Source organism: Heterocephalus glaber, unplaced genomic scaffold, assembly GCF_053883595.1.
Source record: "Heterocephalus glaber isolate CG9 unplaced genomic scaffold, H.glaber_assembly_v1.0 deba00001461, whole genome shotgun sequence".
NCBI lineage: Eukaryota > Metazoa > Chordata > Mammalia > Rodentia > Bathyergidae > Heterocephalus > Heterocephalus glaber.
The window spans coordinates 32,983,489-33,055,577 of NW_028258308.1; the positions used below are offsets into that span (position 1 = coordinate 32,983,489).

The following is a 72,089-nucleotide window of genomic DNA, read 5'->3' on the forward strand; positions in this document are numbered from 1 at the left end:
GAGCCTCCTCCTGGGTGGTGGGATTGGCTCACCTCCTCCACCCTAGGAGTGGTGGAATCAGATTCTTGATTTCTATGTTGCAGTTTCCTCAATGGCATAAAATGGGTAACCTCATCTAAGCACTTGTGCTATGTAATTTAAAGGGATAGTCTTAAAGGAGACTTCTGAAGAAGAAAGTACAACTTCCAAATAACCATGTCTTCACCTGGGGGTCAGCATTTTCTACTAATGTGTCAGATAAAAAACATTTTGGGGTCTATGTATCACACAATCTCTACTGTAACTACTTAACTCTGCTATGGTAGCTTCAAAGCAGCCATAGACAATATGTCAACAAATGGATGTGGCTGATTTCCAATAAAACTTTATTTATAAAATTAGATGACTGGCGGATTGGCACACGGCTGTGGTTTGTCAACCCTGGACTTAACTCCACGTTTACTTTTTCTTTTGGGGCATCTAGTTTCATTTCCTCCATGTGGTCTAGGTCCTAAAATGAAACACTATAAGCAACAATGAGGTCAAAACAATGTTCCACATTGTAAGGATGTAGCAAAATACTATTCTATGAAGTTACTGTCCTGCTGTTGTGTCTAACCCTTAACTTTTGAATTACACTATTTAACATTATTTTTTGGGTTGCATTTATAGGGCCTTAATGTGATTTCTGGAACTGGAGACAAGACATTTTCAAGGAAGGACAGATGACCCCACCTTGTGCTCACCATCTGGTCAAACAGAGTGGGAACTTATTGTCTTTGAGGGGAAGGTGTGAACACCTGTTCTTTTTTGCAGATTGAGGCTTTAGTGTTTGAGGTATAAGATGTATTTGCCCACAGCTATGGACTCTAGGCCTATTTTTAAAGCTTGAGAAAACATATCCTTAAATTGAGCCATGGTTGGTTGATTTATGACTCAAGAATGCTAAATTCCCACGTTGGAATCTGACCAACAATTACATTGTTCTGTACTCTACCTGCTGCTTCCTACAGATAATTACCAGAGGCTAATTTACAGATGCCAGCGGGAACAGAATGGAGTGAATGGCTGCCCACAGAGCCAGGAATTGGATTTTATCAGGAGTCATAGAGAAGCATGTTTTTTTCTCAGGGAAAAAATGTCCAGAAGAGTGTCTAGCTAAGAAATATGACAGTGAATAAGTTATGTAAAGGACATCATTATTTAAACATTATTTTAGAATTAGATGATCTTGAGTCATATCTTTATTGGTGGAGACCTCAAATAAGTAACATAACCTCTCTAAATCTCAGTTCCTCAACTGCATCATCAACATAATAGTAAACTCTATCTCAAAGTTTTGATAGTTATATTTTGAAAGTGCATTTGGACCATATATCTCAGAATCTGAGACACAGTAAATAATCATTAAAAATTAGCTATTATTATGTTCTAATTCATGATTCCAACCTAGTGTTTATACTAAATTTTGGTCTCTTCACCAATCATGAATAAACATTTTACTTTCTTCATTTGCTCAAAGTTATTAGCAATTTTGAGTATTTCATTGCTTATTTCACTAAATAGGAAACAGCTTTCTGATTGTGAGTGAAACTAGAATTAAAACCCACCCAATTGAATTGATCTTAGTACAAAATTCAGCCTTCTTCAGAGAGCTGCACTGATCCTCTTTGGCTCAGGTTAGTTTTCATGTTGTTCAATGAATCTTAGCGTCAAAAGTCAAAGTTATAAATAGGGTGATTGGAAAATTATATCCTCCTGATCTCATTACAAAAAGAGCAAGTGGATAATAGAGATAATGTCTTATCGCTCCCAGTTCTGGGATTCTAAACCTAGAGTTTAGCCAGAGGAAGTTCTCACTGGGCTTAACAGCTATAGTCACAGAAACAGTAGGCCATAATTGGCTGTGCCATCATTTTTCATGAGGACATTGGTAATCAGAATTAAGGACAGACTAAGAATTACAACTATTACTAAGACCAAGTACTCTGCATATGTTAAACACCCTTGGTACTTGTATTTGATAACCAACACAGAAAGCCTCTGAATTTACATCATGCTGTCATGAAAGGACTAGAGATTTTTGAATTTGAGGAAAACTTAAAAGTATAAAGTGAATCAGCTATGCAAGTAGCTAACTATATAAATAAGTTCCTTTCCCCCCCAGTGAACCTATTCAAATGATTTATTGGAGAAATTATTATACAGTTTCTTAGTTAACAATAAAATTACATTATTAAAACTTTAAACACACACACACACACACACACACACACACACACACACAGAGTCTATTTATTTTGCCAGTCACATTTCTCAATGTTCAGGACATTTAAATTGAACTGCTCCATGTTTTAAGAGAAGTTTAGTAATGGAGCTAAAGAGTGCTATTTAGCTTCCAAATTCCAGTGTGATACTCAAACCCTCAAATTAAGATAATATTCTTAAAAATAGCATGGAGAAAGCAGTACAAATATTTAGCAAGATTCTTACTATCAAGCTGTTTAGAATTCTTAATTAGAACTGGATATTATTCATGAATTTAAATCATAACTGAATAGTGCTACTACTTTAAGGAACAGTAGTCAGTTTATATTTGGAATGAACATTATCCTTGATACATATACTTTAAAACCATAGATTGATACTTTTCTCCTTAAAAGGATGAATAATTATTTCAAAAGTTGGGTAATTATCTTTAATTTGAGTAACACTATTCTACAAAAGAAGATAGATGATTGGAGCACTCTGAATTAGGCAGTCAATACCCAAATTATAACTTTTCTGTAGGAGCCCATCACAGTTAGATAGCACAGTGCTGTGCTTAAGAAAGTAGGCTTTGAGATCAGACACATTTGCATTTGATTTGTTCTTTATCACTTATTGGTGATCTTTATCAGTAAAGTCCTTGAGCCATTTGTGCCTTGGTTTCCTCATTGTGAAATATAGGGAGTGTGTTAGTCACCTTTCTGTTGCTGGGACACAATACCTGATACACACAACTTCAAGGAGAAAAGGCTTATTTTGTCACATTGTTTCAGAGATTCTAGGACATAATCAGCTGGTTTCACTGCTCTGAGCCTGAGGAGAGGTAGAACATCATGGTGGGAAAGGCATGGTGGAGCAGATGTGCTCATCCCATGGTGATCAACAAGCACAGAGCAGAGGGAAAGGACCAGAGAGGATGGAGCGAGAGACAAGATGTAATCTTCGAAGCTATGTCCATAGTTACCTGCTTCATCCAATTAGGCCCCATCTCCTAATAATCCCATTCAGCTAATGAACTCAACAATGGATTAATCCACTTGATGATGTTAGAGTGCTGATGAACAAATTTCCTTCCAGAAACCCCATCTCTGAGCACATGGGACTCTTTAGGGGGTATCTGAGATCTAAATCAGAATAGAGAGTAATTGTTACTATTTCACAGGTGATGTTGAAAAAAATTGAGGAAATTATATATGACTCACTGAGCACAGTGTTTACCAAGTTGTGCTTTCTTATTGGCTGCCTAGCTTTCAAGAAACACAAAGGGCTCCCTGTTTATAGCAGTCTTGGTTCAAGGAGAGGAAGAGAAGTTTTGGCATCATTCTGCCCACTGTGCTGTCTTTGATGGTCAGAAGCCAGCTGAGTAATAAGCAGGTGATTGTCCTAAACACATAGATATGGTGAGTTCTTTAAATGCATTGTTCTGAGCTTTCTAAGGTTGTGCCTCAAAATGTAATGCTTTTTATTTAAGTATAGAATTTACTTGTTGGTTTGGTGGGTATTTTGAAGCACCTGCATCTGCCTATCTCTTTTTAATTTCTCAGAATCTCTAACTAATATCAGTAAAGGTAAGTATTAGAAAATTATATCTGATGGAAATTATGTTCTTGGAATTTAAGCTATAGAAAATTTCAAAGTTCTAACCATCTGGAGGAAAATGTATTATTAATATGAACCATTAATTAGAAGTAGAATATGTTTTATCTATTTATATAAAGATATTCATTATTAACTTTTAAAATTATAATTATGCTCTTATAAATGATGATGGTGGCTTGTGTTTGGGAGGTGATAGGAAGTGGTCAAATTCTAGATATGTTTTCAGTATGGGGCAAACTGGACTAGTGGATGGATTGTGTATGGTGGTTGTGTTAATCACTTTTTTGATGCTGGGACAAAGTACCTGACACACAGAACTTAGAAGAGATTTAATTGGCTCATGGTCTCAAATGCTTGGTTCATGATCAGATGGCTTCAAGGTAGGAAAATCATGGTGGTAGAGCATGACAGAGGAAAGCTGCTTAGTTCTGATGGCCAGGAAGCAGAGCAGTGGCAGAGAGGAAGGGGTAAGAGACCTGGTATAGATCCCAAGGGCATAGGCTTCCATGGCCCACTCAGACACAGTCAGAAATGTGCTTTACTAGTCTCCTGGTTGGCTTCCAAGACAGTCAAGCTGACAATCCACTTTAACCATCGCACACAGCAGTTATGGTAGAGATGAATGAAACATCTTGGGTCTAAACCATTCAATAAAGTTAGTGCCATTAGTTGAGAGGACAGAATGTAATGGGAGGCAAGGAGAAATCTAGTGGTGTGAGGCTGAGGCATGTGATAAAGATTTGAAAATTAAAGGCTGGAATTCAGGAGAGAGGTCATACCTAGAGGTAAGGATTTCAGAGTAATTCCTCATGAGATCAGAGAATAATTTACAATTGCCTTCTAAAAAAGAGAAGCAAGATTGATCACTGGGGATGGGAACTACCCATGTGATGCATTCATGAAAAGTAACGGAGGAAGGAAGACCAAACAAACAAACTAACAAATAAACAAACAAAATTATTGCTACCCTCCTCTGCAATTACTCCTGCTTCTACAACATGCATATTGTATGCAAAAATCAGAAGGTAAGACACAGGTACTGCTCCCCATTGGCTTCCCGAAAGACTGTGAATGAGGAAACCATAGCAAGTAGGGAGAGAGGGAGCCAGCACTGACAGAAAATAGAGATTTCAGTTTCACAGAAGTAAAGATGAAAAAGGAATTCTGGAAATTTATGAGATTAAGTACATGTTTTTGTACCCAGGAAATGGTTGAACACTGAATCGAGCAGCAAGGACCCTGACCCGCCAAGACCTCTTGTTCCTTGCTGTGTGAAAGGAATAAAGAATTGCTATATATTCAGTAATTGGAGTTTGCAACTGGGTATCATAAGTGGAGTCTATTTACATGATATGTAATATTGTGAGGATTATACACTCAAGGATCAGGAAGGCCAGAGTTAGAGAGGTAAGAGATAGAAGAGCATGGCATGAGTTAGAGCCTGTATGGCATTTTAAGGTACAGTCAAGATGTATAATCCTCACTCATTCTTTTACCTCTTCCACCTTGCACATGCTGTGTTCTCTGACTGGAACATTCTGTCCACCCTCATTTCTGAGCTTCTGGCAGACTTCTCCATCCTTCACTCAATACTTTCCTAACTTTGTTATGTGTATTTTATTGTCTTATTTGTAGTGCTAAATCTTCAGATATTTCAGTGAATCTCATTGGAGTTTCCAAATAAAACTTCCTTTCCCTCAAACAAAACCAACTGAATAAAACTACTAGAAGCACAGTCATAAATATTTTATCAGTTGTAAGCACTATGCTCCATTAATACTGGTTTTGGGAGTGGGGGCAGCTTCTGTATTATCCATTGACCTTCATTTATAGTTTAGGTTTTCCATAGCACAATTATGCCAGTTTACATCTGAATGGAGCCCTTTAAAAGATAATGGTAAAATAAAAGGAGTCAATAAGAAATGAAAACAGGAATTCATCAGTGGGAAGGCAGAGTGCAAAATACAGTTCAGACTCCTTTAATATTCCATATGATTTGCTTGATTATCCTCCAAAACTTTTACAAAGTTATTTAAGGGTGGTTACTTTCTATGTGTGATGCCTGATACCATAGTTAAATAAGTCTATTTATACTCCTATCATTTCCAACTGAACTATTTTTCTGTCATTTTAAAAGCTAACTTTTCAGAGGTAAAATACAATTTTCATCCTTAGGACAAGGCTTTGACCTTCTCTTTGGAAGGAAAAAATGCAAAAATCACCTGAACACTTAGTGGTTAGGAGGCTGTGTTGCATACTCACCCTATGATATCAGAAAGTCCATTTTGGCTCAGTTTGAATTCTAGTTTCCAACAGGGCTTTGCCCTTGCTCTGTAAGTTCTTTGAATTTTTAGCTGATATTGTTAGGGAGTAAAATATGTTAATATGTCAAACAGTCAGTGAATACTTTCCTTAAAATATAAGGAAAGGTTTATGATCAAATACCAACACTGTTTGAATTTTATTTTATTTGAACAGAATGTCTGCATTATGCATAAGACATTAGAATATATAGATAAATTATAGTGTCTAAATAGGTGAAGAAGCATTCTCAATGTTAGCAGTTTAAGAGAAAAAATCTATTATGTGTTAGGGAGATGCATCTTAACCAAGGATTTTGAAGGATGTTAATATTGAGAGGTAAAAAATGCAGAATCAGAGACAATGTACATATCTCTGCATGGAAGCTAATTTTGACTAGAAGGTGGCTATTGTACTTTAGTTGATAAGCAGTCTCACAGATAATTCTGTCTACCTCCTAGGCACATTTCATTTACTGAAGTTAGACATGGATATGTGAGTTGACTTGGCCAATAGAGAGAAAAAGTGATGTGATTCTTTTCTACGCAGAAGGATATTGGAAATAAAGTGGGATTATCCAAGTGGCATTTCTCATGCCTGGGGATGTTCTAGATGGTAGAGGCTCTAGTGCCTGTATCCCTTAGTGAGTATGAAGACAGTGTGTTGAAATAAGCCTTTATCATTTTAAGCCCTGTGATTTTGATTGTTACAATAGCAAAAACAAGACTGACTCCCTGGTGGAATAGGCTATTGTCACCTTATTTAGACAAAAAGTTTAGAATGTCAGGGTACATCTGACTGTCTGGAATTGTTTCCATTTTATTTATTGGGGGCCATGGAAAGAATGTATGAGGGACCAAGGGATCAAATAATACATATCTATGATTCTATATATGACACCTTTAACTAATTGAATAAAAGCTTAAAGTTAGTTTTTTGTAATTTGTTACACTAGCTAATTATATTAATTGCTTAGCATAATTAATTGCATATTCATTATCTACCAATAAAGTGTAAATATTATCCCTCCTATTTGTTTGACTTTTAATCATCAAAACTCTTAGGCTATTTGATTAGAAATATCCAATTCTTGGGATATGTTAGCACTTGGAGATAGAGTACAGAATGACTTTGATGGAAATGTTAAAAATGAAAGAATTGCCAAATTCTCTCTAAATTTCAAGCATGTCTTTAAAGATTTTTCATACTCTGATTTATATTGTAGATTAAAAAATACTTGACTACTCAGCTAGACTGTGCATTTTGCAAAGGCCCACGTTTAGCTATTTAAAATAATTTCTGCTCCATAGAGTGTGCTCTGAAATATTTTCAGTGTTGAATGCTTAGAATTAAATGCAAATTGAAACTACATTGAGATTCCATCTCATCCTAGTCAGAATTTGAGTACAAAAAACAGCCGGGCATAGTGGCGCATGCTTGTACTCCTAGCACCTGGGATGCTGAGGCAAGGAGAATCATTGTGAGTTTGAGGTCAGCCTGGGCTACCTATTGAGTTCAAGGTCAGTTTGAACTACATAAGTGAGACCCTGTCTTAACCCCTCCCATCCCCTGCCAAAATAAATAAATAAATAAATAAATACTAAAAAACTGAATGCTAATGAGTATGCAGGGTGGGTGGGGTAGAGTAGGAACCCTTCTACATTGTTAGTGGGAATGTAAATTTGTACAATCACTATGGAAATCAGCATGGAGAATCCTCAAAAGACTAGGCATAAAAATACCATTTGACCCAGCTATACCACTCTTCAGTATAGTCCCAAAAGAATTAAGGACCACACATTACAGTGATATATGCATACCTATGTTTATAGCAACACAGACCAAAATAGCTAAGCTCTGGGAGCAACCTAAATGCTCATCAACAGATGAATGGATAAAAAAATGTGATATTTTTGTGCAGTTGAATATTATTCAATCATAAAAAATGAAATAATGTCATTTGTAGAAAAATGGGTAGAACTAGAAACCATCATGTTTGGTCAAATTTTGTTAAATTGTGTTAAGTCAGACTCAGAAAGTTAAATATTATGTGATGTTTTTTAATGTGGGAAACCTAAAAAAATGATTAAAACAAAGGAAAGAGGGTAAGAAATCAGGTAGACTTCTGGAGATGGGAAAGGGGACAAATGGGAGGGAGGAGGAAAGGAAGAAAGGGGTAATGAGACAGAAATTGATTAAGATAGAAAAGGAGAAACATAGTGGCAGGAAGGGAATAAGCCACTTTCACTCACAGATTTCTCCATCCTGGTAAGGAAGTACTATTTCTTATTGGTATACTTGATGGTACTATGCAAAAACAAGATCCTTGAAAAGTTCTAACAGTCCTGGAGAAAATTTCTACTGAAGCCCAGGAAAGCTGTAAAGTGGTTACTGAAAATCTGAACAAGATTTGAAAGAGGCGGCCCAGGGATCCAGAGACCATGAAACTCACCAGAACCACTTTCACTCCCAGGCCAACTTCTTGGTTGTTGATTCTGTGCCTTGGCTGCAGCTGCTGGACAATGAAGTGTGCTCTGTGTTTTGTTTCCTCTTAGAACAGGGTAACAGAAGTGCCCACTGACCTGATTATGGACAAAGGCAATGCCTGGAGAGAGAAGGTAAACTGAGAGGGAGTCACCAGCATTAGGCAGAAACAGCAGATCGGGCCAGCAACATTTGCCCTAAGAAAATCACACAGTTATTGTAAACTGCAAAAACAGTGTAGGATTTTATTCTAAAAGTGACTCCTTCCACATGGCAGGCTAGAGTTGGAGAAGAAATTCAGTACAGCAGCTGCCATAGTTGAGATGGCTTAATTAGAAACCATTTTAGGAAGAGGTTAATTGTTTTAAAGACTGAGTCATAAAACACCTACAAAACCACTTCAGGGTTTTCAGCGTTACTCTACTACAGTGACTTAGTGAGAGACTGCTTCCCCATCTACCAGAATGAGCAAGGACACACCTTGCGTAGGATGGTTGTCACAGCCTGGGATGTATGGACAGAGGGGCTTCTGGAATGGGGAGGCACTTCACAAGTGCATAAACTATAAAGCTAAGCAGAGAAAATCATGAATTTCTGGATTCTAAGACTGCATATCCTGGAAAGAAATCATTCATTCAAGAATATAGAGAAGAGATCCTGCCTTGCCCACCTGCACCTCCACTGACACTGGGTACCTTGAGGTGCAATCCACATGGCATAGAAAGAGAGAGGTCCTATTTTATTTATTATGCTGCTGCCACTGCCAGGTGCCTTATGCTGTGACCTGAGTGGGGGAGGAGAGCAGCCAAACTATCAAATCCTAGCCAGGTCTGCACTTTGGTTCTCCTAAGGACAGAGAGGCAGATCAAAAGTCTGACCTGATTGAGGATGAGATGAACACCCTAGAGGAGAGTTTCACTCCAGGACTGAAGTGTTACTCTTCCACAGAGGCTAGGGAGAGACAGCCTTGGGAGATAGGCTTGGGGAAGTTAAGAGCTAGAAAAAGATCTGAGAAGCTCAAGCTCAGACCAGGAATATCATGAGGCCTGTATTCAGTAATGGGAGGCCAGGTTTGGTGGGTGTAACCTTCACAGAATGTGGACCTGAAGATGATAGCATTTAGTCCAGTGGTCTGCTGAAGTTTTGTACCACTGTCTACATGCAGCAGGAAGGAGTGATCTGATATACTATTGGTCAATATCTGGGTTGCCTAAGTGTGATGGTTGATTAATTATGTCAACTTGAGTAAATAACATCCAACTAAATTGGCTCAGCATAGTTCTGGGCATGGAAGACCCACCTAGGGACGATTATTGCCAGGATGGTATAAAAGGGAAATGAAGAAAGGATTGCTTCTGTTTCTTTTGAAGGAGCTCCAGTCTTCTCTCCTATTCTGGACAGCATCTCCTGGCTTTCAGTGCAGACTCTAGCCTCCAGCATTGAGCCTTCAGTCTTTGATGCAGACCCTTCAGCCTCCTGATATGGACTCACAATGGGACACCACATGGAGCTCCAGGCCTTCAACTGGAGGATCCCCAGTGTGCAGACTGACCTTTTGGATTCTTCTACACCCGAGTCTGTGGGTGGCCATTGTAAGCCAATCTGTAAATTCTTATATTTTTGTATATCTTGTATTATATTTGTTTCTCTGGTAAAAACAGACTGATACGCTGTGTCTATATTAACATCATAGACCATTTTGCTTTGGTTAAGGGTGGTTCATGAATGGTTCTTAGAGTTTATCAATATCCACTTTATATTTGATGCTACTATTGTTGCTGACTTTACTATTATAGCCAAAGTGAAATAGTTCTTGCTGTCAATTGGTGTTCTCTGTATGTGAATACCTGAATTGCTTTGTGGTCATAAACAATACTATGGCCCATTTTCAAAGGATCAGGCATTGGGCAAAAGAAGCTGCAAACCCTAGCACAGAAAACAAACAAACAAACAAAAAACAGAAACATGAGAAGACAAGGCAGCAAAATACCTCTCCAAACTCCCAGCTTTCCCAAATCTGATCCGGAGGTATCAGTGTCACACAGCAGAAATGTATGAAAAAGTACCAAGGGAGATAATAAGAGAGTTCAATAAGGTACTTGATGAATTAAAAGAAATTGTAACTAAATAGATAATGACTGTAATAAAACAATATCAGCGAGCCTGGAAAGACACAAATAAAAATCTTGTGCAACTAAAGAAAGAGATGCAAAACATGAATGTCCAGAATAGAAAAGAATAGGAATCCATAAAAAAGTTCCATGCAGAAATATAGGAGATTAAAAATATGATTGAAAGCAATCAATGTGAGGACAGATTTTGAGATGTAGAAGACAAGGCTTTGGTTAGTGATCTCAACTAATTGGAGATACCTTAAAAGCAATAAGGGAATATGAGAAATGGATCCAACAGTTGCTAGATGAATCAAAGAAGAATAATATGAGTTATTTGAATAAATGAAAATCACAAGATAGCACAAAGGGCATAAAAACATGCTAGAGAAGTAATAGAAAGTTTCTAGACATGGAGAAGAATTCAACCTACAGCTAAGTGAGACATATAGAACCCTGAGTAGCCATGTTCAGAAAAAACCACCCATACCATAACATAATTAAAATATTAAAAACATACCATAAGAATATAATCTTAAAAGCTATTAGAAAAAGCAATGAATCCCTTATAAAAGAAAACTCATCAGAATTACAACAGACTTCTCAACAAAAACTTAAAAGCAAAGAGAGCTTGGAATGAAGTGTTTTAAGCCCTAAAAGACAACAATTTCCAACCCAGACTGATATATCCTGCAAAATTACCTTTCAAAATTAGTGAATAAATGAAATATTTCCATAATAAAGAGCACTGAACGGAGTTAATAGATGTTTACAGATTGTTCCACCCCACAAAATCAGAATACACATTCTTTTCAGCTGCACATGGGTCATTCTCCAAAATAGATCACATGCTAGGTCATAGGGCAAATCTAAGTAAATGTAAAAGAAGTGACATTATCCCCTGTATATTATCAGACTATAGTGCAATAAAATTGGAGATCAATAACATAAGAAACCACAAAACATCCACAAACACATGGAAATTGAATAACACTCTCCTGAACAACCAAAGGAAATTAAAGAAGAAATTAGACAGTTTCTACAAGTAAATGATAATACCAGTACAACATACAGGAATCTATGGGACACAATGAAAGCAGTTCTACACAAGAAATTCAGAGCAGCGAATGTCCATATTAGGACAATAGAGAGAACTCAGTTAAATAACCTAATGCAGAACCTCAAGCTCCTAGAAAAAGAAGAGTATAACAAACCCAAAGCTCATACAAGAAAGGTATGAGCAGAAAGATCAGAGCAGAAATCAATGCAATGAAGACTAAGAGAATGATAGAAAAAAATCAATGAATCAAAGAGCTAGTCTTTTTAAAGAATAAATAAAATCAATAAACCTTTAGCCAACCTTATCAAAAAAAGGAAAGAAAGGGCTGAAATCCATGCAATTAAGAATGAAAAAGGTGAAGCCAAAACAGATCCAGCAGAAATTCAGAGGATCATCAATATCTACTTTGAGAACCTGTACTCTAATTAAATGGAAAACACAGAAGAAATGGACAGATTCCTAGATACATAGGAATTCCCAAAATTAAATGAAGAAGATATAGAAATTCTAAACACCCTAATTACAATGAGTGAAATTGAAAATGTAATAAAAAATTTACCAACAAAGAAAAGCCCAGGTCCTGATGGCTTCACTGCTGAATTCTACAAGACATTTAAAGAAGAACTATCGCCATTACTCTTGAAACTCATCAAGAAAATTGAAAGGGAAGCAAGGCTTCCAAATTCTTTCCTGGAAGCAAGCATTACTTTGATTCCAAAACCAGGGAAAGACCCAACCCAAAAAGAGAACGACAGGCCAATCTCCCTAATGAACATAGATGCAAAACTCCTCAACAAGATACTGCCAAACAGAACATTGAGGGTCATCAAGAAAATCATACACCCTGACCAAGTTGGATTTATCCCAGGGATGCAAGGATGGTTCAACATACATAAATCAATAAATGTAATACACTATATTAACAGAGTCAAGGACAAAAACCATATGATCATCTCAATAGATGCAGAAAAGACATTTGACCAAAATCCAGCACCCATTCATGATAAAAACCCTACAGAAAATTGGAATAGAAGGTCTTTATCTCAACCTGATAAAGCCTATCTATGAAAAACCAACAGCCAACATCATACTAAATGGTCAAAAACTGAAAACTTTCACACTAAAATCAGGAACAAGACAAGGATGGCAGCTATCACCACTCCTGTTCAGTATCATTCTGGAAACATTAGCCACAGCAAGTAGAAAAGAGAAAGAAATAAAAGAAATAAAGGTAGGAAAGGAAGAAGTGAAACTGTCATTATTTGCTGATGATATGTTACTTTACATAGAAAATTCAAAAAACTCAGTCAAAAGTCTTGTAGACCTAATTGACAGATTCAGTAGAGTAGCTGGATACAAGGTCAACACTCAAAAAACAATAGCCTTCTTATACGCAAATAGGAGACCCATTGAGAGAGAAATTAGGGAAATGATTCCTTTTACAATAGCATCTAAAAAAATGAAATATCTAGGAGTCAACCTAACAAAGGAAGCAAAAGACCTCTACACTGAAAACTATAGCACTCTGAAAAAGGAGATCAAGGAGGATATAAGAAAATGGAAAGATATCCCTTGTTCCTGGGTAGGAAGAATCAATATAGTGAAAATGCCCATACTTCCAAAACTACTATATAGATTTAATGCAATACCAATTGAAATTCCAACAATACACTTCCCTGAACTAGAGAAAACAATCCAAAAATTCATTTGGAACAAGAAGAGACCTAGAATAGCTAAAGCAATTCTAAGCAGCAGAGACATGGCTGGGGGTGTCACAATCCCCAACTTGAAAGTGTACTACAAAGCTACTGTGATAAAAACAGCATGGTACTGGCAAAGAAACAGACCTGAAGATCAGTGGAATAGATTAGAAGATGCAGAAACAACTCTAGACATACTCAGCCACCTCATCTTTGACAAAGGAGCCAACCACCCTCATTGGAGAAAAGATAGCCTGTTCAATAAATGGTGTTGGAAAAACTGGATTTCAACCTGCCAAAGATTAAAACTAGACCCATATCTATCACCATGCACTAAACTAAGATCAAAGTGGATTAAAGAGCTAAATATCAAGACAGAAACAGTAAACTTGCTGGAAGATAAGTTAGGTACAACTTTCAATGACATTGACATAGGAAAAGACTTTATGAACATATCTTCAGTAGCACAGGAGCTAACACAAGGAATCAACAACTGGGATCTCATCTTATTAAAAAGATTCTGCACTACAAGAGAAACTACCAACAGAGCTAAGAGACAACCTACAATATGGGAAGAAATTTTCAGCAGCTGTACTTCAGACAAAGGTCTACTATCTACAATATATCAAGAACTGAAAAAAATCAGATCCTCCAAATTCAAAGACCCAATTCAAAAATGGGCATCTGAAATGAACAGACATTTCTCAGACAAAGAAGTAAAAACAGGAAATGAATATATGAAAAAATGTTCACTTAACTTATCTTCCAGCAAGTTTAGTGTTTCTGTCTTAATATTTCTGTCTTTATATCTTTAATCCACTTTGATCTTAGTTTAGTGCATGGTGATAGGTATGGGTCCAGTTTTAATCTTTGGCAGGTTGAAATCCTGTTTTTCGAACACCATTTATTAAATAGACTATCTTTCCTCCAATGATGGTGATTGGCTCCTTTGTCTAAAATGAGGTGGCTGAGCATTCTGGAGTTGTTTCTGGATATTCTAATCTATTCCACTGATCCTCAGGTCTGTTTCTTTGCCAGTACCATGCTGATTTTATCACAGTAGCTTTGTAGTATAGTTTCAAGTTGGGGATTGTGATACCCCCAGCCAGTCTCTGTTGCTTAGAATTGCTTTAGCTATTCTAGGTCTCTTCTTGTTCCAAATGAATTTTTGGATTGTTTTCTCTAGTTCTGTGAAGTATATTGTTGGAATTTCAATTGGCATTGCATTGAATCTATGTAGTAGTTTTGGAAGTATGGTCATTTTCACTATATTGGTTCTTCCTACTCAGGAGCAAGGGATGTCTTTCCATTTTCTTGCATCCTCTTTGATCTCTTTTTTCAGAGTGCTGTAGTTTTCAGTGTAGATGTCTTTTGCTTCCTTTGTTAGATTGATTCTTAGATATTTCATTTTTTGGATGCTATTGTAAAAGGAATTATTTCCCTAATTTCTCTCTCAGTGAGTCTGTTATTTGTCGTAGGAAAAGAGTTCATGAACAAAACCTCAGTAGCATGGGAATCAGCAGAAAGAATCAACAACTGGGATCTCATCTTATTAAAAAGCTTCTGCACTGCAAAAGAAACCACCAACAGAGCTAACAGACAACCTGCAATATGGGAAAAAACTTAGCAGCTGTACCCAGACAAAGGACAACTATCTAGAATATATAAAGAATTGAAAAAAATCAGACCCCCCAAATTCGAAGACCCAATTCAAAAACAGGCATCTGAAATGAACAGACATTTCCCAGACAAAGAAGTAAAAGCAGCAAACAAATATATGAAAAACTGTTCAACATCACTGGTCATTCGAGAGATGCAGATGAAAACAACCCTGAGATTCCACCTTACCCAGAAAGAATGGCTGCTATTAAGAAATCAACAAATAACAAATGCTGGCGGGGTTGTGGGGAGAAGGAACCCTTCTCTATTGTTGGTGGGAGTGCAGACTTGGGCAACCACTGTGGAAGTCAGTATGGAGATACCTCAAAGAACTAGGACTAGAGGTCACATTTGACCCACCTATTCCCCTGCTGGGGATCTTCCCAACAGAATTAAAAGAATCATACCACAGTGATATATGTGCACCCATGTTCATAGCAGCACAGTTTGTAATAGCTAAAGCTTGGAAACAGCCCAAGTGCCCATCAACTGGAAACTGGATAACGAAAATGTGGTTTTTTTTATAAAATGGAGTACTACTCAGCCATAAAGAATGAAAAAAATAGTCATTTATAGCTAAATGGATGCATATCAAGGCCACACTCTTAAGTGAAATAAATAGGACACACATGTGTAAATACTGAATAGTTTGTCTAGTGTGAGAAACCGATAGTGTAAACAAGAGTTAAAATGATTAAAATGAATAATTGATAATTTGAAATAGGAAAAATTGTCCAAAGATGAAGGAGTGAAGGGAGGGGAAGGGGAAAGGAAAAGAGGGAAAGGAAAACCTATGAGAAAAGAAAAAAAAGATGGAAATGAAATCTATGTAAATAGGGAAGGGCAAAGCAAGTGAAAGGCACACATGTAATGGGGAAAAAAATAAGAACCAAGATATATCATGTACAGGTACAAACAACCAATGATAAATGTAAACGTATTGTATAACTAAAATGTACCAATAAAATGTACCAATTTAAAAAAAAAGAAAAAAATTTCAACATCACTGGTCATTTGAGAGATGCAGATGAAAACAACACTGAGATTCCACCTCATCCCACAAAGAATGGCTGCTGTCAAGAAATCAACAAATAACAAATGCTGGCAGGGTTGTGGAGAGAAAGGAACTCTTCTCCATTGTTGGTGGGAGTGCAGACTGGTGCAACCACTGTGGAAATCAGTATGGAGATACTTCAAAGAACTAGGACTAGAGGCCCCATTTGACCCAGGTGTTCCTTTACTGGGTATCTTCCCCAAAGAATTAAAAGAATCATACCACAGCGATATATGTGCTACTATGTTTATAGTGGCACAGTTTGTAATAGCTAAAGCTTGGAAACAGCCAAGTACCCATCAACTGGAAACTGGATAAAGAAGATGTGATTTTTTTATAAAATGGAGTACTACTCAGCCATAAAGAATGAGAAACTAGAGTCATTTATAGCTAAATGGATGCATATTGAGGCCATACTCTTAAATGAAATTAATAGGACACACATGTGTAAATGCCAAATAGTTTCTCTAGTGTGAGAAACTGAAAGTGTAAATAAGGATGAAAATGATTAAAATGAATAATTGATAATTTGAAATATTAAAAGGTCCAAAGGGGTAGGGATGGTGGGAGGGGAAGGGGAAAGGGAAGAAGGGAAAGGAAAAATTATGAGAAAGAAAACAAAATGGAAACAAAGTCTATGTAAATAGGGAAGGGTGGTGGGGGTGAAGGGCACATCGGTAATGGGGGAAAAAATAAGAACTAAGATACATCATGTTCAGGTACAAACACCCAATGATAAATGTAAATGTATTGTATGCCTAAAATATACCAATTAATATATATATATAAAATAAAGAGTACTGAATTAAATTCATAGCCACCAAACCAACACTCTAAAAATTCTCAAGAGTAACCTAGAAAGAGACAAAGAAGCTAATAATTCCAAAATGTCCATTAGAAGGTGAACACACTGGAATTACAGCAGACTTCTCAACACAGACCTTAATGGCCATGAGACATTGGAGTGAAGTGTTTCAAGCCATAAAAAAACCCCAGCTTTCAACCCAGACTGATATATCCTGCAAAATTACCTTTTAAAATTGATGAAGAAATAAGGTAAAGAGCACCTTAAAAATTCATCAGCATCAAGCCAGCACTACAAAAACTTCTCAAGAACATCCTATAAAGTGACAGTGAAACCAACAATGCCAAAAAGTTAATTGAAAAATACACTAGGCAGGATGAGAAGTTAAGCAGAAGAGGGGAAAAAGGGAATCTGCAACAAGAAATGAATGGAATGACAGGAATAAGTTAATACCTTTCAGTAATAACTCTCAATATGAATGTTCTCAATTCCCCAATGAAAAGAAACAAATTGGCAGAACAGATCAAGAAACAAAACCCAAAGTAATATTACATACATTAAACACTTTTAATCCCCAAAAAGAAACTCAGACTAAAAATCAAAGAATGGAAAGTAATATTCCATGCAATGAAACCCCAAAACAATCAGGAATAACTATCCTGCTATCAGAAAAAATAGACTTCAAGCCAAAACTGATCAGGTGAGACAAAGAAAGTTACTACATATTGGTTAAGGGAACAATTCAACAGGAAGAGATAACAATTATAAATATATATGCACTACATATAGGTGCACCCAACTTCATAAAACACTACTGGACATAAAAGATCAGATAAACCTCAATTCAATTATAGTGGGAGGACCTCAATACTTCATTATCACAAATAGATCAACTAGAGAAAAAAATCAATAAAGAAATATCAGAGTTGAACCAAACCTTAGAAGAAATGGACTTAACATTATAGAGTGTTTCACCCAACAACGACAGAATACACATTCTTCTCTCTAGTACAGGAACTTTTTCCAAAATGAACCACATATTAGCCAATAAAGCATAGTTAAGTAAATGTAAAAGCATCAAAATTATACCATATTATCAGATCATAATGAAGTGAAACTAGAAATCAATAGAAAAAGGAAGCAAGGAATTACAAAAACAACACACTCTTGAATAATCAATGGATCACAAAGAAAATCAAAGAAGAAATTACTTCTCAAATCAAATGATAATGCAGTACAATATACCAGAACCTATGGGACACAATGAAAACAGTCCTAAGAACGTTTATAGTTATGAATGCTCACATCATAAAAGAGAGTGAGCCCAAATAAATAACATGATGATATGACTGAAGGTCATAGAGAAACCAGAATAATCCAAATCCAAAGCTAGTACAAAGAAGGAAAGATCAGAGAGGAAATTAATGAAATTGAAATTGAAAAATACAATACAAACAATAAATTGAAGAGCTGGTTCTTCATAAGAATAAACAAAATAGACAATTTCTGTCTGGTTGCTGGAACAAAATACCTGATACACAAGTTAAAGGAGAAAAGGTTTATTTTGGCTTACAGTTTGTAGAGGTTTCAGCCCGTAATTGGCTGGTTCCAAGGCAGGGTGGCATGGCAGAGGGGCATGGCAGAGGAGAAACACTTCGTGGTATGGCAGGCAGGAAGCAGAGTGAGACCGAGGGTGAAGAAGGAGGAGGAGGAGGGTAGGGGAGGAGGAGGAGAAGAAGACATGTATACCCTTCCAGGCCATGCCCAAAGTGGACACCCCTCTTCCTACCAGACTTCACCTCCTGTCACATTCAGCCACCAAACCATAAGTGGACTAATCTAGTGATGAGTATCACACACCCATGATCCAGTTGCCCCCCAAAAGCTCCATCTATGAGCACATGAGACATCTAGATATAAACTGAAACAAAGCCTCAGCTAATCATACCCAAGAAGGAAAGAAAGATTCAAATCAACGCAATTAGAAATAAAAAAGGAAAAATCACAGCGGATAATGCTGAAATCCAGATTATTATTAACTACTATGAAAACCTGTACTCTAATAATTGGAGAATTCAGAAGAAGTGATAGATTTCTAAATACATATGAATTACCAAAATACCAAAACTGAACCAAGAAGATATAAAAACCCGGAATAATCCAAAAATAGGTATTAGTTACTTTTCTCTCATTGATGAGACAAAATACATGACACTCAAAGTTAAAAGGGAAGGGGTTTGTTTGGTTTACAGTTTGTTGAAGTTTTAATCTATAATTGGCTGACTCCAAAACAGATATGACAAACAGACATGGCAGAGCAGAAACAATATGGTGCACACAAGATAGCAAAGGCAACAAAAGGGAGTTTTACAGCATTTTTCTGCCCTTTAATCTTATTCAGACTACTTAGGGCAGGAAGCACTCACATCTTTAATCCTAGTGCCCTTGAGCCCAGCATTGCATCATGAATCAGTTCCAGCTTCACACACTGTAGATCAAGCCTATGATCACATGAGGCTTTGGGGGAACATCTAGACCCAAACTATAACAATAGGCAAAAAAATAGATTCAGTATTAAAAAACTTACTAAGAAAATCTCATGACTGGATGGATTCAGTGTTGAATTCTACAAGAACTTCAGGGAAGACCTAACACCAATACTCTCAAACTCTAATGAAATTGAAAGGAAAGGAGTACTCCCAAAGTCATTCCTGGAAGCTAGAATTACCTCGGTTCTAAAACCAGATGATGAAACAAACAAACAGAACAAAAAGCCAATCTCTTTAATAAACATAGGCACAAATATCTTCAACAAGGTACTGAGAAACAGAATGCAACAAATCATCAATAGGTCATACATCATAACCAAGTAGGCTTCATCCCAGGTTTCACATACACAAACCAGTATGAGTAAAACATCACATAAACAGAAGCAAAGTCAAAAATCACTTGATCATATCAATAGATGCAAGAAAATCCTTTGACAAAATCTCATATCCATTTGTGAAAAAAACTTTGAAGAAAATAGGTATAGAAGACATTATCCTAATCTGATAAAAGCTACTTATGACAAACCTGCTGACATCATTTTAAATGGGAAAAAACTGAAAACTTCCCTCTCTAAAATCAGGAACAAGAGGAGGATGTCCATTATCACCACTTCTGTTCAACTTACTACTCAAAACATTAGTAGGGGCTATCAGGCAAAAGAAAGTAAAAGGATATGTATAGGGAAGGAAGACATCAAATTATCATTATTTGGAGATGACATGATCCTCTGCCTAGAAGATCCAAAAATTTCATGAAAACAATTCTAGAATTAATGAAATTTAGCAATACAGCAGGCTGAAAACTTAACACACAAAAATCAATAATGTTCCTGTACACTAATGAACTCACAGAGTAACAAATTACGAAAACAATATCATTCAGAGCAGCATCAAAGGTAGTTAAAATAGGAATTAACCTAACCAAGGAAGTGAAAGACCTCTCCAGTGCAAACTACAGTACACTTTCTGATAAAGTGGATATCAAAAAGTAAAAGGTGTTCCCTGTTTCTGAATAGGCAGAACCAATATTTTCAAAATGGACGTATTTCCAAAACTGACATATAGTCTTAATGCAATCCTAATCAAAATACCCAAAATATTTCTCACAGAACTAGAGTAAACAATCTTAAATTTCAAATAGAACCAGAAGAAACCCAGAGAGCAAAAGTAATCCTGGGCAATAAAAGCAAAGCAGGATAAATCACAATTCTGGACTTGAAGTTATATTACAAACCTAGAGTGATAAAAATAACATGACACAGGCACAAAAACAGATATATGGATCAGTAGAACAGAATAAAGGATGCAGAAATAACCCAAGCACATTGAATTATCAGATCTTTGACAAAGGGGCCAAAAGCATACACTGGAGAAAAGTTAGCTTCTTTAATAAATGGTGCTGGGAAAACCATCTGTCCACCTGTAGACCCATATATCTCACCATATGCTAAACTAAAATAAAAATAGAACAGAAACAATTTTCAGAAAGAAAATAGGTAAACTCTTGAAAACATAGGAATAGAAAGGGGTTTCTGAACAAAACTCAAATAACATAAGAAATAACATCAAGAATCAACAAATGGGACCATGTCAAATCAAAAAGTTACTGCACAGCAAAGAAAACAACAGAGTGAAGAGATAACTTACAGCATAGGAAAAATACTTTTACCAGTTTTTCCTCAGAGAGAGGACTAATATCTAGAAAACTCAGAAAATTAGACTTCCCAAAATAAAAGACCCAATCAAAAAGTGGGCAACTAAAATGAATAGACACTTCTAAGAAGAAGAAATAGAAATGGCCAATAAATACATGAAAAAATATTAAACATCTTTATCCATTATAGAAATGCCAATTAAAACAACAATCAGATTCTACCTTACTCCAGAAACAATGGCCATTAACATGAAATCAAATAACAAATTCTGACAAGGCTGTCGGGAAAAAAGTACCTTTTTACATTGTTATTAAAAATGTAAACAAGTATAACTACCATGGAAATCAGTAGGAAATTCCTCAACAAACTAAAAATACAAGAAATTCCAATGGACCCAACTTCCTCTTCTATGTATTGTCCTGAAAGTGTTAAAGTCATCATAATACAGTAAAACATATATACCCATGTATATAACAGCACAATTCATAATAGCTAAATCTTGGAAGCAGCCTGTATGTCCATCAACAGATAAATAGATAAAGAAAATGAGGTATTTACACACAATGGAGTACTGCTCTGCCATAAAGAAACATAAACTTGAGTCATTTATAGGATAATGGTTGCACTTTATCATATTGTTAAGTGAATAAACCAGACACATACGTTTAGATATCACGTGGTTTCCCTCATATGAGAAACCCAAAGTATAAATAAAGAGCAAAATAAAAGATACATAACAGGAAGTAGGGAGAGAGAGAGAGAGAGATCCTCCTCAAAGGTGAAGGGGATCAAGAGATGGAGGGAGGGAAAGGAAGGGGATGAAAAAAGAATATGATGTGTTATGTACATGTACCCACTCCATGCAGGGAATGTAAACATTATGTACTGCAGACATGTATTAATAATAAAAAAAAAAGGGAATGGGACCAGGAGTTAGAGGGAAGGGAGAAAGAGGGGAGAGGAAAGTGATAAAAAGAGAATTAAGATGTGTTGTGTATGTATACCAACTCCCCGTGAGGAATGTAATCATTATGTATTGCAAACATGTACTAAAAAATTTGATTAAGATACATTAAATGTTTATACCAACTTCCCTAAATAAACTTCATCATCATGTAATATTAACATGCACAGTTACATTCACTATGGATGAACAGTTCAATTTATGTGTTCAGTTACTGGCATGGTAGTCCTGAGATTGGTAATTGGGAAAATCAATAAGCAGATAGTATTAGTGGATGCAAATGGTCTTATGTGCATATATATGCTTTTTACTTTAAGGATACAGAAAGAATATCATTGTGGTTTTCTCAAGAAAGAATAAACCAGGGGAACTCCCAGGAAGGTGGCAGTGTAGTAAAAAGCAGCAAATCAGCCTCTCCAAGATTTGGAATCAAGACATTGGAAAATAACAATTTGGAGAAGAAAAGAAGAAGGGAAGTGGGACCCAGGAAGGATCTGATGGGAATATTGGATCCTACAGAGAAATTTAAGAGGCAAACAAAAATGCAGAAAAAGGAAGGAGCAATCTGCACTTTCTCCTCAGCTCCTGGCTCCTGGCCTATGAGAAGGGAAGACCAAATCTACAGAGACAAGTAGAAAGTAGAAAGTAGGCAACTCCAGAGGCCTTAAGAGAGAAATGCACCAGTGGAACAGAATAGTGAATTCTGTGTGCTATAACAGCTGGTGACTCCAGTCCAACTATCTTCCATATCACCTGGAGAGAGTGCTTGATCAGACACCATTCTAGGGAGGGGCCAATTGAATCTGGGACTCAGAGTAGCCACAGGTTGGCTTCATCTCAGGGTCCACTGAGATGTTAAACTCCAACACTGTTAAATTCCAACAATGAGTGGGTGAGGGACATACATGGGACACATGTATGGTCAGGAAGCCATGGTCAGGCTGGCAAGAAACACTCAGTGAATTATAAGCTGGCAAGAAACACTCAGTGAATTATAACCTGGCCTTTAGTCCACCTCTAGGACCAGAGGTCAGGTTCAGCCTGAATTTCCTTGGATATGAAAGTCCCAAAACTTGCACCCCACCCTAATCCTACTGCTGGCTCACTGATGATTATCCAGCATGGATTTGGGCTCTAACTGCCTCCTTTGTCTTCCAGCAAAAGCAGAGTCAGGCCTTGAACTGGAAACTGACACAAAATTGTAGACCCTAGAAGGTCTACTGATGTGAAATCAGAGAGAAATTAATTTTTTTCCTTTGCTTTTGGTTTTAAGAGAATTTTATTCATTTGATGTTTGAAAAACTTTTTTTGCTTAAATTCTTTTATTAGTACATTTTAGGTATACAATACATTTACATTTATCAATGGGTGCTTGTACCTGTACATGATGTATCTTGGTTCTTATTTTTTCCCCATTACTTATATGCCCTTCACCCCCTCCACCTTTCCCTATTTACTTAGACTTTGTTTCCATTTTTTTCTTTTCTTATAATTTTTCCTTTCCCTTCTTTCCTTTCCCCTTCCCCTCCCACTTCCCCTACCACTTTGGACCTTTTCTTCCTATTTCAAATTATCAATTATTCATTTTAATCATTTTAATCCTTATTTACACTTTCAGTTTCTCACACTAGAGAAACTATTCTGCATTTACACATGTGTATCCTACTTATTTCACTTTAGAATATGGCCTCAATATGCATCCATTTGACTATAAATGTCTCTAGTTTCTCATTTTTTATGGCTGAGTAGTACTTCATTTTATACAAAAACCACATCTTCTTTATCCAGTTTCCAGTTGATGGGCACTTGGGCTGTTTCCAAGCTTTAGCTATTTCAAACTGTGCCACTGTAAACATGGGTGCACATATGTCGCTGTGGTATGATTCTTTTAATTCTTTTGGGAAGATATCCAGCAGGGAAATAGATGGGTGAAATGGGATTTCCAGTCCTAGTTCTTTGAGGTATCTCCATACTGATTTCCACAGTGGTTGCACCAATCTGCACTCCCACCAGCAATGGAGAAGGGTTCCTTTCTCCCCACACCCCTGCCAACATTTGTTATTGGTTGATTTCTTGATAGCAGCCATTCTTTCTGGGGTGAGGTGGAATCTCAGTGTTTTTTTGTATCTGCATCTATCTCGAATGACCAGTGATGTCAACATTTTTTCATATGTTTATTTGCTTTTACTTCTTTGTCTGAGAAATGTCTGTTCAGTTCAGATGCCCATTTTTGAATTGGGTCTTTGAATCTGGGGGATATGATTTTTTTCAGTTCTTTATATATTCTAGATAGTAGTCCTTTGTCTGAGGTACAGCTGCTAAATTTTTTTTCCCATATTGTAGGTTGTCTGTTAGCTCTGTTGGTGGTTTCCCTTGCAGTGCAGAAGCTTTTTAATAAGATGAGATCCCAGTTGTTGATTCTTTCTGCTAGTTCCCGTGCTACTGAGGTTTTGTTTGTAAAATCTTTTCCTATGCCAATATCTTCAAGAGTTCTACCTAACTTATTTTCCAGCAAGTTTAGTGTTTCTGTTTTAATATTTAGATCTTTACTCCACTTTGATCTTAATTTAGTGCATGGTGATAAGTATGGGTCTAGTTTTAATCTTTGGCAGGTTGAAATCCAGTTTTTCCAACACTATTTATTAAAGAGACTATCTTTCCTTCAGTGAGGATGCTTGGCTCATTTGTCAAAGAGGAGGTGGCTGAGTATGTCTGGAGTTGTTTCTGCATCTTCTAATCTATTCCATTAATCCTAGGGTCTGTTTCTTTGCCAGTACCAGGATTTTTTTTTTTTTTTTAACACAGTAGCTTTGTGGTATAATTTCAAGTTGGGGAATGTGACACCCCCAGCCATGTCTCTGTTACCTAGAATTGCTTTTGCTATTCTAGATCTCTTCTTGTTCCAAATGAATTTTTGGATTGTTTTCTCTAGTTCTGTGAAGTACATTGTTGGAATTTCAATTGGCATTGCATTAAATCTATATAGTAGTTTTGGAAGTATGGGCATTTTCTATATTGGTTCTTCCTACCCAGGAACAAGGGATGTCTTTCCATTTTCTTTTATCCTCTTCAATCTCCTTTTTCAGAGTGCTATAGTTTTCAGTGTAGAGGTCTTTTGCTTCCTTTGTTGGATTGATTCCTAGATATTTCATTTTTTTGGATGCTATTGTAAAAGGAATTGTTTCCCTAATTTCTCTCTCAGTGAGTCTGTTATTTGTGTACAAGAAGGCTATCATTTTTTGAGTGTTGACCTTGTATCCAGCTACTCTACTGAATCTGTGAATTAAGTCTAGAAGTCTTTTCGCATAGTTTTTTGGGTCTTCTATGTAAAGTATCATATCATCAGCAAATAATGACAGTTTACCTTCTTCCTTTCCTATCTTTATTTCTTTTATTTCTTTCTCTTTTCTAATTGCTGTGGCTAATGTTTCCAGAACAATATTAAACAGGAGTGGTGATAGTGGGCATCCTTGTCTTGTTCCTGATTTTAGAATGAAAGTTTTCAGTTTTTGACCACTTAGTATGATGTTGGCTGTTGATTTTTCATAGATAGCCTTTATCAGGTTAAGATAAAGACCAACTATTTCAATTTTCTGCAGGGTTTTTATCATGAATGTGTGTTGGATTTTGTTGAATGCTTTTTCTGCATCTATTGAGATGATCATATGGTTTTTGTCCTTGACTCTGTTAATATAGTGTATTACATTTATTGATTTATGTATGTTGAACCATCCTTGCATCTCTGGGATAAATCCAACTTGGTCAGGGTGTATGATCTTCTTGATGACCCTCTGTATTCTGTTTGCCAGTATCTTGTTGAGGATTTTTGCGTCTATGTTCATTAGGGAGATTGGCCTGTCGTTCTCTTTTTGGGTTGGGTCTTTCCCTGGTTTTGGAATCAAAGTAATGCTTGCTTCCAGGAAAGAATTTGGAAGCCTTGCTTCCCTTTCAATTTTCTTGATGAGTTTAAAGAGTAATGGCGATAGTTCTTCTTTAAATGTCTTGTAGAATTCAGCAGTGAAGCCATCAGGACCTGGGCTTTTCTTTGTTGGTAAATTTTTTATTACATTTTCAATTTCACTCACTGTAATTGAAGTGTTTAAAATTTCTATATTTTCTTCATTTAACTTTGGCAATTTGTATGTTATCTAGGAATCTGTTCATTTCTTCTGTGTTTTCCATTTTATTAGAGTACAGGTTCTCAAAGTAGGTATTGATAATCCTCTGGATTTCTACTAGGTCTCTTCTGACTTCATCATTTTTGTTCTTAATCACATGGACTTGAGCCTTTTCTTTCCTTTTTTTGATAAGGTTGGCTAAAGGTTTATCAATTTTATTTATTCTTTTGAAAAACCAACTCTTTGTTTCATTGATTTTTTTGTATTCTTCTCTTAGTCTCCATTGCATTGATTTCTGCTCTCTATAATTATAAAATTATAAAGATAATTTCCTCTCTTGTGTGAGCTTTGGCTTTGTTGTGCTCTTGTTTTTCTAGGAGCTTGAGGTTCTGAATTAGGTTATTTATCTGAGTTCTCTCTGTTTTCCTAATATGGGGATTCGCTGCTATGTATTTCCTGTGTAGAATTGCTTTCATTATGTCTCATAGATTCCTGTATGCTGTACTGGCATTATCATTTACTTGTAGAAACTGTCTAATTTCTTCTTTAATTTTCTCTGTGACCCATTGGTTGTTCAAGAGGATGTTATTCAATTTCCATGTGTTCCTAGTGTTTTTATGGTTTCTTATGCGATTGATCTCCAAGCACTATGGTCTGATAATATACAGGGGAAATCTTCAATTCTTTTACATTTACTTAGACATGTCCTACGAGCTAGCATGTGGTCTATTTTGGAGAATGACCCATGTGCAGCTGAAAAGAATGTGTATTCTGATTTGGTGAAGTGGAACACTCTGTAAACATCTATTAAGTCCATTTGTTCATAGTCTGCCACAGTTCTAGAATTTTGTTGTTAAGTTTTTGTTTAGATGATCTGTCTATTTGTGATAGTGGGGTATTGAGGTCCCCCACTGCAATTGTATTAGTGCTTATTTGGTTTTTCATGTCCATTAATATTTGTTTTGTATAGTTAGGGGGCATTTGTATTTGGTGCAAATATATTTATGATCGTCATCTCTTCCTCTTGGATTGTTCCCTTCACAAGAATGTAGTGACCATATTTATCTCTCTTAATTAGTTTTGGTTTGAAATCTATGTTGTCTGCAAATAAGATTGCTATCCCTGCTTTTTTCTGGGTTCCTGTCACATGGAGAACTGTTTTCCATCCTTTTACTTTCAGTCTTTGAATTTCTTTTGGAGTTAGGTGTCTTTCTTGTTTCTTTTTTTTAAAAAATTACTTTATTATCAAACAGACACATACAAAAAATTAAAACCATTCATGGAAGAACAATGCAAGGGGAAAAAAACTACAATACTATTCTAATACAGTAGAACTCAACCAAAAGGAAACTGGAAAGCATTTAAGCATTTTATTTTGTTTTTTTGGTAGCAGGGATTGAACTCGGGTCCTTGCACTTGTACAGCAGGGGGCGAAACCACTGAGCTAAATCCCCAGACCTTCCTCATTGATTTTGAAAGATAATTTTGCAGGATACGATAGTCTAGGTTGGAAGTTATTTTCTTTTAGGGCTTGAAATACTTCACTCCAGGTTCTCCTTGACTTGAGGGTTTGTGTTGAGAAGTCTGCTGTGATTCTGATGGGCTTTCCTTTGTAGGTGATTTGTTTCTTTTCTCTAACTGCTTGTAAGATTTTGTTCTTTTATTTGGTTTTTGAGATCTTGAATATTATATGTCTAGGTGTAGATTTTTTTTGATTGTGCCTAGTTGGAGTTCTGTATGCCTCACTTATCTATATGTCCAATTCTCTACCTCTGTCTGGGAAGTTTTCAACAGCTACTCCTGTGAACAGATTTTTTACACCAATTGTACTTTCTCCTGTCTTTTTGTGGACTCCTATTAGTCTTATGTTATTCTTCCTTGATTCATCTAGCAGCTGTTGGAATGATTTCTTGTGGCCCCTTACTATCTTTTAGAAATCTCTGCTTTCATGGTCATTAACCACAATCCTGTGTTCTATATCTGGTATTCTATCTTCACATTCCCTTAATCTGCTGTGCATACTTTCAATGGAGTTTTTAATCACCTGGATATCTGTTTGAATCTGTTTCATGGATTCCATTTCTTCTTATGTTACGTGATCATGGTTTCCATTTCTTTCTTATGCCAGGCATTTGTGGCTTCCAGCATGTTTCTGAGGCCATCTATTTTTTTTTTTTTCTTTTTATCTGTTTCGGTTCTAGAGCTTCTAAACATGTCTTTCACTCTGATCATCATCTCTGTAGTTATCTGGGAGATTATTTCTGCTTTGAATTTTTCTAGAGCCTCATTCATCTGTTTTGTTACTTCCTGTGCTATCAGTTCAGGGTGTCCAGGTTGTTGATTATCCGACTTTTTCACCTTGTTTCCCCCAGAATTTGCCTTTTGTGGGGTGGAAGTTTGAGTTTGTACCTTGCTTAAATGTCTTCTCATTTTTGTTTTTGGTACTGTCCTTGGTTTAATTCCTAAGTTGACATTTCAAAGTTTCTTATTGTAGGTATCTTTGTTGCTTGTATTTAGAACACTTTTGGAATGATTGCTTCTCAGAGATATCTTCCAGATATATCTGGTCTTTATGTTTTGAGTCTCTAATGGCTCTGAGGCAAGTATGGTGGTCTGGTGTGCCTTTATTGCAGAGATTCTCTTCACTTTTCCAGTGGGCTTCAGTTTTCATTAAATAGCCTGAGAGAGGGCCTCTATCTGTTGTTCACTTCTGCAGCTCAGGACAATGGCCTTTCTATCCCCATGTGCCTTTGTAGTGTGGAACCAGGTAGTGGCACAGCTAGGAGGCCAGAGCTGGGGCTGGGGAGGGATGAGGTGGGTGGCAGGCACTGCAGGCCTCTGCACAGCTAAGCTGCTTGCCAATGGGCATGTCGAGGGGGTCCTCACTGTCTCACTGGTTGCAGGTGGGCATTTTGAGCTGGATGGATTGTGGCTCCAGACGGCCAGGGATCTCTCAGCCTATGCAGCTAAGCTAGTCCTTAAAAAATTTTTTTTGTGTGTGTGAATATTGTTTTTAGTTTTTTTGTTTTGTTTTGCTCTTATTTTTTTCCCCTTTTTTCCCCCTTCTTCACCAGTTTCCTGAGGCTTGGGTAAACTTCCTTTGTCCCTCAGCCTTGCTTCTAATTTCTTTTTCTTCTTTTATTTCTCTACTATTTTCTCTTCTCCCTTTCACATTTTCTCCTCTTAATAACTTCTCTCTTATTTTTACTGTCTATATAATTGCATTCTTTTTTCTCCTTCTTCTTTATAATCTTCTATTTCTTGCCAGTATTTTTATTACCTTTACCCAGTTCAATAGATGTCCTTCCACTTCTTCAAAAGATCCTTTGTACCACTTCTCTGTTCTTTCTTATATCACAGATTTTAAGGTTTCAAAGTTTTTCTTTTGCACCCTCCCCTTTTCCAAACCCTAAATCTTCAAGGTATAACTATAAACCTTTGTTAATCTTTTGATAGTTCACTATGTAAAATTATTGTTGAACTCTTCTCTACCTTTGGCAGAAATATAGCTGTTGTATTTTGTACATATTAACTGTAAGTCACTACTTGGGATGCCTTAATATTTACATCATAATTGACAATTTCTTCTCTAGGAATAAAGGTGGTACATAACTGGTTCTTATGATATGTTAATATCTAATTTGTCTCAGGAAAATTAGCAAATTAGCTACTGTAGCTGTTTTGCTTGATATTAATAGGAATTGTCACTGTTTCTCTTTAAGCCAACACTGAGACTGCTTTTGTGACATTAACTGTACTAGAGAACATTCCCAGAGAATTTGGTTGTTGGGATAACTACACTGCATTCTCATTTCCCAAAATAACCAAAGTTGTTACTTATTGGGGTTGTGGCAAAGGAGTGTAGTTAGCCACCCCCAAGTACATCACTGAAAAGCAACTAAAGAGATCTCTATATTAGCCACAAAGTCTTTAGTATTAGCATCCACAAACAAAAGCACAAAACAGACAAATGCAATAGTATCATGGTTAGAAAATTCAACAAAACACCTCTCCCAACCCCCAACTTCCCCAAGGCCAATCCAGGGGCCACCAAGGAGCAGCATAATATAAGCCACACACATGAATTACTCAAAATCATAGGAGAGGAGGTTAGAAAACAGTTCAAAGAGACATGCAGTAGGATTAGAGAAGATTATAATGGAAGTAATGAAAATAATGCAGGAACTCTTAAAACTAATGGATCTAGATGAGATAAGCAAAACAATATAAAACATGAGTGACCAATTTACCAAATAATTAGAATGCATGGAAAGGTTTCAAAAAAAAATCCAGGAGATTAAATATCATATTGAAAGTATGGGAAACAGGATGGACCAATATGAGGACAGAATTTCAGAACTAGAAGACAATGATACCTTCAAAGAACAACTATTCAAAGACACCTTAAATGCAACAAGAGGAGGCCAGGGATTTAACTTTAGTGGCACAGCACCTACCTGGCAAGCACAAGGTCCTGAGTTCAATCCTTGGTAAAAACAAAACAAACAAAAAACAGCAAAAGAAAATGAAAAATTGATTCAACAAATGCTAGATGATGCAAAGAAAATTAAGAATATTAGAATAAGTGAAAAAATGAAAGGACAACACAAATAGTATACACAAATCTGTTTACAGAAATAATGGAGGAAACCTCCCAAATATAGAGAAAGAAACAAATACACCGATAAGTGAGGCATATGGAATACCAAGTAGCCATGACCAAAAGAGAACCTCTCCATGGCACATTATACTTAAAATTCCAGAAGTCAGTCACAGGCACAAAAATCTTAAAATCTGTTAGAGAAAGACAACAAATGACATACAAAGGTAAACTCATTAGAATGACAGCAGACTTCTCTACACAAATCTTAAAGGCCAGGAGGGCTTGGAGTGAAGTGTTTCAAGCTGTAACAGATAGCGACTTCCAACCCTGACTTATGTATCCTGCAAAACTTTCCTTTAAAATTGATGGAGTGGCCCCCACCACACTGGTGCCCATTGCGTGGAGGCTCAGGACTGTCCCTGGACCACCATGGGGATGGACTGGGATCTGGATCTGTACTGCAGAGACACACCTGGGGCCATAAGCACTCTTGTTATAAGCTCCAGAAGTTAGAGCAGAAGTGAACAACAGAGAGAGGGCCTATTTGAGGTTCCTTAATGAAAATTGAAGCCCACTGGGAAAGTGAAGATAATCTCTGCAATAAAAGTGCACCAGACCACAGTGCTTGGTAAATTGTTGGGATCAGCACCTCCCATCAGAACCCAGACTCACTTTGGGGGAAGGGCAGCTAGAACCTGCAGCAGAATCTTGCAGAGTTCAGTACTATAGGAGGTTAAGGAGTCCAAGAAGGGCCTTGAAGCCAGAAACCAACCTGAATCTCAGAGGCCTATGGCTGGCTTGCTGAGTCTAATTGACTTAGATCTGCATGCTGCTGCCCACATTGTCTACCATGGCAGTAGAGACATACCCTGAAGGCCTTAAAAAATGTATTTCTTTTTTTTGTCTCTCTCTCCCTTCTTGTTCTTCATTTTTCTCCCTTTTTGTTTCTATTCTTGTCCTATTTTGGATTTGTTTCTCTCTTTCCTTCTCTTGATTGTCATTATTTTTATAGAAAGTGAATACAGTTTCTAGCCTCCCTCTTGCTGTTAGTTTGTTCTGTTCTTGTCTTTGTTCCTTTACTCTGTCTGTTTCTCTTGTCTTCAACAGTTTCCCAATGTTTGCCTGATTGTCCTGTGTCCTCTAGCCTCACTTCTAACCTTTCCCTCTCCTTCTATCTCTCTATCCCTCACTCCCCAACTCCTTCTAAGTCCTCATCCCAAAGGGTAAATTTGCTATCCTGAGGGATTTATTTACTACAAACTTATTTTGGGCTGGTCCTTGATTTTGATCTAGTTCACGTGTTTAAAAGTGATGGATTAATAGCTACCACAAATTGTCATTTTTTAAGTTGTGTTTGATGCTGTTGTTGATGCTGATTGTATCACTTGGGCTAAGGTATCATGATTGATCTAATCAGTTGTCCTTCCTGGTATACTGAAAATGAGATTGCCTAAGAGTCATTAGAGACTCAAAACCTAAAGACCAGCTATATCTGGAAGACACCTCTGAGAAGCAATCATTCCATAAGTGTTCTAAATATAAGCAACAAAGATACAATAAGCAATATCGAAGTATCAACCCAGGAATTAAACTAAAAACCATACCAAAAACAAAAATAGAAATGAGAAGACATTTAAGCAAGGCACAAACCCAGACTTTCAGCCAACCAAAGGAAAATTCTGGGGGAAATGAGGAAAAATCTGATAATCAACCACCTTGACACCCTGAACTGATAACACAGGAAATAACAAAACTGATAAATGAGGCTCTAGAAAAATTCAAAAGAGAAATAATTTCCCGGATAATTACAGAGATGGTAAGCAGAATGAAAGACATGATTAGAGACTCTATAACAGAAACAGATAAAAAAATAGATGAGCACGGGACCATGGTGGAAGCCATGAATGCCCAGCATAGGAAAGAAGTGGAAACCATAAACGGCCAACATAGAAAAGAAATGGAATCCATGAAACAGATTCAAACAGATATCTAGGTGATTAAAAACTCCATTGAAAGTATTCACAGCAGACTGACCCAATCTGAAGACAGAATATCAGATATAGAAGACAGGATTGCATTTAGTGACCATGAAAAGAGACATTTCTTGCAAATAGTAAGGGACCATGAGAAATTGATCCAGCAGGTGCTAGATGATGCAAAGAAGAGTAACATGAGACTGATTGGAGTCCACAAAAAAGAAGAAGAAAGCACAAATGACATAAAAAAAAAAACTCTTCACAGAAGGAATGGCAGAAAACTTCCCAAGCAGAGGCAAAGAATTTGACATACAGATAAGTGGGACATATAGGACTCCAACTAGCCATGATCAAAAAAAATCTATGCCTAGATATATATAATAGTCAAGATCCCAGAAATCCAACAGAAGAACAAAATACTACAAGCAGTTAGAGAAAAGGAACAAATCATCTACAAAGGAAAGCCCATCAGAATCACAGCAGACTTCTCAACACAAACCCTCAAGTCAAGGAGAGCCTGGAATGAAGTATTTCAAATCCTAAAAGAAAACAACCTTGAACCTAGCCTGATGTATCCTGCAAAACTATCTTTCAAAATTGGTGGGGAAATAAGATACTTCCCTTACAAAGAACACCTGAGAAACTTCATGAATACCAAACCAGCACTCCAAACAATTCTAAACAATATCCTAGAAAGACAATGAAGGTAACAACTCCATGAGGCCCAAAAGAGCAAATTCATCAGGCAAGACAAGAAATGAAAGGGAAAGAGGGGAAAATAAAAAATAAAAGAGCCAACAACAGAAAAATATCATGACAAGGATAAGTCAATATATATCAGTTATAACTATCAATGTTAATGGCCTCAATTCACCAATCGAAAGAAATAGTCTGACAAGGGCCGTGAATTTAGCTCAGTGGTTCTGCCACCTGCCCCACAAGCACAAGGACCTGAGTTCGATCCCCAGTACAAAAAAAAAAGTAGTCTGGCAGAATGGATTAAGAAGCAAAATCCAACAATATGCTGTATACAAGTGTTGGAAGCAATGCTACATAATTCTAGGGAAAAATCATTTGAGTAGGCCTAGTTCTCCTGCCTACAGGCCAGCTATGACATTCCAGACATAATTGCATTTTGGCCTTGGGTCACAACTGAGACCTCAGTGATCCAGCAATGCTGTAATCTCCAGGACAAGACCACACCTGTGGAGACACCAGGGAGGAACCAAATCTTCATCTGCATAGTTCCTCATTGTTCTTAGATTTCCACTGCCCCCCAGTCTTTTGTTACACCTTGTTTATCACAATGTGAAGTACTGAACTCTGCATTTCACTTGTTACATTTGTTTCCCCATGTACTGAATAAAAGGTTCTGCAAGCTAGGGGGCTTTTGTCTTTGCTACCCAGAGCAGCACTGATCAGACCCAAAGCTCAGCTTCTTCTCATTTGTCTACCTTTCCTGTAATTCGGCGTGTGCTGCCATGGCTCACAGGAGACTAGGACTTACTGCAGAGGTTCTAGTAACGTCCCCTTCCCCTGTTCCCTACATACAAGAAACACACTTAATTCAAAAAGAAATTCATAGACTGAAAGTAAAAGGATGGAAAACAATTCTCCATATGCCAGGAACCTGAAAAAAAGCAAGAGTAGCTATCTTATTTGCAGAAAAAGTAGATTTCAAACCAAAACTAATTAAGAGAGACAAAGAAGGTCACTACATCCTTGTAAAGGGAACAATCCAAGAGGAAGAGATGACAATGATAAATATATATGCACCAAATACTAGTGCACCCAACTAAATAAAACAAATATTAATGGGCACGAAAAACCAAATAATCACTAACACAATTGTAATGGGGGACCTCAATGTCCCACTGTCACAAATAGACAGATCATCTAGACAGAAAAATCAATAATGAAATACTAGAACTGAACCAAACTTTTGAACAAATAGATTTAATAGATGTCTACAGAGTGTTCCACCCCACAAAATCAGAATACACGTTCTTCTCAGCTGCACATGCGTTGTTCTCCAAAATAGACCACATGCTAGCTCATAAAACATGTTTAAGTAAATGCAAAGGAATTGAAGTTATTCTCTATATACTATCAGACCATAGTGCAATTAAATTTCAGATGAATAGCATAAGAAACCACAAGAACTTTACAAATACATGGAAATTGAATATCACTCTCCTGAATAACCAATGGGTCACAGAGGAAATTAAATAAATTAGACAGTTTCTACAATAAATGATAATGCCAATACAACATACAGGAATTTATGGAGCACAATGAAAGCAGTTCTATGAGGGAAATTCATAACAGTGAATGTCCATACTAGGAAAACAGAGTGACCTGAAGTGAGCATCCTAATGCTGAAACTCAAGCTCCTAGAAAAAGAAGAGCACAACAAACCAGAGCAGAAATCAATGCAATGGAGACTAGGAGAACAATACAAAAAAAAATCAATGAATTGAAGAGCTGGTTCTTTGAAAGAATACGTAAAATCAACAAACCGTTAGCCAACCATATCAAAAAAAGAAAGAAAAGGCTTAAATGTATGCAATTAGGAATGAAAAGGGTGAAATCACAACAGATCCAGCAGAAATCCAGAGGATCATCAGTACCTAATTCAAGAAGCTGTACTCCAATAAAATGGAAGACACAGAAGAAATGGACAGATTCCTAGGTACATAGGAATTACCAAAGTTGAATGAAGAAGATATAAAAATTCTAAACACCGCAACTTCACTAAGTGAAATTGAAAACATGATTAAAAACTTACCAACCAAGAAAAGTCCAGGTCTTGATATCTTCACTGCTGAATTCTACAAGACATTTAGAGAAGAACTATTGCCACTACTGTTTAAACTCTTGAATGAAATTGAAAGGGAAGCAATACTCCCAAATTCATTCCTGGAAGCAAGCTTTACTTTGATTCCAAAAGCAGAGAAAGACCCAGCCAAAAAAGAGAACTACAGGCCAATCTCCCTAATGAACATAGATGGAAAAATCCTCAATAAGATACTGGCTAACAGAATAGAGAGTATCATCAAGATCATATGCCCTGACCAAGTCAGATTCATCCCAGGGATGCAAGGATGCTTCAACATACATAAATCAATAAATGTAATACACTATATTAACAGAGCCAAGGAAAAAATATATACAATCATCTTAATAGATGCAGTAAAAGTGTTCCACAGACTCTAACACCCATTCATGATAAAACCCCCTGAAGAAAATTGGAATAAATAGTCTTTATCTTAACCTGATAAATGCTATTTATGACCCAACATCCAGCATCATACTAAATGGTCAAAACTGAAATCTTTCATGCTAAAATCAGAAACAAGACAATGATGTCCATTGTCACCACTCCTGTTCAATATGTTTCTGGAAACAGCCAGAGCAATTAGACAAGAGAAAGAAATAAAAGGAATGAAGGTAAGAAATGAAGAATTTAAACTGTCTTTATTTGTAGATGGCATGATACTCTATATAGAAGACCCCAACAACTCCACCAAAAGTCTTCTAGACTTAATAATCAAATTCAGTAGAGTAGCTTGATGCAAGGTCAACAGTCAAAAATCAGTAGCCTTCTTGTATACAAAGAACAGGCTCACTGAGAAAGAAATTGGGGAAATATTTCCTTTCACAATAGCATCCCCACAAATGAGATGTCTAGGAATCAATGTAACAAAAGAAGTAAAAGACCTCTACTTTGTAAACCACAGGACTCTGAAAAAAGAGATCAAAGAGGATGTCAGAAAATGGAAAGACATCCCTTGTTCCTGGGTAGGAAGAACCAATATAATGAAACTAGCCATACTTCCAAAACTGCTATACAGATTCAATGTAATCCCACAGTTCCATTTGACCCAGCTATTCTCCTATTGGGTATCTTCCCAAAAGAATTAAAAGAATCATACCACAGTGATATATGCACACCCATGTTTATAACAGCAGTTCGTAATAGCTAAAACTTGGAAACAGCCCAGTTGCCCATCAACTGGTGAATTGATAAAGAAAATGTGTTTTTAAAAAATAAAATGGAGTACTACTCAGCCATAAAGAATGAGAAACTAGAGACATTTATAGCTAAATGGATGGACATTGAGGCCATACTCTTAAGTGAAATAAATAGGACACACGTGTAAATACCGCTAGTTTCTCTGGCATGAGAAACTGAACGTGTAAATGAGGATCAAAATGTATAATAGATAATGTGAAATAGGGAAAAGAGATCCAAAGGGGAAGGGGAAAGGGATCTGGGAGATGCTGAAGAAAAGAAAGAAGGGAAAGGAATAAATATGAGAAAAGAAAAAAATGGAATCAAAGTTTTTGTAAATAGGGAGAGGTGGAGGGGTTGAAGAGAGGGCAGGGGAATAATGAAAAAATAAGAACCAAAATATATTATGTAAAGGTAAAAATTCCCAATGATGAATGTCATTATATTGTATACCTAAAATGTGTCAATAAACTTAATAAAAAATAAAATTGATGGAGAAGTAAGACCTCAAGAAATTCATAAACACTAGACCAGAATTACAAAAAATTCTCAAGGATATCTTAGGAGAAGACAATGAAGCCAACAATGTCAATAAGTCAGAAAGAGTGAATACTGCTGACAGGATGAGCAGCTCAGAAAATGGGAAAAATGAGGAAATTGGTTAAGTGCAAAATAATGCAATAGAGGAAAAGTCAATACTTCTCAGTAATAATTCAATGTGAATAGTGTCAGTTCCTCAATCAAAAGGTACAAATTGGCAGAATGTATGAAGAAAGAAAACCTAACAATATGTAGCATACAAGAAACACATCTAATTCAAAATTGATATATATTAAAAATCAAAGGATGCAGAACAATATTCCTTGCAATGTGAACCCCCCAGAAACAATAGTTGCTATCCTGATTTCAAAAAGTGGATTTCAACCTAAGATTTATCAGAAGAGACAAAGAAGGTCACTGCATATTAGTTAAGGGACCAATTCAATAGGAAGAGTTAACAAGTGTAAACATATATGCACCCAATACCAGCACACCCAACTTCATGGGACAAACACTAGTGAACATGAAAAATGAGATAAACACCAATACGGTAGTAATGGGAGGCCTCAGTACCCCACTGTCACAAATGGACAGATGAGCTAGACAAAAAAGCAGCAAAGAGGTATTAGAATTGAACCAAATCTTTGAATAAATGGTTTAGCAGATGTCTACAGAGTGTTCCATCCAACACATGAATCATTGTCCAAAATAGGCCACACACTATCCTATAAAGCATGCTTAAGTAAAAAGAGTCAAAATTATCCCATGCATATTATCAAGTCATACTACAATAAAACTATAAATCAATGGCAAAAGAAGCCACATAAACTATGCAAGCACATGGAAACTAAACAATACACTCTGGTATAGTCAGAGGGTCCCAGATGAAATTAAAGAAGAAATTAGACAGTTTGTACAATTGAACAATAGTGCCAGTACAACATAGCAGGACCTATGGGATGCAGTACTAAGAGAGAAGTTCATAACAATGAACTCCCACATCAGAAAAACAGAATGAGTTCTAATAAGTGTCTTACATGAAAAACTCAATATATATGTGTGTATATATATACTCAATAACTCAAAAACTCAATATATATATGGTATACATACATATACATACATATATATGGTATACATACATATACATACATATATATGGTATACATACATATACATATATATATGGTATACATACATATACATATATATGGTATACATATATATATATATATATATATATATATATATATATATATATATATATAGTATGAAATAAAAGACAGATAATAGGGAAGAAAAAAGAAAGATATTGTAATCCAGTGTGGACAATGTATCTAAAAGTGTACCTTGACTTGGTACAATTGTCTCATATGTTTTACATATTCTTTGGCCTATTAGTCTGGTTTTCATCAGTATATATGATAATTTACTTTATAAGGTCTTATAAGATAAATAAATGAATTTGACACTGGAAAAAAAAAGCGAGGAAAAAGAAGGGATTGAAATGTGTTATGGAAAATTACCAATCCCCTACAGTGAATGTAATCATTATGTACTGCACACATGTACTGAGAAAAGTTAAAAAAATAAAAATACCCCAGGATAATCAAGTTTTATGCCACTCCATGCCAGAAAGTACCAAATAAAGAGACGATAAATGATGATGGGCAAACATTAGCACAGATACAGCAGAGTATACATTTTATGAAGAAATGGGCCCTGTCCCTGCCCCAGTGACCCCTCTTCCTGCCCTAAAAAACCTTGAATTGAATGGTGGTGGGGATGTAGCAATGCTTGAGTTTACAGGACAGAATTTCACTCTAAATCCATGAGTGTGGTTTGGGGATGTAGAAATTTAAACTCTGCACAAATGTGGAGAGAGCATGCTATATGTTGCTCCAGACATTCCTGCATTCTGAGCTGGCTGGCGATGAGTCTGGCAGCCTGTCCAGGTTTTAGTCATTTTGGTCCATGATGATCATCTATTTCACTCATCTAACCTTTACCTACGTATCAGAACCAGGCTGTGAGGCTGTACTAAAGTGCATCAGGAGAAATCCTTTGAGCCAGTTCAAGCCAAGTACCCTCCAATTAATCAAACACAAACAGCGAGGGATATAACACAAACACCAGCACAAATTCAACCATTATCTCCCTCAACTGTGGTGTCCTAACCACCATCCTTTTGGTAGGACTTAAACTGACCTTCATGCACCAAAAGTCCCCCCCCTCCAAATAATAATCTTTTGAGGTTTCTTGGGAAAACTTTTCACACAAAATTATACTATTCAAAAACCTGCAAATGCTTATTTGAAATGTGGAAGCTAAAACAAAGAAACATCAAAATGTACAAACTATTGGAAACTGAGTTTTTAGCTTTAAAAAAATTGTTTGGTTGCTTGGTTTTTGTTTGGTTTAGTTTAAATGGGCAAGAAATAGATACATGACTGAAATAAAAGTTAAGTGAACTAGAAAAAACCAAAAATTTAAAAAACAGCATTAAATGAGTTGATAACTGTTAATAGTCATTCTATGTAAAAGGTGATCCAAAAGGTGCTTAAAATTACATTGTTGAGGAACTAATGATTTTACTTTCTGGAATAGAGAGAGGACTAGCATAAGTGATAGCTAGATAGCTAGTTGTTGGGAACTACTTTGGAATAAACTCTTATTTGATCATGGTGAGCACAATTTTGTTTAATAGAATGGTTTCATATGCTCAGAGAAACATCATGGTAGCTATAAGTGTTGGAAAGGTGTCAGGATGGAACCTACCAGAATAATAATTGTCTTTCAATTGTGGCAGTTGCTTAACTCAAAGGATAAAGAATACTCATGGTGGAACAAGAACCTGTAATTTACATAATTAACATTTATACTGGACAAATGGTAAGCTTGAGAAAAGTAGTTAGTGCTTTTGCCTTGTTAGATACACCAAAGCAAATTCTAGGCTAATAGATTTACTTACGAAGGGCATTAGTTTAGGCTAAATTTCAACATGCTTTATTTCTTTTATTTAACTTTTCCAGCTTTATTGAGTTATAATTGGCAAACAAAATTGTACATATTTAATGTGTAACCTTGATGTTTCAATATAAGCATCATAATCAAGGTAATTAAAATATCTATCACCCTAGTGAGTTACCATTGCTTATGTGAGTGTGTTTGTTTTAAGAACATTTAAGATTTATCTTCTTAGCAAATTTCAAATATACAATACAGTATCATTAGCTGCAGTCACTATGCTGTACATTAAATCTCCAAAACTCACTTGTATAATTGAAATTTTGTACCCTTTGACCAACATCTCACTGTTACCTTCAACCCTGGAAACCACCACTCTGTTTCTGCATCTATGAATTTGACTATTCTAGATTCCACATGTAAATGAGATCAAACAGTATTTGTTTTTCTTTGCCTATCTTATTTCCTTTAACATAATCTCCAGGTTCACCCATGTTGTTGCAAATGGCAGGATTTCTTTATTTTTTAAAGGCTCTGTGTGTGTGTGTGTGTGTGTGTGTGTGTATGTAAATGTGTATATGTACTTGGGTGTACCACATTTTCTTTGTCCATTCATCCATCAACTGGCATTTATGTTGTTTGTATATCTTGAGTATTGTGAATGATACTGCAGTGAACATGGTGATCTCATTTCCTTTGGCTATATACCAAGAGTGGAATTGCTGGATCATATGATAGTTCTGAGCTATGGAACTTTAGGATAATACATTTGTGTTATTCTAAGCCACTAAGTATGGTAATTTGTTAGAAAACTAATATAATTACATAGGTAGTTTTACAGTCAATTTTATATCATGTCTGTCCGACTCAAATAATACAGTAATTTTGTTATGCACTGATTAACATAAATTTTAGCCAAGAAAATGCCTTCACTATTTTTGTGATTGAATGGCCTCTCTTTCCTTTTCTCCTGGTTTCAACTCATTATTTTGAATATTTACCCCTTCCTCCACAACACACACACACACCCACCCAACCACCCACCCACCCACACACACACACACACACACACACAATCTGAATTTCCCAAAGTGAAAATTAGTTGATACAGGAGATAATAAAACTATTTCACAGAGGGAGAATAGATGGAATGTCTGTCTGTCTGTCTGTCTATTTATCTATCTATCCATCCATCCATCCACTCACCCATCCATCCACCTACCCACTCACCCATCCACCCATGTATTCTAGTTTTAGCTCTAGGCAAGCCAGAAGAGAGAGCATGGCATTAAGAAGCTGTATAGTCTGTATAGTCTCAAAGGTGCTGTTTTGGAAATCTTGTTTAATGAAGTCTGATTGTTAGTGTTTCATGCATTTGTTACACTTGATCTTAGCCAAAAGGCCGAGAAGCGATCATCATGCATTTGTTAGAAGTAAACATATATTCTTAAAGGAATATAACATCAGCTTAGGGCTCAAAGAATTTCTACAGAGGGAATTCCAAGAAACATAAGATCATGATTTTTAAAATTACTATGTCTATGTCTATCAAAAATATTTTTGTTCTTTTTTTTCGTACTGGGGATCGAACTCGGGTCCTTGTGGTTGTGAGGCAGGTGGCAGAATCACTGAGCTAAATCCCCGGCCCTATCAAAAATACTTTTGATAGAAAGAGAAATAAAGACTAATAAGTTTCTTACCAGAAAACCTTATAAAGGATACATTTCAGAAAAAGAGAATAGTAATTCCAGAAGAAAGCTGTGAGATAAAAGGATTGGTGTGTGCATCACACATATTTTATTCATCTCTTCAGATTCTCTTAACTCCATCTGTTTTCCAAACCTTCAATCCCCCACTCCACCTCAACAGCTGTCACAGGCTGTGGTTGTTCCTCTGCCCAGGTACACTCTTACCCTCCTTTGATGTGGTTGAGTCTCTGGGCTAACCAGTTGTGTGCCTAGTGCCTCTGGTTATTTCTGCCATTTTTGGACTTGAATGAAACTCTGAATGGCAGGGTGTTGAATTATCTCCCAAGGTGCCATGCAGTAGCAAAATAGGGAAACTGGAATTTCCAATATGGTACTTTAAGTAATAAGGAGATATAAAGTGGCCAACTACATACATTTTCTTTTCTTCCCCTATTCCATGCACTATTCCAAGGAATGTTTCCCTCTTGCAGCTCTTTGTGAAGTGAGAACCAAATGTGATAATATATCTGATTGCATTTTTCATTCCCTGTCTTTCCTTAATTCCCTTTTTGCTCATTCTTGATTTACAAAATGTTTACTAAAGAACTCATACTAAAATGTGAACAATGAAGATAAAAAAATCTATGCAAAGATTGCATAAAATCATAATTGTTATCAGAATGTTATTAGAAAACATTAGAATATAGAGTTAAAAATAAAATACAAATGAAATCCTGGAAAACAATTGAAATGGTGGTGGAATAAAAATGTTTTAATATTTTGGTCTTGTTTGATGTTGATTAATATTGGATTTTGAAAATTTAATCATGAATATTAAAAATTTTAGAGCAACTTTAAAAAGAGATGGTGAGATAATTTCCAAACAAGTAGAAGGAAAAACAAAATGAGGGGAAACAGACAATATTAAAACCCCCAGTCCATCCAAACAAAGGAAAGAGTAAGGGGTAAGCATGGTAAATTGTGTAAAATAAGCAGGCATGGTGGCACACATCTTTAATCCTAGCTACTCTGAAGCTAGCAGGTAGGAAGATTCCACATTTAAGCCCAGCTTGTGCAACCTAATAAGATGCAGTTTCAAAATAAAAATACAAAAGGGTTTGGGGTGTAGCTCAGTGGTATAGCACTTGCCTAGCATGGGTGAAGCCCTAGACTCAATCCTCATTGCCACAAATAAAGTACAAAATAAGATGTCTTACTTGTCATCATAATCAATATAAGTGAAACTCCACACTTAGAAGACAAAAATTCTTAGGCTTGATGAAAACATTGAAAATTGGGATATAAATTATTTATGAAAAACATACCTAAAAATAAAGACACCAGTTGAAGATGAGACATGGGAAAAAGTAGTACCATTCAAATATTTCTTTCACCCCATATTTGGTGTAATTATATTAATGTCTGATGAAGTAGATTTTTAAAGGCATAAAGTATTTCTAGAGACAAAGTAAATCACCATTGATAAAAGCTTCAAGTCATTAAGATATATAGCATCCTAAGCTTGAATGCACCTAATAATATAGTTTTAAAATATATAAAACAAAAATTTACATACTATGAAGAGAAATTGAAAAATCTGCAATTATAATGAGAATTTTTAACACATCTGTTTTTGCAAATATAAGTAGACAGTATACAGAAAAATCAAAGAATGTAATTGTTACAAACTTTAAAATTTCAGTGACTTAAAACAATCTAAGTTTATTTCTTGTTTAAATAAATAAGACACAGGTTTTCCTCGTGCAGAGGAAGGCATGTGGTGGTATGTGGGAGGCTCTGTGTGATCTGGCCATGCAGGGGACCAGGACAACAGATGGTCTCAACATATAATTTCCAAGATCACACTGAGTATCAAACTCCAGCCAGAAGACAAGGGAAAGAAAACATGGAAATTCCATGGGGAGTTTTTAGGAGATATGTTGAAAGTGGCTTATTTACTTCCATCCATATTCTTTAACCAGAGCTTAAACTTATAATTACACCAAACTGCAAAAAAGGCAGAGAAACACAAGTCCATTTAGGTCTAAGATCAACATTTAAAAAAGTGAATTGCATTTTATGTAGACCAATAAGAGTTAGAAAATTCAGTGAAAATGATGGTATCATTTACAATAACAAAAATGTGAAGTACCCAGAATAATTCTAACAAAAATATGCAATTTGTTGAAAACTTGCAGAATCGAATAACTGCAAAGATTATATTATGTTTTCCCCATTGATGTATGCATTCAAAACAATTGAGTCAAATATTGGGATTCTTTCAGAATTTGACAAATTGACTAAGATTTTTATGAAATAGCAGAGTAAATAATAGTCAAAATGCTACTTAAGAAGATGAATCAGGTAGTGGTGGGGAGTGGAGGACAGGGGGGAGTGGTATAATAGAGAGAAAGAATTAGTATAAAGCTACACTGATTGAAATAGTGTGATATTGGCACAAGGTATACAACAGACTGATGGAAGATAATTGAAATTCAGAAGCAGATCCACATGTATTTGGAAACCCAATGTATGGCAGAGCCAGAACTACGTATCATTTGGCAAAGATGAGCTATTGGATAAATAGTGTTGGGAGAGTTACCACCCACGAGGGAAAAACATGATGTGGATTTCTACATACTGCCATGAACAATCACCAATTCCAGACCAATCAGTGACGTAATTGTGAAAGTCGAATATTTAAAATCTTCACAAGAAAACATGAGAGATTATCTTTATGATCTCAGAGGAGGAAAGGATTTAATAAAAAGCATGAACCATTATATTTAAGTTATATGAACAACATTAAAACAGAGTGTCTGTGCCTCAACAGATACCTAATGGAGATGAAATGACAAGTGATACATTGGGAGAAGAATTTTTTTACACATATAACTATTTGTTAATATCCATAATATATAGATAATATATATGATTCTGCAAGAAAATGTAAATGATCTGATTAAAAAATGGGTGAAAGATCTACATAGACATTTCACAGGTAAGTAAATATATACATATAAAAACCTAATCATATATTTATATCAATGGGTAGAACTCAAAACTTTAAAGCTTCATCTCTCTTTTTGTAAATAAGTTTATTTAAAACATTTTACACTCCCTCCTTTTATTTTTCTTCATTATCCATCTTTATCCTTCTCATCCCCTGTTTGGTCATGACAAGCTGGTAAATGAAAGGTAATTTTAAGTCTCAGGTGGGTTTGCTTCCTTTTGTAGAGCATAGTGCTGCTTTAGACACTATTTGGGTCAATTTCCTAATTTTTGCCTTTGTCTCAGTTGAATGAGTCATGCTTGCTAGTTGGATGGAGAACAAAAGAGGAAACTATCAGTATCTTTTGTTTAAAAATCATCAAGTTTAATTGCACATCTTGAGCTATCTGGTTTTTAACAATAAGAAGAGTGATTTACATTAAGAGAATTATTTGACCAAGTTTATTGATTCACACCTCTGGCCTTTAATACACACAGTTATATTATTATTTCAGGAAACTAGTTTCCTGTGCTTTCTGTGCTAACATTTGCCATTTTCTATATGGCAATGATAAGTTCACTCCCTATTCCCAGGACTTGAAATTTTGACTCAAACCTGATACCATAGAAGCCACTTAGCTTTCATTGCCAGGGGTAAAAAATTCTGACTTAGTAATGAGAAGAAATAAAGTTTCTATATTTGCTTGCTCCAAGGATGAAAGTTCACTGAGGAACTCCTCTTATTTGTTCAAAGCCTCTGGAATAGAGAAATTCCTTTTCTCCCAGAAAGATTCATTAGCCCCAGAGAGTACAGATGTGTGTTGTCATCCACATGTCCAAGCTGTACACTCCTAATATTTAGTTATATTAAAGGGTAAAATGCAATTAGGTAATGGAGAAGCTCAATGGAAATAAACAGCACTATTGTAATACAAGAAAAAGGCTAGTCTCTTTTAAAATTGTGTGATGTTTGTCATTCACAAATTCTGTGTTCTGTTTTTTTATTTATCATTCTTTCATATTTCAACATGTTTATTGAGTTCTAATTACCTATCAAGTCTCTTCTGGATATTTGTAATGCATAGGTGAACAAAATGATAGAAAATCCCTGTCTTCATGGAGCTTGCTGTCTAATGGAGAAATACTGATGATAGACAATAAGCATATTTAACAAATAAATTAAATGTAATTATGGAAATTGATATATTGTAGAGAAAAGGAGTAGAGCAGAATAAGGGACATTAGAGTGTTGATGATGGGCTCATTGTAGTCTTGGATATAGTCTTCAGGGAAGGCCATTTAGGTGAAACTGAGAAGTGAAGATGGTGAGGGAGGAGGCCAAGCTGTTACCTGAAAAGTTCTAGACGGAACTGCCAAGGCAAAGGCCCTGGGGCAGAAAAATTCCTGGTGAGCTTGAGGGACAGCAAAGGAACCACAGTGGCAGAGTGAAGTGAGCACAGGGAAAGCAATAGGAGATGAACTCTGAGAGTTAACAGTAGGGAGTGGATGAAGGGTCAAGATTGGGGAAATGGCAGTCGGCTAAACCATCAAAACAACATGAGCTTTTTTGCTCTAAAACAGGCACCTATAGTGAGAATAGATAGCTAGAGAGTAAGTGAGCAAGAAGAGAGAGCAGTTAGGATGCTATTGTGTCAGAAGGGTGAGAGATGTTATTGATTTGGGCCTGGCACTGACAGTGGGAGTGAAAGTGGACTGGTGTTCTGGATAGATTGGTTGTGGAGTGTTGAGAAAGATAGAAATCGAGTATAACTCCGAGGATTTGGGGGACAGCAGAAATATTTTGCCATGAAAAGACATGGTGATGACTTCATGCAGAATAGGTTTTCAGGGTGACAGAAAACCAAGAGTTTGGTTTTGGATATTTTAAACTTGTGATATCCATTAGAAATTTACAGGAAGTCAAAGAGAGAAAGTATTGGCGGAGTTAGGACTTTGAGAGCTGACATATTTTGATTGCCCTTAAAGTTGTGAGTCTGGGTGAGATGGCCAAGGGAGTAATAAAAGATAGAAAAGAGGCTTTGGAGTTCCTGGGGGGCACTCCAGGGCCTGGAAGAATGGGTAAGGAAGGGTAGGTAGCAAAGGAGATGGACACCAAAGTGGTGCAGGGACAAAGCCCAAGAGAATATGGGAATCTGGGAACCAAGTGAAGAGAATCTATAAGCTGGCGAGAAGTCCAGAACTCTGACAAGGGGCTGAGAATTGGCTTTTGGATTTAGCAATATGGAGGTTTCTGGTGACCTTGGTAAACAAAAGCAATTGCATTGGCTTGATAGGTGATCAAAGCCTGAAGGAAGTAAGCTGAAGAGAGATGGTAGGAAAGTGAAATTAGAAGTGAAACAGCAAATTCAGACAACTTCTTGAAGAGTTTTGCAAAGAAATAGGCTGTAGCAGGCAAGGGTAGAGTGTTTTTGATTTTGATGGTTATTAAGAAGAAGGAAATGAAGGCAGGTAGAAGGAATAATCTAATAAGGAAGATTTGACAATACAGGAAGGACAATTTTCAGTGACCAAGAATTTCACTCTATTTCCTCTGGTCATTTCTGTTTAATCTGCATTTGTTCCTTGGGACATCTGACTGACGCATACTAGAACCTCATCACTCAGCATTTCAGTTCATAATAGAGTAAAAATGATTTAAAATGTAAGTAGATCTGACAATAGGTAACAAATGAAGCTCTTTTGATTTTAATAATCAAAATTTAATTGAACATGAATGTCCAATTTTGGAGATTTAAGATATCTGTACAATACAATTCTAGAATGAAAGGATGGAAAAAACAGGATTGTTTTCTTAGGAACCCAGAAGGAAGTTCCCCTGCCGCCATCCCAAGCTCCTAGGGCAGAGAAGCTGAGCTGGGCCCAACACCTGGAAGGAAGCTCCCCCGTTGCCATCCCAGGCTCCTAGGGCAGAGAAGGTAAGCCAGTCCCAGAACTCAGAAGGTAGCTCCCCCACCACCATCCCAAGCTCCTAGGGCAGAGAAGCTGAGCCAGTCCCAGCACCTGGAAGGAAGCTCCCTTGCCACCATCCCAAGCTCCTAGGGCAGAGAAGGTGAGCTGCATGGGCACCAGAAGTACCCCCCACCATGGAAATGAGAAGACACATAAACAAGCCTCAAAAACAGACTTCCAGATCACCTACAGCAACCCCAAAGGGAAAGGAGATGGAACAATCTAATACTCAACCACCTGGATTCTCTGAACTGGCAACAAAAGAGGATCTGGGAAAAATGAAATCAGAAATCATTACTCAGAAAACAGCAAAGATTTTGCTCATGGTGCAGGTAATGATTAATAAATCTAGAGAGGACACAGGTGAAAAAAATAGAGGATCTGAGGAACATGATGGAATCACAACACAGGAAACAAATGGAATCCATAAAACAGATGCGAACAGAGTTCCAGGAGATTAAAAACTCCATCGAAAGTCTGAGCAGCAGAATGAACCAATATGAGGATAGAATTTCAGATATAGAAGAAAAGATTGCAATTAGTGACCAGGAAAAGAAAAATTGCTTTAAAATTGTAAAGGAACATGAGAAATCAATCCAGCATCTGATAGACAATGCAAAGAAGAATAACATAAGACTGATTGGAGTCAATGAAGAAAGAGGAGAGAGTGCAGATGACATAAAAAAACTGTTCACAGAAGTGATGGCAGGAAACTTCCCAAGGAGGGGAAAAGAACTTGACATACAGATAAGTGAGGCATATAGGACTCCAAATAGCCTTGATCAAAAAAAAATCTACACATAGGCATATAATAGTTAGGATTCCAGAAATCCAACAGAAGAACAAAATTCTACAAGCAGTGAGAGAAAAGAAACAAATCACATACAAAGGAAAGCCCATCAGAATCACAGCAGACTTCTCAATGCAAACCCTCAAGGCAAGAAGAGCTTGGAGTGATGTATTTCAAGCTCTAGAGGAAAACAGCCTCCAACCCAGATTGATGTACCCTGCAAAACTATCTTTCAAAATGGATGGAGAAATAAGATACTTTCATGATCAAGAGCACCTCAGGAACTTCATGATTATCAAACCAGCACTCCAAAAAATTTTAGACAATACCCTAGGAAAAGACAATGAGGATCACAACCCCAGGAAACCCAGCAGAATGAATCCACTGGGCATCACAAATTAAACACAAAGGGGGAGAGTCCAACAAAAAGAAAAAGTCATGACAAGACTTTTAAAACTTTTAACTTCATCTCCCTAATGAATGTATAATTCAATCTTATTATTGTACTGATTAGTATTTTTCTGATGCTAGAGTTGCACACCTTTCCTTGTGCTATACTCGCTATTTATCATCTTCTTAGGTCTACTTTTTAATTGGGTTGTCTATTAATGAGCTCTAAGAATTCTTTATATATTCTGCTCATAGGTTATATGCATTGTAAATATGGTCTGTTTAAGGACTACTTTTCATTTTAATGATGTCATTTAAAGTTCTAAATTTTGATGGAATCTCATTTATCAATTTTTTCTTTTATATATCATGTCTTTTATATACTAGGTAGTTTTTGCCTACCCTGAATTCATAAACATTTTCCCTTATAATTTCTTAAAGTTTTATACTTTTAGGCTTTCATATTTAGGTTCATAGATCCCTTCAAGTTATTTTCATGTATGGAAAAAAAGGGTTGAGGTTAATTTTTTATATATGGATACCAGGTGTGCTAGTGCCGTTTACTGAAAACACTATCTCTTACTTGGCTCTTGAATTGAGTTTATATTCTATAAAATGCTAATGTTAAATAATCTTTCAAAACTCAGTGGACCATATATGTGTGGTTCTATTTCTAGGTTCTCTGTTTTATTCCAATGATCTATATGTCTTTCCTTACACCAACATTGCCTCGATTATTGTAGCTTTAGAAGAAGTCTTAAAATTAGGTACTAAACGTCTTCCAACACTGTTTTTGTTTTTGTTTTAACTTTTCTAGGTCCTTTGTACTCCTACATAACTTTTAAATTTCAATATCCAATTCTTCATTTATAGCAAGTATACACAGACCTGAATTTTTATATATACCTTGTGTTTTCTAATCCTGCTAAATTTAAGTACAAGTTCTAGGGGCTCCTAGAGATTTCTTAGGATTTTCTCTGTAGATGATCATTTCATCTACATATAAAGATTTTGCTTCTGCTGTGCCAATCCTGTCCTAGTTGTGTCATTTTATTGCCAGACTATTTTGGTGGGGCCTAGGTTTCAAAGTTTAATGGACAGATAAAGAGTAACCATATCTGTCCTTGTTCCCCACCTTAAGGAGAAAGCATTATATCTTCTCCATCCATATAAGGCATTCTCACTGAAAGTATGGAGTACATGTCTTTCATCTGTTGAGAAGGTTCTGTTCTACTTCTGGTCTCCTGATAGCTTTTACCATGAACAGCTGTAGCATTTAGTCCAATACTTTTTCTCCAACTTGTGACAGGATCATATGGCTTTTTCTTTTCCTCTGTTAAAATGATGACTTTTGGGGATGGATCTTCCAATGCTGAACCAACATTGCCATCCCTATAACAAAACCACTTTCTACATACTGCCAGATCTGACTTCTAATAATTTGTTTTGTTAAACAAATTTCTACCTATGTTCATACTTTTTTCTTCTATTATCTTTATCCAGTTTTAAGATTAGCACAATGTTGAGTTCCTAAAATGAGGGGAGAAGTGTTCCTTCTTTTTTCTGCTTTAATTGTTTGATATAATTTATCAGTTAAAATGTATATGAGCCTGCTGTTGTCATATAGGTAGATTTTCAAGCTAGGAATATACTTTCTTGAATAAGTTTTATTCAAATTTTGTATTTCCTCCAGAGTTAGTTTCATTAATTTGTCTTCCAAGGTACTTCTTAGAAGTTGTCAAATTTATTTCAAAACAGATTTTTGTAATATGCTTTCTATATCCTTTTAAAATCTATAAAATCTGTGGTAATCTCCTAGACCTTGATAGTGTAATTTAAAAAATGTATAATTGATATTGTGTAACAGGAAGTAAAGGTCTAAAGCAGCAGGGGAAGTGGGAGGGGTAGGGGAAAGGAAAAAAGGGAAAAGAAAAAACATGAGAAAAGGAAAAAAATGGAAACAAAATCTTTGCAAGTAGGGAAGGGTGGAGGGGGTGAAAGGAGGGCAAGGGAAGGGGAAAAAAAATAAGAACCAAGATACTCATGTAATGGTACAAGATCCCAATGATGAATGTAACTGTATTTTATACCGAAAATGTACCAATAAACTTAATGGGAAAGAAGAAAAAAAAATTTTAAGAAAGAAAAAAAAACAAGAAAAAGAAAAGATTGTTTTCTTATTGGATGTTGGAAAAGTCTGGAAGAATTTACTTTCTCTGATCAACTATAGAAGAGTAACTTGCTATCGTTTCAAATTTATCTGCCACACTGGTGGTTTCTGGAGTCATTAGTGATCATACACTGGAGATAGGATTGATTCTCTAAGGGAAATGCTAGAGTGTGGAGGTAGAAATGCTTAAAAATTTTTAATACAGTCTTTGCTGTGTAGCATCTTCTGTGACTTTCAAGAAGCAATTTAACCTGCATGCTGATAATCGATTGAGTTTACTGTCAGGTTTGAGTGGTCTGAGCTTTTATGTCACCATCAAATTCCTTTGCAATTAATGATGTTTAGGTGAACTTTTTGCTTCCTTGGGACACCATTGCCTTGTCACCATGCCAGGGCATTTGGTGTAAGATTTCTAATGTTTGGATTATCTGATATAATTAAACAAACAACCCTCATAGATATTTTAAGAGTATCTTTTTTTTTTTTTTTGCCTAAGTTTGGTTTCCTGCCTTTTCTGTTCCCTTCCTCATAAGGAAAATGAAAATATCTTCAAGTGGACAACTCGAATCTAAACTAGATCACTGAGCAGAAAGAATCCATGGGATTAGTCTATCCTTCCCTTATTAAGGCTCTTCAGGCTGGTAGAACAAAAGATTATAGAGTGGATGGCTCATAAACAAGAGAAATCTCTTGCTCACAGTGCTGTAGTCAGGCAAGTCCAAGGTCGACCCCGGCAGATTTAGTGTTTGGTAAAGTCTGACTACTTAGTGACCACGGTATAGGAGATGCCTTGAAAATAGGTACATGTATGTGGGAGCTTAAAAATTCCTATTTTTCATATTGTTTTATGTTTGAAAACTTCAAAGTCCTAAAATCTTAAAGTCTCAGAGAATTAGCTGTTTCCTGGTGCCATTTATTGCCTATTAGGAGTATGTTTTGCCTTCTTAAGTTCAAGGTTTGAAACTGATGATTAAAGAATAGAGAAATAAAGAATATGAAGAAATAAGAATAATTCATGATAATTTAACTCTTACTAACATTATTTTTGTGAAAATAGGTTTAATGAAGCAATATCTATTCCTTGGTGATTATTTTGCCATTCAAGTATTCTGGGAACTATGGGGACCTTTAATAACTTTCAACACTTACTGATTCAGATGCTTATAATTTGGTAACAGTGAAATTCCTCACTGGAGGATCCAGCAGCTAAACCATAAAACCTTTGATTTACACCACTGGGGCTAGCTGAAGAGAAATTGCTTTTCCATTGTGGGCTGGAGCTGAGAAAGAGACCTCATCACTGGTAGGAAAGAGATTTGAGCTTTGTATTTCCAAGACAGATCAATTTTCATTTATTAATAATATCTCATTATGTGGTACTTAAGTGAAGAATAAATAATTTTTTGTATCATGGGTATTCCACAGTACTTTTAAGTGCTTTTGTTAAGTGTTTTCCCATTTACTTAGAGATGAATAAAGTAGCTACTAAAAAACCCTCATTTTAAGACACAACTATAAATTGTTGTTCCCCTGTAAGTTTTTTTGGTACTGGGGATTGAACTCAGGTCCTTGTGCTTGAGAAGCAGGTGGCAGAACCACTGAGCTAAATCCCCAGCCCGCCTGTAAGTTTTGGGGCTTATTCTTACAGAAAGAGAATTTAAAGAAAAATGGAATGGAAGAATACCTTCTTTCTTGAGCTATTTCTATATACCAGAATAGAAATCTTGTAAGCCCAATTCTTGAAAACCAAGTTTGTGTGGCAAGGCAATTGATTAAGAGGGAAAATACTGAGGGTGACCTTTCTACAATGACAGAGAAAGATGATATTGGTTTGATGTTAAAAAAAAAAAGAAAAAATAAGAAGATTCATTAGTCTAAGGTTTCTATAGAAGGTGACTTTTTCCTTTCCTAATGATTAGAAAAATTTTTAATTACTAGATGTGGTTCACTGCAATTATTATTGGAGTGTTTGCTAAGTTCTAGGGAAAATAGAAGGTGCCACAAACTAAAATTTTCTGTCCCCTCCAATTCATTTGTTGAAATCTAATCTCCAATGTGAAGGTATTTGGAAGTGGGTGATTAGGTCATTAGAGGATAACTAGGTCATGAGGGTGGAGCCCTCATGAATGAAATTAGTACTCTTATAAAAGTGGTAGAAAGATGCTCCTTACCCCCTCTGCTATGAGAAGATGTAGCAAAACAGTTGTGTCTGTGGGCTACAAAGCTGGTCTTCATGAGACACTAAATCTGCCAGGGGCTTAATCTTGGACTTGCCAGCGTCCAAACTGTAAGCAACAAGTTCCCTTTTTTTAAAATAAACCACTCTGTGTATGCTGTTTCATTATAGCAGCCTGAGGGGACTAAGAAAAGAATGAAATGATCTAATTTAGAAAGTAGACATATATAGGTAATATCTATAGAAACATACAAAAATGCAGAGTCAGATAGCAACCTGGATTTAATCTTTAAGTTGTTGTCTAGCTCATGAGGAATTTGATCTCTCTGTTGGATCTGCTACAAGGCCCCGAGTGTTTTATTCCAGGACAATGGTGGCAATGTGGAGTGAATACTGGGAAGAATCCTGAGGTGGCATCAAGTGTGGTGGGAAGCAAGGCATGGTTGATGAATGATGTCTGGAAAGGTAATGGCAGTGCATGTTGGGTTAACATCTTTTTTCCCGTAAAAGGACAAATAATAAATATTTAAAGCTTTGCAGGACATATGGTCACTGTTGCAACCACTCCACACTGTCACTATACTGTGACAGCAACCAGAGACTATACAAAAATACAAAAATACTCTTATTTGAAAACAAAGTTAGGGTGACTGTGTTTCAATAAAACTTTATTTATGAAAACAAGGAGCAGGCTGGATTTAGTCCATGGACCTTAGTGTGCTGGATGCTTTTCTGTAGACTTTTTTTAGATAAGATTTTGCTATGTAGTCCAAGCTGGCCTTGAACTCACTATGTACCCCATACTGGCCTCAAACTTATGGCAATCCTCCTGCCTCGAGCCTCCTGAGTGCCGGGATTACGGGAACACATCATGCCTGGCCTGTTCTGTAGACTATTAACCATACCCTACCAGAGTTACTAACTTTCTGCTAATGTGGTGATAACATGATAATATTCCTTCAGACACTTTAATGTTTGTATAGCTGCTTAACACTGTGTAGGATTTATGGTATATTTGTAGAGACTGATATCTGTATATATATATATATATATATATCAATCTGTAGAGATTGATAACACACTTTCCCAAGAGGAAATCCTGCAAAAAAATTTTTTAAAAAGGTTCTGGTAGAGTAAAAGCTGATGCTACTGTATTGTATACCTAAAATGTACCAATAAACTTAATGGAAAAAAAGCTGATGCTATGTCCAGTGAGATATTTTGGCAGCAAGATTTAAAATGTGCATGTATAACTCTATATGGAAAGCAAATTCCCAGGCAATTGTCACAGAATAAAATTAAATGCTATTGAGAAGGAATGTAAGCCTCAAGGTTTGACTAGTCCAAGACAGTAGAGTAAGGAAATTAACACTGGGATAACTTATGGGCTTCAAAAAGTATGATACTTTTCATAGGAATCATTGCCTCTTGACAAAGATATTTTACTCACTCTTTGTTGCTTGAGTAGATTAGAAAATAATCCTACATAATCTGAATAAAATGACTCCAATTACAACAATGTCTCCTATTACCATGCCTTCCAAATCCTGCCAAGTCACACCTGCTCAGTCATGACTCTAAACAAAGTGCCATTGTGAGCATACTTTCTAGATAAGAAACTTTAATCCATTCCTGGTTAAAAGGAAATTCTAGTTTCCTCCCAAGACAATCACACATGCTAGCCCATGTATAAGTCAAGCCAATATGTTTTTATATTACGAGATTTGAACAATGTAGGCTCACATATTGAAAGATATCTTCCTAAAAATTCATTGAAAAGTTTGAGATTTCCAATATTAGAATGTCTTTAAAGTATTGTATCACAAATACGCAAAAGCTAGGAAAGTATTTTTGTAGTTTTAGATGAGGACGAACAGGAATAAAGTAGGTTACAAGTTAGTCATGTCAGTTAGGAGAAAAGTGCCAAGATTCTTTTTGAAAAGGGGAAGGCTTCCAATTTTATGATGACTCTGATATTCAAGGTCTTTGTTGTTACTATTTTTATGGCATGGCCTTTCCAATCTCAATAATTCACAGTTGTGAAATAGGAATCACTTTAATTTGAAGTGAAGGATATATTTGGAGTTAATACAGAGAACAGTAAATTGTACAGGCGTTGGAACTGAACACCTTGGAGATGTGGCAGGTTTCAATTTCTCATATTCTTCATATGTGTACAAATGGTAATGTCCTCTATTTACTTATAATTGGGGAGTGGCAGGGAAACATCACTAGAATGCTTATTTTGCTGCTGGTGGGGAAACAAATCCCTTAAACTTATCCCTAAAGATAACGTGGTCTCCAGTCAATTACAAATCAGTGTAACTGCTAATTTCCATTATCAGGACTGTTTCTGTTCTACAAAACATTTTCTCCTTCTTCTTCCTTTCCAATTTGGTATCTAGTGATGGAGAAGCCTCATTGTCCATAGGGACACACAAGTGGTGTCCTTTTTCCAGCTCCCACTGATCTCTGGTCTCTGGATTTTGGTCTTTACTTCATCCCCATTTCATGCCCCATCCCAGCTGCAAATGTGAGCACACCTTACCTCAAGTTCTTGTAAATACGGAGCTTCTGAATCCTACTCAGATCCTTTGCCCAGCCCCTAATATAGGCCCTGACCCCTTGCCTCAATGTAGGGGTTCCCTCTGCAGGCTTGTCTTTATGCACCACACCACCACTTCTATTATTTTTTTTTGTTTATTTGTTTTAAGCAGGGTCTCATTGTGTAGTCCAGGCTGGCCTCATACTTGCAGTGATCCTCCTGTCTCAGCCTCTTGAGTGCTGAGATTACAGGCATGTGCCACCACACCTGGCTAGCCATTTCTACTTCAATGCAACTGCCCTACATTGGCTGGCCCAGAATTACCCTGAAAGGTGGTGACCTCCTGAGGAACTAAATGGGAAATAGAGTACACATTTCTCTACCTCCCTGGCCTCTTTGGTGCTTTTATATTCTTAAAGACCTCCTTCACCTTAGTCTCTCAGCAAGGTCCTAGAGTTGGGAATGCTAGATCTGGAGAGAAATTGGCACAGTCTTAACCCTCATGTGCACTCTTAAATCTCTTTTCCTTTTCTTGCTGAAAGACTTTTTCTCCTTTTTTTTTTCCCCTCTAGAGGGCCACTCTATGTCCTCTTTCTTTGCTTCATAGCAGACCTTCGTTGTTCTGGGACTCATCCTCTCATCCCTTGTAGGAGAACGGTGGCCTGCTTTTCTGGTTTTCCTGGGCCTATCCCACTTTTAGAATTGAAATTCCTGTGTTCCAGGAAACACCTCTGTCCTAGGATAACTGGGAAGATTGGCTAGCCTACCTGTACTAAATTAACTTCACAGCTAAGCATTAGTGGCTAAAATGCTGTATGGGAAGGAAAAATAGATTACTCAGAAAGAAATCACATGGGAAAGTACCTAAGTATAAAATTTTCTTTCTTCACTATAGAAATAATAATAAAGTTTGTTTCTTTTACACCTAGCAACTAGTTTCTTGAAAAGGAACTGGTCTCACTGCAGAATGAGAAACCAGCTAGAATCTGATTTGATGAAAGTAAAGTGACTGCCATGTTTGTGAAAACTTTCATTGCAATTTCCAGTCCAAAAGGTAATTGAGTCCAAAATTTTGAGAAGCTTTTGATATTTAAGAAAATGTTTGACTTCAAAATAGCTTTTAAGCTGAGTCTTAAAATAACTCACAAACATGGAAATATAAATGTACATTTTTGTGACGAACAAAACAATATCCATTCAGTTTCTATTATAACAATGTTTGAAATAGAATTTTTTAAATGAGGAAAGACAGGACAGCTATCATTGGATTCTCAAAACCATGCTTGATTTTGGCCAGTCCAGGAATTCCAGGTCACATGTGCTGGGTGTAGACAGCATCATTCTTCATGTTAAAAAGGGCAGGCAGCCTGATGGGCCAGCTTATGCATGCCCCATAGGAAGAGAGGCAGACAGCACAGACCAGCAACTCAGCCTGCTGGTATCTTACCCAAATCCAGCTTCCAAGCTTCTAACAGATGTTACCTGTGTTCTGACAGGTGGGTAAGGATGCTGTCCAGGTGAAAGGATGTGAATATCGAGGAGGAGAAGGATGTCTTTTCAGGTGGACATGGTTCAATATGAAGAAGGCTGGTTTTGGGGGGAACAGGACAGGGTTCAAAACAGGAAATAATCAGCAGGATCAGGAAAGATCAGCTTGCTCACTAGAAGTTTGATCCTGGTATGTGCCTATGGGACAGCAAAATAATGACAAAGAGACCACATGGGAACCCAGTGATCTTCTGGTGGCTGCTGATGCTTAGTGTGATCAAAGGATGTAAACAGCGGCTACTATATTAATCAACTTGCCATCATTATGGCAAAGTACCTGTGATAATGAACTTAATTAAAAAGAGAACAGGTTTATTTTGGCTTATAGTTTTGGAGGGTCCAGTCCATAGTTGGTTGGCCCTGTTGCTTTTGGGCCCATAATGAGGCAGCATATTATGGCAGGGAGTGTGGCAGAGTAAAACCACTCACCTCATGACCTGGAAGCCAAGAAGAGTGAAAGAGGAAGAAGTTAGGTCCCACAGTCAACTACAAGGTCACATTCACAAATGCCTGAAGACTTCCCATTAGGCCTCAACTCTTTAAGTTTCCACTACTTTCCAGTGGTACCATTCTGGGAGCTAAGCCTTTAATGCATGGACTGTAACGGACCCTTAAGAGCCAAACTATAGCAGGTACAAAGTGAGTAGACTTGGGCTATAGCTTATCAGCTTATATTAGGCTGCCATGTCAAAGAGTGTTGTTTGGACCTTAGGCCTGGACGAGCCTTCAGATAGGTAGAAGTGTGAGGAGCAGGGGAAGGTACAGGTAGGTAGGGCCAGATCTGTCCAAGTGCTCTTTTCTTCAGTTGCCTTTGAGGCTGCTGACTGCCACTGCAAGGCTTGTTTCACCAGAATATGTTTGAAATATAAATATAAGAGTTGGAAAGGACTCACCCATTTGGGTATTCAGTTTTAATGAATAGTCATTGCCTCTATGATTTGTGTTAGATGCTGGAAAGATAATGGTGAAAAATATTAGAACAATGTGGAAAAGACTTTTTTCTTAAAAATGAAGTTAGCCAAGTTCCCCAGACTCGTGCTGCCAGGATAGGAGTGTCAGAAAGCATGGTAGGCACATTAGAGGGGAACCCAGTTAATCTAACCTGTGGTCTCATGCTGGACTTTTACTTTGTGTAACCTTCTCATTTTGCAGTGGGAGAGCAGAAAGGTTAAACAGACTCTTTATTTCATGTCTCATAGAACATCATGGTTTAGTTCTTCTATGGAAAGAATATCATCTGGATGATCTTAGGTCCTTACACAAAGTGTGGAGAGCTTCAGATGGTACTAGTGCCTCCATCTTCTCCCTCCACCTGGAAGGTCTCATTTCCTCATTTCCTCTCAAGCACAGCAGGCATCCCATGAGGGACTGGCATGTAAACTCACATTAGAATTTCTTTTTGTATCTGCTTTCTGACTTGCCCCACATAAGTGGCAGAGTTTCAGGGTGACAGGTGACTCCCATAGTACAATCTACAATATATCTTGGCTTCTATAGACCTCTCCATGAGTTGATGACAGCATGGAGACCACACAACTCATCTTATACAACTTCTTCTCATAAATTTCCATAATACAATCAGCTTCCTGCCTGCTCTGCTACTGTGGTGTTTGCCTTCATCCATGATGCCATGCTTCCATCTGTGTTTGCCATATGGCACTGGAAAATATCTGAGATAAACCTCTGAATGGGTAAATAAGTAAATCAGTACAAATCCAGAATTTGATGATCACTGTTCAGTTCCATACAGACGGCAAAGCAGAGGGTCTGACATTACTACCATATGGTCACCTCTATTAAGGAACTAACCTATGGAACATTGTGCTAAGTGTTCTGGACACATTAGGTGAGAAGAATAAAGAAAAGATGTAATGTTTATCCTCTCAAAGTACAAAAGGTATTTATTGGAACAACCACACAATACTGGAAGTAGAAGTCCTATGATTAAATTTCAGTTCTGCCACTCTGAGTGTGACCAAGTCATTCAACTGTTTTAACATCTTTAAAACTTGCCTAAGACTACACGTATGTCAAAGTAGTTGTCATAATGAAATAACAAACAAACAAACAAAGTGGCGTAACACAGAACCTGCAATAGAATTGGTGCTTTGTAAATCATTACTGAATTCAGTCTACTAACATAGATGCATTAATAGCAAAGAATCATAAACATCACACCAAATAGCGTATAATCAAGGGCTAAATTGTGTGGAACACAATGAAGGAAGTCATGAAGGCTTATTCACAGGTGGGCTTAATGAAAAATTAGCTGTCATATTGGGGTAATGAATTTCACATGGATTCAGTCACAGAAAGTAGCCATTTGGGGCCGAATCCATAATTTTAGTTTTACATCAGATAAAAAATATTTACATTTTCAAAGCTATTTAGAAATACTACAGAAAATATGGGAAAACCAGAAATGTTTAAAATCAAGTTGACTATAAAAGTCATTTCAAGAGATAAATCTTATTGATGTATAAAACATACATATTCTATATGTTGCCTACTTTTTAAAAAAAATCTTGCCTGCTTTTACCTACTTTGTAGTAAAAAATCCATATAGTTTTTTAAATTCTTGGAAAACCAAAATTGTATTAGATGTAAAATGTATTCCACTCATGGATGTACTATAGAGCATTAGTTATTCCTTGGTTTTGTTGGAAATGTTTCTTCTCTCTTTTTATTTATGTTTAACTGCTCTATGGTTTAGTTTTTGCCAGTATTTAAATAATTTGTTTGAAATAGTAATATAGATGGGGAATTGAATTATCAGTTCAAAGTGCGTGAACACTTTAAGGTTCATAATATGAACTGCCATTTTACTTTCCAGAAAATTTGTATCAGTGGATGTTGGGTACAGTTTATGAGCAGGCCCACCTCCTCACACCTTCTCCCTATAATCATAATTATTATTTTTAAATTGATGATTTGGTAAATGAAAGTATTTAAAATGTATTTTTAAAAACTCTATATTTCCGTTTTTTCAGAATGAGATTAAACTATTTTTTTTTTTTTTGCCTCTGTCTTAGTTGCTTTCTTGTTGCTGGGTCACAACACTCAACATCCACAACTCAAAGGAGGAAAGGTTGATTTTGGCTCAAGCTTTTAGTCCATAGTTTGTTGGCTCCAACTCAGGACTGCACAGTGGAGAAGAGTGGAGAAAAACTCTCACATTTTGGTTGTCAGGAAGCAGAGGGGGAAGGGAGGGCCCCCAGGAAGATGCCCTTCTAGATCATGCCCTGGGTAATCCAGCTCTTCCAACCAGCCCCTGCCTCCTAACAGCAAGTGAGCTGTCCCAGCCACTGTGTACAGTTCAGTGATAATGCTTTCGTCAATATGGATCTACCATTACCATCCACCTTCATATTCTTTTCATTCTATAAACTCAAACTATGGCCATTAAAGAACTCATTTTTCTTTCCTCAAGTTCCTGACTACCAGCAATTTATTGTCTTTTTGATTTTGGACTACAGTAACTTGTATAAGTGGAATCACACAGTATTTGTCATTTTATGACTGGCTTATGTCAGCTTAACATAGTATCTTCCAGTTTCTCCCATGTTATAGCACATATCAGAATTCCTTTGTGTGTGGATATCATATTTTGCTTATCCATTTATCTGACCATGAGCTTTTGGGTTGCTTCCACACTAGTTTTTTTTTTATCCTATTTATTTATTTTTATTTATCCTTTTTAAAAGAAAGTAGGACTCTCATCAGTAAGGGGATCTGTTGAGTAGGTAATCAGTTATTTGGTACTGTCTCTGTTAGAGAAGAAACATTGTCTTTACCATTCAATGACACAAGATGACTTCATTGTATACTTTGTATAAATGATCTGTAAATGTTGAGTAGTTTCATGTTTCTGGTTATCTTCTAAATCCTTTCTGCCTCTTTATTTAACAGACTGAAAAACAAAATGAAGGCTGGTTTGCTTTTTCTACCCGCATGTCATAAGTGAAGTTGAAATCACCTTTTATAGAGTTTGTTGACTTTCCACTCCCTTTTTTGTGCTCTGGTTTCAAGTTTTTACTCCTTCTTCAGTTAAAACCTACAAAGATCCTGTGAATTAATACTAGGAGTTTTAGATTCCGGGTTAAAACTTCCACATACAAGACCACTGCTGCGATTAGGACCACTCTACGCCACTTTGGAATATAAGGCAAGTACGTGTTTTCACCAAGTATTCAAATGTCATTTAACTATCAACATGGCATCTTTTTCCACACTAGTTTTTGTAAATATAGATGTTTAATCATCCATTTAGGACCCTCAGTACTTTTAGGTATATACTCTGAAGTAGACTTGCTGGATAATATGGTAATTTTTAACATGTAGGGTTATCATTTTATTGTTTTTCACAGTGGCTGTATCATTTCATATTCCCACCAACAGTGTGCAGAAGTTTCTATTTCTCCATGTCATCATCAATACTTATTATTTTCTGTTTTCATGATACTATCTATCCTAATGGACATAAGGTGGCACCTCATAGTAGTGATTTATATTTTTCTAATAATTACTGATATCTAGAAGAGAGACAGCTGATTCAAAAGGAATTTCTATTTTTGGTTTTATGAGGAATCTCCACACTGATTTATATAGTGTATTAGTTTACATTCCCACCAACAATGAAGAAGAAATCCTCATTAGCATTTGTTATTATTAGATTTTGGGGGGTGACATGATATCTCAGTGTAGTTTTGATTTGCATTTATCTGATGGCCAATGATGATGAGCATTTTTTCATGTAGTTATTGGACATTTATACTTCTTCTGAGAAGTGTCTATTCATTTTTGTTGCCTATTTTTTGATTGGGTCTTTTATTTTAGGGGAGTCTAATTTTTTTTTTAGTACTTCATGTATTCTCAGTCCTCTATCTGTGGAATAGCTGACATGTTTTTTCCCCATCCTGTAGATCATCTCTTCACTCTGTTAGTTATTTCCTTTGCTGTGCAGAAGATTTTTAATGTGATATGATCCCATTTGTTGACTCTCAGTATTATTTCCTATGCTATTGGGGTTCTGTTCAGAAAGTCTTTGCCTATGCCTATGTCTTCAAGATTTGTACATAATTTATCTTCCAGAAGATTCTTCTGTTTTAACATTTAGATCTTTAATCCATTTTGCTTTTATTTTAGTACATGGTGAGAAATGTATGGGTTTTGTTTTTTGAGCCAGTCTGTGTCTTTTGATTTGGGAGCTGATACTATTTACATTGAGAATCATTAGTAAAAGCTAATGACTTACTCTTGTTTTTGCATTATTTTTCTGTGCTGATTCCTTTGTTTCCCTTCTGTTTAAGTACTCATCATACATGATGTACTCATTCCATCAGACTTGTTGGCAGTGTTGGCTTCGTTATCTCTATATAGGATCTCCTTGAAGAGTTTTTGTAGTGCTGAATTTTATGAATTTTATAATGTGTTCTTTCTTGTGGAATGTGTTTATTTCTTCATCAATTTTTAAAGATAGTTTTGTAGGATATATTAGTTTAAACTGAAAGTTGTTTTCTTTTAGGGCTTGAAACACTTCACTTTAAGCTCTTCTGGCCTGTAAGGTATGCATTGAGAAGTCTGCCATAATCCTATTGGGTTTACCTTTGTAAGTGATTTGTTGCTTTTATCTGATAGGTTTTAAGAGTCTGTCCATGTGCTGGACATTTGGAATTTTGACAATGATGTATCATGGAGAAGTTCTTCTTTGGATGTGGCTATTCAGGGGTCTCTATTCCTTGCTTACCTGAATGTTGATTTTTTTCCCCCATACTTGGAAAGTTCTCTGCTATAATTTCTGTAAACAGATTTTTATTATATGTGTACTGTCCTCTGAGTTTTCTATCACTCCAGTTCATCTTAGATTGGTTTTCCTGTGTCATCTAGTAGCTTGGATTAATTTTCCTTGCTTTCTTGTTGTTTGTAAGAAATCTCTGAGGGTGTGGTCTTGAGTGTGAGACATATCTTTTATAGCTGATATTCTCCCTCAAATTGGCCACTTCTGCTGTTCATATATTCAATAGAATTCTTTATCTTTAAGATTTATTTTTATCACCTTTTCATGTACTCTAATTCTTTGGTAAATTTGTCAGTCATGTTTTGGTTAACTAAATTTTTATTTGACTCTTCTTTTAGTGCTCTGATCAATTTGTTTATTAATTCTACTCTGGTTATATCACCTTTGAGCTCACTGAGTTTTCTTTGTTTCCTCTTTGTTTATTTTGTACATTTTTTCCATTTGGTGCTTGATTTCTTCTTCATCAATGCCCCTTGCATCTGCTTTGGAAGTTTTTGGAGGCATTTTATTGCTTTATTTTCTCATGTTTCTTTTCTTTTCTTTTCTTTTTTAATGCTGTGGATTGAGGATCAACTAGAATAGAAAGACTCTGTGGCTAGGATGGAATCCTTTATTTAGTGCCTGGTTTCAGGTAATGCAATCTAGGCTTTATTTGCTAAGGCTTTGTTTGCCATTTCCACCTATTCAGTTTGACAGGATGGGCCTGGCCACTGTGTTGCAAGGAGAGAATTCCTACTGGTTGTAACAGTGTCAACAGATCCAATCATAGGTCTATCATGAATATTAAAATTATTTTGACAATTTCACCCTTTTACCAATGCTTCTGACAGACTATATTTACATATGGAGTGAGGAGGGATGGAAAGAAAAAGGGGAAAAGGAAGGGAGAAATTCAGTAAGAAAGCAGGGAGAGAAGAGAAATATCAATAAGTGAAAAGCAGACAGGTGGTCAGACATAATTGGAATTATTTTTATTTCTAGAGTAAAGGGCTAATGTCGAGGTGATATGAGAATATTTGTTGAGGCAGAAGGAGAGATTCAGAGGGAGGGGCATATAATTAGAGACTGAGAGAGGCCATGAGAGTGTCAGAACTTGTTAATATGTTTGTAGTTAGTTTTGTTTAGATCCTCTGTGAAGAATTTTTGTGAGGGTTGCCTGACATGCCCATGAAAGGTACTATTTAAATTAAAGCACTTGTTAATTCTTACTCTCTTTTGCACATATACAGGCACCTCCTGTATATACCATATGAAAAGTGGAGAGAAAGAAAGGGCAGATAAGGGGATAAGAAAAAGAGAAGAAAAAAGTATAAGGAGGGGGGAAAAAAGCTAAAAAAAAAAAAAAAAAGGGAAGAAAAGACCAAAATCCCCAAAGTGAGAATAGAATAAAGAAAAAACAAATGAAAATAAAGAACCAAGAATAGCAACAACAAAACCCCAAACAAGCAAACATCAAGCAAAAACAAAACACCCTCATGCATCAGCTGTAGCACAAAAGCAACGAATCTGACTGCACGTTTCCAGGCCAGTGCCCCTCACCTGCCCTGTGATTTGCTGAATTCCTTCCTGGTCATGGGGCGGTCTGCCAATCTCTGGCCCCTCTCCTGGCTGCAAGCTGTGTTTGGGGCATGGCTAACTTCTAGCCTCCTTCCTCAAGACCCCACTGACTTAGTTAATTTGGGGAGGGTAGCATGTAGTGTAGTTTGTCCAACAGTTCAACACCCTCTTCTTCATTGACTTCTGCCATGAACCTCTCTCTCCTGATCACTTCACTGCAGGTAAAATCCCTCAGTTACCTCCATATTTTCCCTCCACAGGTTTTTGGCCTTGTGCAATGTGGGAAGCCCTCTGATCTGGGCATCACTCTCTCCTCCTTGACCTGTGGTCCTGTAGCAGTCACTGTCCCAAGGTTCGCTCTCTAATCTGCAGGATTTGGCAAGGCTCCCAGCTTTGGCTGGGGCTAATTTTGTTATAGTAGGTGGGGAGGGGGATGCATGAGAGAAAAATATTTTCAAATTCTCAATTCAGAGGTTATCTTCTTAGCCATTTTACTGTACTATTTTCCTTAAGGGTACTTTAAACTGAAAAGAAAATTTGAGTTGTTATGTTTTTCCACATTTATTTTTCAGAAAAGCCACCTTAGAACACACTTACCCACTAATTTGTTAATTGACTAATTAAACAACCAATAAACATGGTAGACATTTGTTCTGCATAAGAAGACTGTACCAGCTACTCTGCAAGAGAAGAGAAATAGAGGGATAGATACACAGTCTGAAGGATACTTTTTCTTATTCTTGAGTTTTTAAAATGTCCAAGAAAAATATCTATTAAATAACACAGAGTTTTGTATTAAGTATTTTGGCTTTATGGAAAAGAACACAATTATATGAAATTTGGACAGTCCTGGAAAATCTGTGACTTCCATTGTTTACATGGATTGCAACAGTTCTTGTCCTATAGAAGCTAATGTGTCAGATGTTGAAATAAAATATATACAAAAAAGTAGGTAGTCTACCCAAGGAGCAATGATGAGCTCTAACATTAGTTTTTTTTTTTTTATTAAGAATTGTTATGTTTAATGTTATTTTTGAGGCCTACTTTATCTAAACAAATAAAAATCTTAAATATTTTTTCATATTCTCTTGTTTACTATTAAATCTCATTTGCTTCTTTAATTTTTTTTTGATAAAAGTAACATCCAGAGAAAGTTGTTCCACATACATGTGTAGTGTCTACTGCCTATCAAGCACTGGGCTTTGTGCTGGTCAGGGGAAGAGATGCCTTTCAGTTGGACAATACTGTAAAAGCTGATGGATTTACTTAGTGCACATGACTAGCAGAGAGAAGACAGTGTGAGTGAAAATGTGGAGAAGTCATCACAACAAGGCTCATGCATTACTCTGAAATGTAGCTGGAAAACTTTGATATCATCCAAGTCCTTAAAAAGAGTTTTATTTTATTTTTTCTGCTTTTACCTTGCTAAGCCTTAGTATCAAAATGAGGCAATTTTATGTTCTGAGAGATGAGTGAATGAAAGGAAAGGAGACCTCAAGGTCAAACACTCTCATCCCATCTCCCCAATCACCCTGGCATGGGCTGTCAATTCTTGACTGCTTATAAAGGTTTGCTTTCACTGTAGCTTTCTCTGTTCTACCAGTCAATGGTGTTTGTAATGCTCTTGGGAAACAATTTGTGTACGATAAGTTTTTTTCCTGATACAAACTCGTAGTCTTGCTAACAGTTTTCATTGCCAATATTGATTTGTCAAGAGATGCAGTATCCCGAAGAGTGTCCAGGTTATAAGAAGGAGGCACAAGAGTGCAAAGGCCTCTGAAAGAAAGGAGCTGGGCTGTATTTAGTACATCAACACTGTCTAGCCTTGGTGAGTTGAGGTGTCCTGGATTTCTTTATTCTCCTTCATGCCTTATGATGGAGAGAAGAATGCAAATGCCTGACTTGTGTCTACAAAAAGAGTAGTATAATTCAAAGAGCATTAAAGTGGGTAGTTTAGGGTTAATGTGTGCCAGAGCTGGTGGATGCTAAAGTAGACAGTGGTAGGGAAATGATAATCTATACATCAAAGACTGTAAAAGATTTAAAGATGTGATGGAATCACAAGGATTCTGGAAGGCAAGTTAAAACCTGGGTTCTCTTTTGGGTCTTAACATTGCTTCTGTGAGTCCTAACTCACATTAACTTCTCTTTTTGGTGCATTATACCACATGGCAGAGCTTTTAGACATGTCACTCCATTTATGTTACCTTTGATTTTTCCTTCTGATTTTAACTGACCTACCTCAAAGTCCTCTCTCCAGAAGAGTGTTAGCTGTTTTTTTCTCTGCAGTGGTGGCTGATTGAATCACTCAGGGGTAGCCCATCCCTAGACTAATCAGTGACCTGTGGCCACTCACCAGTGACCAGTGAGTGTTCAGATGAGGAATTTTCCCAGAGATGGTAATTGCTAGTTGAGAAAAATAGGCTTGATTTCTGAGGGATTTGAGCTAATAAATCCACAGGGAACTTGTTGCTTGATGAGGGCCATTGCAGCTGAAATGTGTAGTAGTCATGATTGGTGTGGTTGTTTGCAACCAGAAGAACCTAATCTAGATTAAGCAATATAAAGACATCATAAAAATTTAAGGTAATGATAAGCTAAAGATCCAGATTTTATCATTACATAATGTATACATGCATCAAAACATCAAATGTTCCCTGTAAGTACATACAATCGTTAATAATAACAATAATAATAAAGGAAAAGATAATAGTAAAATTTTATTTGGTTCCTGAATTGGCCAATGAAATTATTTGTTCATTGTTTTTCCTTTATTATCATTTTACTAGAGTACTATTTATCATTTTAAATCTCAAACCCTCTCTGCATTCCTAAAATTTATTGAATATCTTTTGTTTGCATGGGTTATATCTACCAGTAATTATTAAAATTTATAGTTAATCAATATTTTCTTATTAATTTGCTTAAAAATAATTAAAGCTGTTATGTTAATATAAATAATATTTTCATTAAGGAATTAAGTATAATTTCCAGAGCAAAAGGGAATAGGATAGAATTGTTTTATTTTTTGCAAATCTTTTAAATGTCTGAATTAGAAGACAGCTAGATTCACACATATACAGTATACTGAGTCTGTTGCTATATGCTCTTTTGACTGAAGTATATGAAGGAAATTCAGGCCCAAACAAACTGAAGGTAGGAGAAAAGAGAATTTTGGATAGACTTGAGATAATTGTGGCTATTTTCTTTATATATTATATCAAAATTTGACATGTTGTCATTTATTAAAGATTACTTGCAAAAAGGACTCTAATGGAGTCGCACAGAACACGCCGAATCAGCCCGCTGCAGACAGGCAGGTCTGCCCATGCCCTACCCAGGTCCTGAGTTGCACAGAACATGCTGAATCACCCCGCTGCAGACAGGCAGGACAGTGCACGCCCTACGGAGGCCCCAGTCGCACGGAATACACCAAATCAGCCCGCTGCAGACAGTCAGGTCTGTGCGTGCCCTACCAAGGTCCTGAGTCCCGCAGAAGACAGCAAATCACCCCGCTGCAGACAGGCAGCCACCTGGTTCCACACTACAAAGATGCAGAGGACACTGGGCAACCAGACCACGGTACTGAGTCCCGCTGTTCCTGGCCCAGAGGAAGGGGCTTCCAGGCCACCATCCCTCCTGCTGCTCCCAGCCCACAGGAAAGGGCTTTTGGGTCACCATCCCTACCACTGTTCCTGGCCCCTGTCCCACCTCACCCAGCTCAGAGGAGGTAATCCGTGCAGGTATTAACAGCCCCCTGCCCCAGTCAAAATGAGAAAACATATAAATAAGTCTCAGAACCAGATTTCCAGATCACCTACAGCAACCTCAAAGGGAAATGAGATGGAAAACTCTGATACTCAACCACCTGGATCCACTGAACTGGCAACAAAAGGGGATCTGGAAAAAAGGAAATCAGAAATTATTTTTCAGATAACAGGAGAAATTGTGCCCCTAGTGCAAGACATGGTTAATAAATCTAGAGAGGAGCTGAGGAACATGATGGAATCCAAACATAAGAAACAAATGGAATCCATAAAACAGATGCAAATAGATTTCCAGGACATGAAAAACTCCATTGAAAGTCTACACAGCAGAATGAGCCAATGTGAAGACAGAATTTCAGATACAGAAGATAAGATTGCAATTAGTGACCAGGAAAAGAAAAATTGCTTCAAAATTATAAGGGAACATGAGAAATCAATCCAGCAGCTGCTAGATGATGCAAAAAAGAATAACATAAGATTGACTGGGCTCAATGAAGAAACAGGAGAGAGTGGAGATGGCATAAAAAATCTCTTCACAGAAATAATGGCAGAAAACTTGCCAAGCAGGGGAAAAGAGCTTGACATACAGATAAGTGAGGCATATAGGACTCCAAATAGCCTTGATCAAAAAAAATCTACACATAGGCATATAACTGTTAAGATTCCAGAAACTCAACAGAAGAACAAAGTTCTACAAGCAGTTAGAGAAAAGAAACAACACATACAAAGGAAAGCCCATCAGAATCACAGCAGACTTCTCAACACAAACCATCAAGGAAAGAAGAGCTTGGAGTGACATATTCCAAGCCCTAAAAGAAAACAGCCTCCAACCCAGATTGATGTACCCTGCAAAACTGTCTTTCAAAATGGATGGAGAAATAAGATACTTTCATGACAAAGAGCACCTTAGGAATTTTGTGAATACCAAACCAGCACTCCAAAGAATTTTACACAATAGCCTAGGAACAGACATTGAGGATCACAACCCCAGGAAGCAAAGCAGAATGAACCCATATGGCATGACAAGAAATTAAATGAAAAGGGGGAGAACCCATCAAAAAGAAAAAGTCATGGCAATGACAAGTCAATACATTTCACTTATAATCGTCAACGTTAATGGTCTCAATTCACCAATCAAAAGAAATAGACTGGCAGAATGGGTCAAGAAGCAAAATCCAACAATATGCTGCGTACAAGAAACACACTTCATTCAAAAGGAAACTCATAGACTGAAAGTTAAAGGGTGGAAAACAATACTGTATGGGACAGGAACCCGAAAAAAAGCAGGAGTAGCTATCCTCTTGGCAGATCAAGTAGATTTCAAACCAACACTGATTAAGAGAGACAAAGAAGGACACTATATCCTTGTAAAGGGAAGAATCCAAAAGGAAGAGATGACAATCATAAATATCTATGCACCAAGCACTAGTGCTCCCAACTATATAAAACAAATACTAATGGACATGATAAATCATATATGCACTAATACAATTGTAGTGGGGGACCTCAACACCCCACTGTCACAAATAGATAGAACAACTAGACTAAAAATAAGTAATGAAATACTAGAACTCAATCAAACTCTTGAACAAATGAACTTAACAGATGTTTACAGAGTGTTCTACCCCACAAAATCAGAATACACATTCTTGTCAGCTGCACATGGGTCATTCTCCAAAATAGACCACATACTCACACATAGAACATGTTTAAGGAAGTGCAAAGGAATTGAAGTTATCCCCTGTATATTATCAGACAATAGTGCAATGAAATTGGAGATCCATAGCAAAAGAAATTCAAAATATTTCATAAACACATGGAAATTGAACAACACACTTCTGAATAACCAATGGGTCACAGAGGAAATTAAAGAAGAAATCAGACAGTTCTTTCAATTAAATGACAATGACAATACAACATATCAGAATCTATGGGACACAATGAAAGCAGTCTTACGAGGGAAATTCACAGCAGTGAATACACATATTAGGAAAACAGAACAAGCCCAATTAAACAACCTGATGCTGAACCTAAAGCTTCTAAATAAAGAAGAGCAGGACAACCCCAAAGCTCATACAAGGGAGGAAATTATAAGATCAGAGGAGAAATCAATGCAATGGAGACTAAGAGAATGATACAAAAAATCAATGAAGCCAGTAGTTGGTTCTTCGAAAGAATCAACAAAATTGACAAACCTTTAGACAACCTTGTCAGAAAAAGGAAAGAAAAGGCCCAAATCCATGCAATTAGGAATGAAAAGGGTGAAATGACAACAGACCCAGCAGAAACCCAGAGGATCATCAATACCTACTTCCAGAACCTATACACCAATAAGATGGACAACACAGAAGAAATGGACAGATTCCTAGATACATATGAATTACCAAAGTTGAACGAAGAAGACCTAAAAATTCTGAACAACCCAATATCAACCAATGAAATTGGAAATGTAATTAAAAACTTATCAACTAAGAAAAGCCCAGGCCCTGATGGCTTCACTGCTGAATTCTACAAAACATTTAGAGAGGAATTGCTGCCACTACTGTTTAAACTCTTCAATGAAATTGAAAGGGAAGCAATACTCCCAAATTCATTCCTGGAAGCAAGCATCACCTTGATCCCCAAAGCAGAGAAAGACCCAACTGAAAAAGAGAACTAGAGGCCAATCTCACTAATGAACATAGATGCAAAAATCCTTAATAAGATACGGGCAAACAGAATGCAGAAGATCATCAAGAAGGTCATACACCCTGATCAAGTGGGATTCATCCCAGGGATGCAGGGATGGTTCAATATACGAAAATCAATTAATGTAATACACTATATCAGTAGAGCCAAGGACAAAAACCATATGATTATCTCCATAGATGCAGAAAAAGCATTTGACAAAATCCAACATGCATTTATGATAAAAACCCTACAAAAAATTGGAATAGATGGTCTCTACCTCAAACTCATAGAAGCCATCTATGAAAAACCAACAGCCAATATCATACTAAATGGTCAAAAACTGAAATCCTTCACACGAAAATCAGGAAGAAGACAAGGATGTCCACTATCACCACTCTTGTTCAATATAGTTCTGAAAACACTAGCCACAGCAATTAGACAAGAGAAAGAAATAAAAGGAATAAAGATAGGTAATGAAGAAGTCAAATTGTCATCCTTTGCAGATGACATGATACTCTATATAGAAGACCCCAAGAACTCCACCAAAAGTCTTCTAGACTTAATAACCAAATTCAGTCAAGTAGCTGGTTACAAGGTCAACACACAAAAATCAATAGCTTTCC

The 72,089-nt window shown here is 36.6% G+C and overlaps 1 pseudogene; it reads left to right on the top strand.

Annotated features, from left to right (window-relative positions):
• The first annotated feature begins 22,350 nt into the window (after positions 1-22,350).
• Positions 22,351-39,682, top strand: LOC101724353 (recombining binding protein suppressor of hairless pseudogene; annotated as a pseudogene).
• The last annotated feature ends 32,407 nt before the right edge of the window (positions 39,683-72,089 follow it).